The sequence below is a fragment of the Canis lupus genome, chromosome 8 (assembly GCF_011100685.1).
Source record: "Canis lupus familiaris isolate Mischka breed German Shepherd chromosome 8, alternate assembly UU_Cfam_GSD_1.0, whole genome shotgun sequence".
In the NCBI taxonomy this organism is placed as follows: Eukaryota; Metazoa; Chordata; class Mammalia; order Carnivora; family Canidae; genus Canis; species Canis lupus.
The window spans coordinates 75,384,394-75,456,482 of record NC_049229.1 but is presented as its reverse complement, the minus strand read 5'-3'; the positions used below and the strand labels follow the sequence as shown (position 1 = coordinate 75,456,482).

General features: G+C 41.4%; 1 pseudogene and 4 gene segments (V, D, J or C); all 5 read left to right on the top strand.

Annotated features, from left to right (window-relative positions):
• Nucleotides 1-8,883: 8,883 nt before the first annotated feature.
• On the top strand, nt 8,884-9,451 carry LOC119876559. The segment is given in 2 exon segments: nt 8,884-8,959; nt 9,063-9,451. Coding segments are annotated over 2 exon segments (435 nt in total).
• A 27,175-nt stretch (nt 9,452-36,626) lies between these two features.
• On the top strand, nt 36,627-42,096 carry LOC119869059 (annotated as a pseudogene).
• Nucleotides 42,097-48,121: 6,025 nt separating this feature from the next.
• On the top strand, nt 48,122-48,673 carry LOC119876558. The segment is given in 2 exon segments: nt 48,122-48,238; nt 48,342-48,673. Coding segments are annotated over 2 exon segments (378 nt in total).
• Nucleotides 48,674-60,531: 11,858 nt separating this feature from the next.
• LOC119876557 lies at nt 60,532-61,142 on the top strand. The segment is given in 3 exon segments: nt 60,532-60,607; nt 60,711-61,037; nt 61,120-61,142. Coding segments are annotated over 3 exon segments (417 nt in total).
• A 4,856-nt stretch (nt 61,143-65,998) lies between these two features.
• LOC119876556 lies at nt 65,999-69,264 on the top strand. The segment is given in 3 exon segments: nt 65,999-66,044; nt 66,144-66,459; nt 69,045-69,264. Coding segments are annotated over 3 exon segments (582 nt in total).
• Nucleotides 69,265-72,089: the final 2,825 nt, after the last annotated feature.

Genomic DNA, 72,089 nt, shown 5'->3' with positions numbered 1-72,089 from the left:
CAGTTTCTAGGGGGAAGGAAAACAAAACCAAAGATAAACTATATGGATTCCATCAAGGAAAGAGCAGTAGTACAGCTATGGAAACACTCAACATAATTTAAAGACAACCTATAAGATGGGAGAAAATATTTGCAAATTGATCATCAGATTAAGGCTGGTTTCCAAAATATACAGCACAATTATCAACCTAAACAACACAAAATGAAAAAACCAATCAGAAATTGGCAGAAGACATAAATAGACACCCTGTCCTGATATGAAATCCCACCTCACATCATATATTATGTAGCCCATGCACATGCACAATGAAATTCATTGTCTCCTGAAGGTCTGCCTTTTACGAACTCCGTGATTAGACCAGACAATGAATCCAACAGAAAAGAGGGAAATAATTTTCTGTCCCACTGGAAGGCCTACCAGAGAAATGGCAGAAAAAAATAAATGTGAGGCAGGGCAAGATGACAGAGGAGTAGGGGTCCTCAACTCAGCTGGCCCCATCAAATACCTAGATAAGTTACAAACCATCCTGAACACCTACAAATTCGACCTGAGACTTAAAGAGAGATTGGCCAGAACACTACAGAGAAAAGGGTTTTCACTTCTAACAATGTAGGAAGGCAGAAATAATAAAATAAAAAAAACCAACTAGGGGAGGAGCACCGTGATGCGCCCATGTAAGGCCCACAGCTAAAGCCTCCAGGACATGAAAGTCCAGCCCTGGAGAAGCTGGAACATTATAAATCCGCCTTGTGTCTTCCCAGACAGAAAAGTGATTACCAGTAAAATTGGGCAAAATCGCAGGAGGGGCATTGAAGCATCCAGTTCCCAGTGTCACTAGTAGAGGAAGTGAGTCCAGGGGCAAGCACAACAAATGTGGGATCTCAGTAAAGGGCTGAAACGCGCACCCAGGACGGAATGTAGGAGAAGCCAGTCTATCCAGGGGCTGGGGGTGGGATCTCAAGAGGGAGCTGTCTGTGTCCTGCTGGCTTCGGGAACATTGATCCCTGGGAGCACAATTCCAGCAGCCAGGGCCCTGGATCCCAGGGCACAGAGTGGATACAGACCAGGATCCCGGACATCCCCTGGAAGAGATGGAGGTGGGGAGGGCACAGGACAGAGAGGACTCTCATGCCACTGGACGCCCTGAAAGCTGTGCAGACCTGCACCCACAGGCCAGGCTGTGAGCATCTAGGCCAGTGCAGACTGGGAGACTGTGGTAGTTACTGAGGGGAGCCGATTCCACGGTTCGAGAACTGGCTGCCACCATGCTGTTGTTCCTCCTTGTTTCACCTTGTGCCTGGGAGAGAAGGGCTTCCAGGGAACAAAGGACTCACACGGTAAACAGCTCCCACTATGCCCAGCACCCAGGAAGGTTGAAAGGAGGGAAAATGAGTGAGAAACATCAGTGAGGTTGACAAACCATGAGAGACTCCTAACTCTGGGAAACGAACAAGGGCTAGTGGAAGGGGAAGTGAGTGGGTGCTTTTGGTGAATTGGTGATGGGCACTGACAGGGACACTGATGGGATGAACACTGGATGCTTGTTATAGGTCGGATTCAAACTTCAATAAAATATATAATAAAGGCAGCCCTGATGTTTCAGAATTTTATAGCTGCCTTCAGCTCAGGGTGTGATCCTGGAGACCCGGGATGAAGTTCCACATTGGGTTCCCTGCAAGGACCCTGCTTCTCCCTTTGCCTGTGTCTGTGCTTCTCTCTCTCTTTGTCTGTCATGAATAAATAAATTATATATATATAGATATAGATATAGATATAGTTATATATGTATCATATATATACATACATATATTATGTACATATATAATGCTATTAAAATAACATCTTATTGAAGAAGAAATGGGTCAATGAAAAAAAAAGGAGGGAGGGGAAAGATGGCGGAAGAGTAGGGTCCCCAAATCACCTGTCCCCACCAAATTACCTAGATAACCTTCAAATCATCCTGAAAATCTATGAATTAGACTTGAGATTTAAAGAGAGACCAGCTGGAATGCTACAGTGAGAAGAGTTCATGCTTCTATCAAGGTAGGAAGACGGAGAAAAAGAAATAATGAAACAAAAGGCATCCAAGAGGGAGGGGCCATGCGAGGAGCCAGGCTAAGCCTGGGGCGAAGGCCCCCAGGACAGGAGAGCTCCTTCCCAGAGAAGCAGGAGCTTCACCAATATTACCGGGGGGGATAGGCACCCCCAGGGAGTTAGAGCAGGACGCAGGAGGGCGGGGATGCATTCAGGCTCCCTGGGACACTAACAGACACTTGCTCACCCAGGAGAGTGCACCGAGCTCCCTAAGGGCTGCAGCGCTCATGCATTGACCCGGGAGCAGATCGGAGGGGCTCGGGCAGTGGCTCTGCACGGAGGGGGCTGCGCGGCCCCGGGAGCAGCTCGGCGGCGGTGGCTCCAGAAAATAGGAGGCTCCATGCGGAGGGGGCTGCATGGCTCTGGGAGCAGCTCAGAGGGGTTCGGGTGGCAGCTCCATGGAGGGGGCTATGCACACGGTAACATGAATCCAACAGTGCAGGCCCTGGAGCACAGGGCACCGGGACACAGCCCAGGACCCAGCCTCCCCCAGGACAGGCAGAGTCCAGGAGGGCCCAGGACAGCAAGGACGCTCCTGCCCCGAGCTGAGCAGATCAGCGACCCCGCCCCAGAGCCTCCAGGCCCTGCAGATGGAGAGCTCTGTAATTACTGTGGGAGCTGAATCCAGATTTCCAGAGCTGGCCTCTGCCACTGGGGTTGTACCTCCTGGGGCCTCCCAGGGTAAACAACCCCCACTGAACCCTGCACCAGGCAGGGAGCAGAGCAACTCCTCCAAGTGCTAACACCTGAAAATCAGCACAACAGGCCCCTCCCCCAGAAGACCAGATAGACAGACAAGTTCCAGGGGAAGTCAAGGGACTTAAAGTATACAGAAACAGAAGATACTCCCCCGTGTTTGTTTATTTATTTCTGAATGCTTCCCCCACACTTTTTTCCCTTTCTTTCTTTTTCTTTCTCTTTTTCTTCTCTTTTTTTCCTTTTTTCTTCCTTTTTTCTTTTTCCTTTTTCTCTTTTCTTTCCTTCTTTCTCTCCTCTGTCTCCTTTTCCCAATACAACTTGTTTTTGGCCACTCTGCACTGAGCAAAATCACTAGAAGGAAAACCTCACCTCAAAAGAAAGAATCAGAAACAGTCCTCTCTTCCACAGAGTTACAAAATCTGGATCACAATTCAATGTCAGAAAGCCAATTCAGAAGCACTATTATACAGCTACAGGTGGCTCTAGAAAAAAACATGAAGGACTCAAGAGATTTCATGACTGCAGAATTTAGATCCAATCAGGCAGAAATTAAAAATCAATTGAATGAGATGCAATCCAAACTAGAAGTACTAGCGATGAGGGTTAACGAGGTGGAAGAATGAGTGAGTGATATAGAAGACAATATGATGGCAAAGAGGGAAACTGAGGAAAAAAGACACAGACAATTAAAAGACCGGAAGACAGATTAAGGGAAATAAACGAAAGCCTGAGGAAGAAAAACACATTTAATTGGGGTTCCCGAGGGCGCCAAAAGGGACAAAGGGCCAGAATATGTATTTGAACAAATCATAGCTGAAATCTTTCCTAATCTGGGACAGGAAACAGGCCTTCTGATCCAGGAAATAGAGAGATCCTCCCTTAAAATCAATAAAAACCGTTCAAAACCTCGACACTTAATAGTGAACCTTGCAAATTCAAAAGATAAAGAGAAGATCCTTAAAGCAGCAAGAGACAAGAAATCCCTGAATTTTATGGGGAGGAGTATTGGGGTAACAGCAGAACTCTCCACAGCGACCTGGCGCCAGAAAGGGCTGAAAGGATATATTCAGGGTCTTAAATGAGAAGAACGTGCAACCAAGAATACTTTATCCAGCAAGGCTCTCATTCAAAATGGAAGGAGAGATAAAGAGCTTCCAAGACAGACAGGAACAGAAAGAATCTGTGACCTCCAAACCAGCTCTGCAAGAAATTTTAAGGGGGACTCTTAAAATTCACCTTTAAGAAGAATTTCAGTGGAACAATCCACAAAAACAAGGACTGAATAGATATCATGATGACACTAAACTCATATCTGTCAATAGTAACACAGAACGTCAATGGGTTAATGACCCCATCAAAAGGCGCAGGGTTTCAGGCTGGATAAAAAAGCAGAACCCATCTATTTGCTGTCTACAAGAGACTCATTTTAGACAGAAGGACACCTACAACCTGAAAATAAAAGGTTACAGAACCATTTAACATTCAAACGGTCCTCAAAAGAGAGCAGGTGTAGCCATCCTTAGATCAGATAAACTAAAATTTACCCTGAAGACTGTAGTGAGAGATGAAGAGGGACACTATCTCATACTTAAAGGATCTATCCAACAAGAGGCCTTAACAATCCTCAATATATATGCTGCAAATGTGTGAGCTGCCAAATATTTAAACCAATTAATAAGCAAAGTTAAGAAATTCTTAGATAATAATACACTTATACTTGGTGACTTCAATCTAGCTCTTTCTACCCTCTATAGGTCTCTAAGCACAACATCTCCAAAGAAACGAGAGCTTTAAATGATACACTGGACCAGATGGATTTCACAGATATCTACAGAACTTTACATCCAAACTCAACTGAATACACATTCTTCTCAAGTGCACATGGAACTTTCTCCAGAATAGACCACATACTGGGTCAAAATTGGGTGTGAACCGATACCAAAAGATTGGGATCATCCCCTGCATATTCTCGGACCATAATGCCTTGAAATTAGAACTAAATCACAACGAGAAGTGTGGAAGGACCTCAAACACGTGTAGGTTAAGGACCATCCTGCTGAAGGATGAAAGGGTCAACCAGGAAATTAAGGAAGAATTAAAAAGATTCATGGAAATTAATGAGAATGAAGATACAACCTTTCAAAATCTTTGGGATGCAGCAAAAGCAGTCCTAAGGGGGAAAAACATCACAATACAAGCAACAAGCATCCATTCAAAAAGTGGAAAGAACTCAAATACAAAAACTGACCTTACACCTAAAGAAACTAGAGAAAAAACAGGAGATGGACCCTACACTCAGCAGAAGAAGAGAGTTAATTAAGATTCGAGCAGAACTCAATGAAATCGAGACCAGAAGAACTGAGGAACAGATCAACGGAACCTGGAGTTGGTTCTTTGAAGGAATTAATAAGATAGATAAACCATTAGCCAACCTCATTGAAAAGAAGAAAGAAAAGACTCAAATTAATAAAATCATGAATGAGAAAGGAGAGATCACTACCAATACCAAGGAAATACAAACGATTTTAAAAACATATTATGAGCAGCTATATGCCAATAAATGAGGCAGTCTAGAAGAAATGGACGCATTCCTGAAAAGCCACAAACAACCAAAACTGGAACAGGAAGAAATAGAAAACCTGAACAAGCCAATAACCAGGGAGGAAATTGAAGCAGTCATCAAAAACCTCCCAAGACACAAGAGTCCAGGGTCAAATGGCTTCCCTGGGGAATTCTATCAAACATTTAGAAAGAAACCATACCTATTCTACTCAAGCTGTTTGGAAAGATAGAAAGAGATGGAGTACTTCCAAATTCGTTCTATGAGGCCAGCATCGCCTTAATTCCAAAACTAGGCAAAGACCCAACCAAAAAGGAGAATTACAGACCAATATCCCTGATGAACATGGATGCAAAAATTCTCAACAAGATACTAGCCAATAGGATTCAACAGTACTTTAAGAAAATTATTCACCATGACCAAGTAGGATTTATCCCCGGGAAACAAGCCTGATTCAATACTCATAAAGCAATCAATGTGATTCATCATGTCAGCAAGAGAAAAACCAAGAACCATATGATCCTCTCATTAGATGCAGAGAAAGCATTTGACAAAATACAGCAAGCACCCATTCCTGATCAAAACTCTTCAGAGTGTAGGGATAGAGGGAACTTTCCTCGACATCTTAAAAGCCATCTACGAAAAGCCCACAGCAAATATCATTCTCAATGGAGAAGCACTGGGAGCCTTTCCCCTAATATCAGGAATATGACAGGGATGTCCACTCTCACCACTGCTATTCAACATAGTATTGGAAGTCCTAGCCTCAGCAATCAGACAACAAAAAGACATTAAACACATTCAAATTTGGAAAGAAGTCAAACTCTCCCTCTTCACCGATGACATGATACTCTACATACAAAACCCAAAAGCCTCCACCCCAAGATTGGTAGAACTCATACAGCAATTTGGTAGCGTGGCAGGATACAAAATCAATGCCTAGAAATCGATGGCATGTCTATACACTAACAATTAGGCTGAAGAAAGAGAAATTAAAGAGTCAATGCCATTTACAATTGTACCCAAAAGCATAAGATACCTAGGAATAAACCTACCCATACAGGCAAAGGACCTATACCCTCAAAACTATAGAACACTTCTGAAAGAAATTGAGGAAGACACAAAGAGATGGAAAAATATTCCATGCTCATGGATTGAGAGAATTAATATTGTGAAAATGTCATGTTACCCAGGGAAATGTACAGGTTTAATGCAATCCCTATCAAAATACCATGGTCTTTCTTCAGAGAGTTAGAACAATTTATTTTAAGATTTGTGTGGAATAGGAAAAGATCCCGAATAGCCAGGGGAATTTTAAAAAAGGAAACCATATCTGGGGGCATCACAATGCCAGATTTCAGGTTGTACTACAAAGCTGTGGCCATCAAGACAGTGTGGTACTAGCACAAATACAGACACATAGATCAATGGAACAGATTAGAGAGCAAAATTTGAATAACTAAGGCAAATTGCAAAACATCTAGAATCCCAATCAACTAAGATGGTTTCATGAAAAAATAAAAAATGAATAAAATACAACAAATAAGAAGAGTGAACACAAAACCAAAAAAATTCTGACTCAAAAGAGACAAGAAACCAAAATAACAGAACAAAGGGGAAAAAAGTCTAAGATCAAATGGCTTGATCTATTAAATTTTCCAAGTATTTAAAGAAGAATTAGTGCTGAAACATCTCGATCTCTTCAAAATCTAATGAGAAAGGAACATGCCCAAATCTTGGTAGGAGGCCAGCATCACCCTGACGCTAAAGTCAGGCAAGGACTCTATGAAAAAGGAAACTACAGTCCAATTTTTCAGATGAACATAAATGCAAAAATCCTAGCATTCAAATCCAACAGCACATGGAATGGATAATACGGGATGACCTGGAGGAAATCATCTCTGGGATGCAAGGAAAATTCAACATGCCCAAACCATAAATGGGACCCCCTGTATTAATAGAGTGAAAGATTAGATTACATGATCATTTCCTTTGATGCCTAAAATGATTTGACAAATTCCAACACACTTTTATCTTCAAAAAATCTTAAAAATCAAGGAACAGAAGAAATTGCCTCCATGAAATACTGGTAATTTATGGAAAAACCCACATCCAACACCATAATCAACAGTGAAATGCTGAAGCCCTCCTGTCAAGTCAAGAGCCACACAAGGATGCTTATTCCTACCATGAGTATTCATCTTGGTGCCATGAAGGAGAAGAAACTGTGACACCCCAAATATATCAGCTGGTCCCCTTGGTTGTTGTGAACTAAAGTCACTTGGGAATCAACCAGTGGAGAGACAGGCTGAGCCGCCTATGTCCCCTTGATGGCAAGAAATAAATCTACATGGGCATTTTCCCATCCCTATTCCTGGAGGGCAGAATCATCCTTAGCACCAGAATAAGGACCTTAGGACCCGGAAGACAAACAACCCTTGTCAGTCCCTCACTAATTCACTGACTCAAGCCAATATCCTGACTTTATATCTACACAAACCCAATGTTTTGTTGTCGAAGTGACACAAGGGCTACATAATTTGGTCACTGTCTGGGTGTTGTATTCTAGGGAGCTCATGACTCCCTCTTTCCACATGACATTATCTGCTAGAGAGGCAAACACTTTAAACTCCACAAACTGGGATCCCTGGGTGGCACAGCGGTTTGGCGCCTGCCTTTGGCCCAGGGCACGATCCTGGAGACCCGGGATCGAATCCCACTTTGGGCTCCCAGTGCATGGAGCCTGCTTCTCCCTCTGCCTATGTCTCTGCCTCTCTCTCTCTCTGTGACTATCATAAATAAATAAAAAAATTTTAAAAAAATTAAAAAAAATAAACTCCACAAACTGTTAAAATTAATTATTTCAGGGAACCTTCAGGGTATAAGATCATGTGAAATAAAGCTATGTTTCCACACACTAACAACAAATTATCTAAAAGAATCAGAACGGGAGACAGAACATGAAAGACTCCAAACTCTAGGAAACAAACAAGGGGTGGTAGAAGGGGAGGTGGGCGGGGGGTGGGGGTGACTGGGTGACAGGCACTGAGGTCGGCACTTGACGGGATGAGCACTGGGTTTATTTTAAATGTTGGCAAATTGAACACCAATAAAAAATAAATTTATGATAAAAAAGAAAAAAAAGAATAGAAAATTACCAAAATATTCCTTTCACACTGCAGAAAAATAAAATAATTAGTATTAAATATCCATAGGTGGTTACATGCTATATACTAAAAATTACCTAAATTGATGAACGGATTTTAATAAGACATTGAGAGATACAAAGCTAATTCTGTGCACATGTTAGGACACTTCATATCGTTACATGATATTACAGAAATTTGACCTCAAAAGTAATGCAATCATGTTTATGAAACTTGTAAAGAATCTAATCTAAGTCTGGAGCTAACTATATACTCAGAGGACATGCAAATAGGGCCTTCCCTCCACCTATTAAACTAGCCCATTCCCGAACCTGCAGCTGGGAGAGGAGCCCAGATCCCAGCATCCCCAGGGGACCCCATTCAGGGATCAGGACAGAACACACACAACTCACCATGGAGTCTGTGCTCCATTGGGTTTTCCATGTTGCTATTTTAAAAGGTGATTCATGGAGATGAAGAGACCTTGAATCTGTGAGTGGAAGTGAGTGAGAGAAACAGGGGATGGGGGACATTTTCCTGACCACGATGTCTTGTGTCTGCAGGTGTCCAGGGTGAGGTGCAGCTGGTGGAGTCTGGAGGAGACCTGGTGAAGCCTGGGTTGCCCCTGAGACTCTCCTGTGTAGCCTCTGGATTCACTTTCAGTAGTTACTGGATAAGCTGGGTCCACCAGGCTCCAGGGAAAGGGCTTCAGTGGGTCTCAGTAATTAACAAATATGGAAGTACCACATACCACGCAGATGCTGTGAAGGGCCAATTCACCATCTTCAGAGACAATGCCAAGAACACACTGTATCTGCAGATGAACAGCCTGAGAGCTGAGGACACGGCTGTGTATTACTGTGCACACACCGTGAGGGGACCACAGCATGAGCTCAGACACAAACCTCCCTGTAGAAGGGGATCGGGACCACTAGGATGTGCACACTCCTGACTAGTTGTTTTTTTTTTTTTTTTAAAGATTTTATTTATTTATTCATGATAGTCACAGAGGGAGAGAGAGAGAGAGAGGCAGAGACACAGGCAGAGGGAGAAGCAGGCTCCATGCACCGGGAGCCCGATGTGGGATTCGATCCCGGGTCTCCAGGATCGGCCCTGGGCCAAAGGCAGGCGCCAAACCGCTGCGCCACCCAGGGATCCCACTCCTGACTAGTTGTCACTTGAAGTCCCAGAAGCAGGTGCAGAGGGTGGTTCTGGGCAGGTTTCCTGTCAGGGTCTGGGCTTCCTCTCCAAGGAGCAGTTTCCCCCAGGGAGCCCCTCTCAACACTTGATTATGTGTTTACCTATTCAGTCTCTTTCTAAGAGACTTAGAATTCAAACATAGCACTTGCACTTACTTGTACTTAACTTTTCCTGACCCGAAATATTAATCAATTACAAATACCTCCATTCACATAATCTGGAGCTTTTAATGAGACCTAGTGGCACTCACTGTGGATCACAGGACCCCAAGCGAACATGCTGTCTTGCATATCTTAGTATAGAGGAATCCCCAATCAACACAAGAGAAAAGAAACATAATACAAAAATGTTAATAACAGCCTGGGATTGAGAGATATTCCCAGCATGACATGGTAGGGAAGTGGACTCAGAGGTCATTCACAAACACACACACACACACGCACACACACACACAATAACGAGAGTATAACCTTTCATCACCTTCACCTTCAGTTCTGATGAAAGCCAGGCCGGCCTCTCATCATGTCACAAATGCCTGTATTGTGCCAGGGAATGCCACTGGCTCTGGTTGTGTATTGTGGGCCAGTGGTGGGGATGGCGTCCTTCTCCAGGAAGGGCTTGTGTGGAGTTAGTGTCCCAACTGCATCAAAAGAGGGAACTCCTGGGTTACTGTTTGATTTCTTTTCCTTTGGGTGGAGGAGAAGAATGTGAAAGGAATTTCAGGGAGCTACCAGTAAATAAAGACTGGATATGGTGTGAAGAATTCACCAAACCAGGGTAAAACTGGAAGGACAAAAGAGAAACATGGTCATTCTCAGTAGACAAGTGTCTAAATCATATGGAAAGGAGATGAAAAATATATGGAAGCAGCACGAAACTTTAAATAATAATACAAATAGGCCAAGATCCTACCCAGGTCTCAGATGGAAGCTGTCCTCTTCCCAAGGAACCATCTGGTTCTGAAGGTCATGTGTACTTGGTGTGCTCAGCGACCAGAAGCTTCTACTGGACCATGAGGATCCTCAGGGTGAGGAGCTGGATTGAAGGACCTTCGACCTGCATGGAAATACTCATGGATCCTTCAGGTGCTTATGTCAACTAACTGGTTGTGACCTTTACCATCCCTGTGGTGAAACCTAATGTCCATGTGATGGGGGGAGGAGGTGGAGCCTTAAGGACCACTTAGGTTAGGAGATGCAGCCTCATGATGGGATCAGGCACTTATACACCAGGATTGGGAAAGCTCCCAGCACCCTGGCTCCATGTGAGGTGACTGGGAAAGGACGGGGTAGGATGTGGGCGCTCTCCAGACACCACAGCTCCCTACACCTGGACCTCAGACGACCCAGACACCAGATCTGTGAGAATGAGTGTCTGTTGTTTGATCTGTCCAGCTCATGTATGATGTTCCAACAGGGAATATGGGCTTAAGTAATTTTTTCTTTATTTAAATTGAATTTACCAACATTCACTCTACCATCAGTGTTCATCATATCATGTAAACTTCTTAAACTCCCATCACCCAGTTACCCCATTCCCCACCTCCTCCCTTCTAGCGACCCTCATTTTTTCCCCAGAGTTCAGTGTGTCTCATGATTTGTCTTCCTCTCTAGTCTTACCCCACTAAGTTTCACTCCTTCCCTTATGGTCTCTTTCAAAATCAATGAGACCATATCATTGCCTTTCTATGATGGATTTATTTCTCTCAATATAATGACTCCAGTTCCATCCATGTTGACGGAAACATTATTTCATGTTATTCATTATGTCTGACGGCTATGTAATATCCCATTGTATATATAAAGCACATCTTTTTTTTGTATATTGTTTATTGGAGTGCGATTTGCCAACATACAGCATAACACCCAGTGCTCATCCAATCAAGTGCCCCCCTCAGTGCCTGTCACCCAGTCACCCCCATCCCCCGCCCACCTCCCCATCCACTACCCCTTGTTCTTTTCCCAGAGTTAGGAGTCTCTCAACTTCTGTCACCCCCTCTGATATTTCCACCTATTTTCTTACCATTCTCCTATGATCCCTTTCACTGTTTTTATATTCCCCAAGAATGAGACCATATAATGTTTTTCCTTCTCCAATGGACTTATTTCACTCAGCATAATATCCTCCAGTTCCATTCAAGTCAAAACGATTGGTGGGTATTCATCATTTCTAATGGCTGAGAAACATCCCACTGTATACATAGACCACAGCTTCTTTATCCATTCATCTGTCAATAGACACTGAAGCTCCTTCCACTGTTTGGCTGTTGTGGAATGTGCTGCTGTGAACATTGAGATGCAAGTGTCCCTGCATTTCATTAAATCTGTGTCTTTGGGGTAAGTAGCCTGTACTGCAATTGCTGGCTCCTAGGGTGGCTCTATTCTCACGTATTCAGGACATTCCATTCTGTTTTCCGTACCGACTCAATAAGCATAATTCCCACCAGGAATAAAAGAGGCTTCCACTTTCTCAATATCCTCCCTTATATTTGTTGTTTCTGGCCTTTTTACTTTATCCATTCTGAGTTGTATAAGTGGAATCTTAGTGTGGTTTTCACTTGTATTTCCCTGATGACAAGTCAGGTGGATCATTTTTGTCCTCTGCCTGTTGGCCATTTGTTGGTCTTCTTTGGAGAAAAGCCTTTTCATGTATTCTCCCCATTTCTTGACTGGATTGATTGCTATGTTGGCTGCTGAATTTGTTAATGAAATATCTTGTCCTATTCTGTAGGCTGCCTTTTGTTTTGTCACCTGTTGTACTGTTGTACAGATTCTATCTTGATGAAGTCCTAACAGTTTATTTTTCCCTTTGTTTCCTATGCCTTTTGAGAGGAGCCTTGCTAGGAGTCACTGAAACTGAGGACAAAAAGTTGCTACCTGAATTCACCTCTAGGATTTGGATGAATTCCTGTCTCAGATTTCAGTATTTCATTATTTTGAGATTATCCTTGTGCTTTGTGTAGCAGAATGGTCCACTTTCACTCTTATGCAGGTGGCTGTCCAATTTTTTTCAGATCCATTTGTTGATGTGTCTTTCTTTCATTAGATATTTTTTTTCTTGCTTTTTGAGGAGTAGTTGCCCATAGGCTGAGGGTCCCTTTCTGTGCTCTCTGCTCTGTTCAATTGATCTATATGTTGTTTTTGCCAGTACCACGCTATCTTGATGATAAAGGCTTTATAGTAGAGCTTCTCTGCAAACATTGTTATGCCCTGCAGCTGTAGTTTTGTTTCTGTTGTTTTTTTTTTTTCAAAATGATTCTACCTGTTTCGCAACTAAGGAAAGAAATTGAAGAAGACACAAAGAGATAGAAAACATTCTGTACTTACAGATTAGAACAATGAATATTGTCAGGGCACCTGTGTTGCTCAGAGGTTGAGTGTCTGCAATTGGCTGGGGTTGTGATCCTGGGGTCCTGGGATGCTGTCCTGCATCAGGCTTTTGGAAGGGAGCCTGTTTCTCCCTCTGCCTCTGTGACTCTCCTGAATAAATAAATAAATCTTTAAAACAAAAACAAACATATTGGGGATCCCTGGGTGGCTCAGCGGTTTAGTGCCTCCCTTTGACCCAACGTGTGATCCTGGAGTCCCGGGATTGTGTCCCACGTCGGGCTCCCGGCATGGTCCTGCTTCTCCCTCAGACTATGTATCTACCTCCCTCTCTCTCTCTATCATTAATGAATAAATAAAATCTTAAAAAAATAAATCCTGTGAAAATCTCTATGTTGCCCAGAACCTTCTTCATATGCAAAGCAATCCTTGTGAAAAATCCCGGACATATTTCACAGAGTATAAACATAGAATCCTAAGATTTTTATGGCACACAGAGGGAAATTAGGGACACATGGATGCACTGTCATGGCCCTGCTGTATTTGTTGTGAGAAGTATCATGTAACCACCCTCATCCAGTGAAGGGTGCATTTCTCACCTGGAACTAGGACTAATCTTTTGTAAACCATAGGTATCTGTCAAAAAGTCACAGAGGACACACTGAAAAGGAGAACAATGATACAAGAGAGTTAGAGATACTCAGACACTTTGGAAATTCAGTTTAAGGATGTTCTGTTATAACGTTTCCAGAAGATGAGGATGTGACGACCCAGTGGGATTTGTGTCTCACCATCACCTTACAGGGTTGTGTTGTACTGATGGCCTTTAGGTGTATCCCTTGTCACTGGATGAACTTTGGTGCCCCGTGTCCTCATTTCAACCCACCTGCATCTGTGACTCTCCCTTTGGCCATGAGATCAGTTTCCATTTAGGATTTCCTCAATGGAACCCCTCAAGGGTCCTACACGACTTATTTGGCCTTTATCATTTTATTTAAATGCAATCATTTTTGTCATGGAATTTGCAACAACCAGGTAACATGACCTGGTTATGTCAATATCTAACAGCTCTACCATCCTATTCCATAGTCTACATGTGAACATATATAACAGTGAAGCTATTTCAGGGAAGGTAAGTCCACTCATGTTCAGCAAGGCAGGGGAGCAGCTCTGAATGCTCAGAAGCAGGGCATTGGTTGGCTGTGGTGATTTCATCGTTTATACAAAGAGCAGCTATCTCCAACATGAACACTCAGAAAATAGATGTGAGATGATAGAGCATGGGATAGAGCACACAGATCCTCTTGCAGTGTGCAGCTCTGGACCTGATCTGGGCTTACATGGATGTCTAAATGCACAGTGCAATTGGAAATGGATTGTTATCATTTGCTGTTGGTGTTGTTTCCTCTATAGATGCTCACACGCCACATTGTTAAGGCCTGTATTGGGGTTTTGTGACTCTTCCTGACTGCATTGTAGAGCAGTTATGAACATGGCCTCCTACGTCTAGCCTGGGATTGAATGTTTGCACCCCGGAGTCTTCAGGGAGCCCGCATAGGAGAACCATCAAGCTCTTTCTGTCCTCTGTTGACATCTGAATCATGTGTTCACCCTACCTGTGTCTGGGCTGGTGTATCTCAGACACATGAATGGATCTCTAAATGACAGTATGAAAGGCTCTGTAGTGTGGACCTGGGCTCATCCTCTGAGGGCTTGTCATGAGACAGGGTGTAGTTTCTGCCTGCTGGTTTCAGAATAGATGTCACAGGACCACACAGCGTTCAGTTTATGGAAACAAAGCACAACGCCTGCACTCAGACCCAATGTTCACACGTCTATAGGTTCCAGTCCTTCTTAACCATGCATCACATTGTGCCACTTTTTCTTCTTGGCACTCAGGGGGTCCTTAGATCCAGAAATTTCCCTATTTTTCCATTTGAGCACCATCATGCCAGGTCCGTCCCCCACAGGAGTAGAATTCTATAAGTTCATACATTCCTCTCTTGTCCTTAAAGTCCTTGACTGTAGCTTCTGCAAGCAACCTCCCTCCTGCTGTCATCCCCATGGTTGTATCTCCCCAATGTCAACAGCAGACAGCTCCAACACTCCAAAACCTGCTCAGTATTCTTTTAGGAGTCTTTCTGTTGTTTTTTCAACTCTGATTGATTTCATGGGTGTACGAAATGATTCAATAACTATCCAGCTGTTCCAGGGATATGACAATCCCTGAGTCCCCCTAATCTTCTGACATGTTCACTTCTCTCTCCCATATTTTCTTATAATAAAGATGGTGTGGTGAATTCTCTCTGATTTATATGTTGGAGGAGAACCTTGAATCCTGGTGTTTTGTTCCAGAATATCATAAACTTATTTTCACCCCTACTCTGATTCTGGATCCTAATGACTCATTTGTGTTTGTAAAGCCTATTGAGTATTGTACTAATATTATATTAAGTTTCAGGAAGTAATTATAGACATGTGTAGTACATACACATAAGGTCATCCAACGGGTGAAAAAAGGAGCAATGCACCTCCTAGCAGTGAGGTTGGGGCTTCCAGGAAGGCACAGATTCTCCCAAAGGATTAGAGTTACAGATATATTATTAGCATCCATTGGCCATGTCTCTGTAGAGGTGACACAGGTGCCATTTGTGTGCTGGGCTCTGCTTGCAGTCTTCCTGATGCATATGATCTATTCAAAGATGGAAATAGGGGTACCCAGGTGAGTCAGCTATTTGGCACCACCCTCAGCCCAGGGCCTGATCCTGGAGATCAGGAATAGAGTCCTACAGCAGGCTCCCTGCATGGAGCCTGTTTTCCCACTGCCTGTGTCTCTGCATCACTCTCTCTCTCACTCTCTCTCTCTGTGTCTCTCTTGAATAAATAAATAATATATTAAAAAAACAAATATGGAATGGGCTAAATTTTGAGACAGATCAGAAGTCCTGTATGCAGCCCACAGGGTCAGGGGGACTGATCTAAGAAAACCAAAATTGGTTGATCAGATGCACAAATTGAAATTGAATTCAAACTGAAACTTCCTGCTGCATTTGTTATGAAAAATACCTGATAAATCTGTAGAAGAGGATCATGGTAGATATTTTTCTTCTCCTAGATGGAATATAGTATTTGAATGTAAAAGGAATTCATGAAAAACTTACAGTGTAAATGCAGCACTACACTGTTAGTTTAGGAAGTATAAGGAAAATAGAAATATAGGCTATACAATGGAAAATGTTCATTCTGACACCAGGTTATTATATCCAAAACCCTGTCTGAATGAGCTCATTCTGTGTCAGGTAAGCTCATCAAAGCGATTACAGAAGATCAGAGTTAACTGCAGTGGAACACCTTGACTGAGTTTTTAGAGACTTACAAATAGAACTGCATTATATGAAACCCTCTGAAATTCAGCTAAATTCTAAATTTAGCAAAAGCATGTGATCCCTAATGCAGTAGCTTCAGAAAAATGATCCCAAGCTGACTATATACTGAGAGGACATGTATCTAGAGGCCACCTTCTATTGAATAAAATAGCCCAGACATGACCCTGCATCTGGGAGAGGAACCTCAGCCGCAGGAACAACGTCAGTTATCAGGACAAAACACAACACACCATGGAGTCTGTGCTCAGCTGGGTTTTCCTTAACACTATTTTTAAAATATATTTTTATATATTTTCTATTTGAGTCAATTTGCCAACATAAAGCATACCCCCAGTGCTCATGACGTCAACAGAAAGATGGGCATTTTTAAGAACTAACGAAAATCCTCCATAATATATATTTTTAAAATCTTTTTTAACATGTCTATGACTTTGATATTTTCATCTAATGTTGCTAGAAAGAGAGAAATTATACCTCAAAAGTTTATAAACATTGGGATATGGGGTAATGAGATTGAATATGTCTGATTTATACATTTTATTCCCAACTGGAAGCAGATATTAATTAACCAAAACCGTCATGACTCCATTGTGGTAATATGGGGGTTGAAATTGAAACTACAGCTCCCGTTCCTAATTCAACCATGACCGCACCTCACTTTCAGCCTCTACAGACACCATCATCCCATGACGTCCCTGTTTGTGGACTTTCTGCACTAATGGGAAAGGCCTGTTAGTACGGGGTGCTGCTGGATACTCAGAGAGTAGGAACAAGTGTCTACTGGCATTCATCTGAAGCTACTGTTCCTTGACAGGGAATTGGTCAGAGTTCGATGATTCATGTTTACCCTGTGCTGTTCCCCTGACTTTCACCATGTGACACAAAAAGTGGATTCCTTCTTCTAATTTAATATTTTTAATTAAATGTCTAGTTCTATATACTATGAATCTCTCAACTTCCCCTGGAGCTTTCCTGTGAACCAGCAATTGCACTACTGGGATTTACTACAAAGATACAGATGCAGTGAAAGACCATGACACCTACACCTCAATGTCCAGAGTAGCAAAACTGTGGAAGGAGCCTCAGTGTCCATCGAAAGAATAATGGATAAAGAAGATGTGGTCTACATATACAATGGAATATTACTCAGCCATTAGAAATGAAGAACACCCACCATTTGCTTCGATGTGATTGGAACTGGGGGGTGTTATGCTGAGTGAAGTAAGTCAGTCACAGAAGAACAAACATATGGTCTCATTCATTCAGGATATATAAAAAGTAGTGAAAGGGAGTAAAGGGGAAAGGAGATAAAAATGAGTGGGAAATACCAGAGAGGTCGACAGAACATAAGAGACTCCTAACTCTGGGAAAGGAACTCTGGGAAGGAACTCTGGGAAGGGGTAGTGGTAAGGGAGCTCAGCGGGTTTAGGGATGACTGGGTGATGGGCAATCAGGTGTCACTTGACGGGATGAGCACTGGGTGTTATACTATATGTTGGCAAAGCACACTCCAATGAAAAATAACTAAGAAATAAAATTTGAAAAACAAAAGAAACTTCAGATAATGAGGAGTAGTCCTAACCAAAGAGGAAAGGACCTAGTCTAAAAATTCTAAAATACGTATGAAAGACATTAAAAAAGACAGAAATATATGGAAAACAGTTTATTCTTATGGATTGGAAAATTAAATATTCATAAAATGTCTATGCAACCAACACCAATCTATGCATCCAGTATGAACCCTATCAAACACCACCAACATTTTTCTAGGGAACGGAACAAGCCTAAAATTTGTAAATAAACAGAAAAGATTCTGAGTGAGCAAAAGAATGTTGAAACAAAAAATAAATCAAGGCAGCACCGGTGGCTCAATGTTGTAGCACTGCCTTTGTGTCCAGGGCATAATCCTGCAGACCTGGGAACAAGTCTGATATCAGGCTCCCTACATGGTGCCTGCTGCTCCCTCTGAGTCTGAGCATCACTGTCCAGATGCTGTTTGATGTCTGTGAGGTCAGGACAGCTGTTCCCTTCCTGCTTTCATAATTCCTTCTTTGCCTGCATATTTTGAGTTTGAAAATGAAATGCCTTGGAGAAGGTTGAATTTGTTGAATTTCATAAGAGTATCTGTGCTTCCTGGATGTTGAGGTCTCTGTCCTTCCAATTAGGGGGCTTTTCAGGAGTTCTTTCATTGAATAAACCTGCCACCATTTCTCGGTCTTCATTTTATGGACCTCTTATCAAAGGATTGTTATTGTTTCCTAAGCCACTGAGTTCCCTGTCTACCTTTGGGGACAATTACTTTGTTTCCTTATAGTGTTCTTTCATGATTTTCTACAATATTATCTTCTATTTCCCCAATATGCTGTTGTTTCATCCGTCCTCTATTTTCACGCATTTGGGACAGCATTTCTGTAATATCAGTTTTAATTTTGGGCTGACAATGGCTTTTTTCTTTTATCTCTAAAATAAGTGATTCTTGAGTGTCTTCAATGTTTGCACAAACCCAGTTGTATCTTTTAAAACATTGTTTTAGATTCCAGCCTGCTATGTAATCTAATCACCTTTAACCAGCCATATCCTCAAGTGGGTGGATTTCTGTGATGAACTCATATAACGAAATGAAGTCTAAACAATTTTCCTCTTTTCTGCTTATCCTAATTGTAGAAGCTTCAGGAAGTAGTTTCCTTCCCTGTCCCAGCCCCACAGCTAAATCTCCCCAACACAACACTCCACACCGCCTACATTCCAAAACGTGTCGATTTTCTACTTTCAGACTAGCATTTTTTTTAAGACTAGCATTTTTGATTCTCTCATCCTCCAAATGATTTCTTGTTAGCTCAGAATTATTTGATAAATATCCAGCTGTGTAGAGGGATGACAGAAGCCCAGGATCCCCTGCAGGTCTGACATCGTAACTCCTCTCCCCTTGTGTTTGTTAGCAAAGAAGATCTGAAATAATACAAGGAGGCAATATGCATGACACCAAAATCCTCATTTTAGTAACCAAGTGAGAATACAAATTGTTAATTGACCTTCCTTCTTCATCTACCAACTACATACACTCTTTGATTTCAGCAACTCTTCAGCTTGTCACAGCCCATTACTTGAGAGGGAGACCAACACCTTCATCCTGAAGGGTCTCTGCTTGGTCTCCTCCTTACAAGCTATTGGTACCTACTTAGCGCTCTAATCCCATCTTGAAAGGAAAATCCACTCCTCTCCAAAGCCAGCTGCATCAGGGATGTGAAGACAATTTTAGTCTACTGAGTTCCACTCTTAAGTGGTGCCTGAATATCTGCAGAACCATCTGTGGAGGAGGCTCCACTTTTCTTTCCCCTTTCAAATAATTTCTTACTCTTTCCATGAGTTCATAAGTGCAGGGTGTGAGACTGAATGCAGTGGAGCAGGACTGGGTTCCATGAGGAATTGGAAGCTCCTTAATGGGACATGCTGTGTCCTCAGGATTGCTCCAGAACCCAACACTTCTTCCATTTGGTGATGGAGAGGCACGGTGCGTGCCCCAATCTTGGGATTAGGTACTCAAATACCACCCAATTCAAGATGGAAAACTCAGTTTCCATCCTAACCTAGGGACACAGGCTTCGAACTGTAAATTCTAAGATCCAGAAACAGCCTGACAGCTTTCTCTATAGATGAACCATGATCAGCAGAGTTTGGCAGGGGTTTTCCCGCAAAATTTGAAGACCATCAATCTGAAATGCCCATAGGGGACTTCTAGAGCACTTCAGATTTTATGCAGCCCAAATAGGAATGGTGAGTAGTCATGTGGGGAGCATCACCAACCCTACATCCTCCACGTCCTTGATGGTGGCACCATTCTCAGGAGTTCTTTAAGAAACATGTAACAGATTAATGTTCTATTCCCTGGAAAGAGGTAAATGATAAATGTAAATATAATGATCCTCACAATACAACACATCTCCACCTATTGACTAAATTACTGAATTGAATAAATTAAACTATGACAATACTAAATGTCATCAAGGTTGTACAGAAAGTAGAACTCTTTTTAATTATGATCTCTGATCTCATCTGGATAAAATATATATAATTAGATCCTAGGAAAACAGAGCTTGACAAGAACCATGATTTGTCTGCTGCATCCTGGAGCCACAGATTCGATGTTGGTGTAAATCATTCCGATCTGTTGTAATGAGAACCAGGGAAGGTCATTTGTGTTGCTCAGTCTAACAGTAGAGATGATAACATGAGATGAACAGCACAGACATTGAGACAAATAAATTAGATGACTTCGGCCTTCCATGGATATTCTTGTATTCATGGATTCAATGAGTTGGCAGATGCTCCCTATGATTCCGGATGGAAATACACTTTATAAGTCCAGGGATCCAATGGTCATCTCACCTGGAAACCATCCCACTTCTAGGGAAATCCAAGACTTCTCCACAAATCATGTAGAGCACAGGTATGTCAGTGGATACACATGTCTCTTTGTAGTTTGGGGGATATATTATTCCCTGAACTCTGCTTTATCTCTTTTAAATATTTTATTTATTTATTCATGAGAGACCCGGAGAGAGGCTGAGACACAGGCTGAGGGAGACGCAGGCTTTCTCTGGGGAGCCTGAGGTAGGACTCACATCCAGGACTCCATAATCCTGACCTGGGCTGAAGGTTGAAGCTCAAACATGGAGCCACTCAGGTGCCCCAGAACTCAGTTTTCTTAGCGACCTCCAAAATGGGTGTTTTTCAAAATCCTCAGTACTTTCTTGTTTGAAAGATGATGTGATATGTAAATTCATTTAGCCAACATACAGCATAACACTGAGCTCTCACCACATCAGATGTCCTCCTCAACACCCATCACCCAGTTATCACATTTGTGACAAATACAGGGTGGTATACTATGGTATACTGTATGCTGGCAAGTTGAATTTAAATAAATAAAAAATGGTTAAAATACTCCTTCATCCTTGCACATATCATGTAGACAACAACAGATTATCTCTCCTTGTTTTATACTGCATTTAACAAAAATCTTGGCCATTTATGCCAGTCATCTTTAAAGATTTTCATATCTTTAGATAATTTTCATTTAAAAATGAAAAAAGAAAAATACTTTAACTTCTCTAAGATGGTGTTATTTTTATTTAGCCTTTTGTGGTGATAATGTTTCTTTTACTGGACATGAATTAAATCATTTTAGGGTCAATCATTTTAGCCTTAGACGGTAGGCCGACCCACCTTATTCCATCCTTTGGATATTTGGAACACCTGTATTTGATGCAAAAAATAAATGCCTGTTTTTAAAGTTAAAAAAAAACAAAGATTTTGGGATAACTACCTTCTGTGTTACCTGGAAACTCGAAATCTCACGCTGCCATTTATCACGCAATATCATAATCTTATATCCCTCTTTCCCTTGATCCAGCACTTCTATGCACTCAAGAGCTCTTTTAATGTAGAAAGTCCATTGAGTATGATACAATCATTATATGATTTGCAGGAAGTGACAGTTGCCACCTGTGGACCATGCACACAATCTCATTCTTGTCTCCAATGACACAGGAGCTTCATGGGGGACAACAGATGAGCTCCAATAGAACCGAATAGCAGGACTATTATTAACACCACCCTCTATCACCGTTCAGTGGATGTTTCGGCCAGTTTGAGGGTGTGGACTGCTGGCAGTCTTCCTGATGCACACGATCCATTCAGTGATGGAAATTCCTGCAAATGGACATGTAACAGGAGCCCTCTGCTCAAACTGCAGGGTTATGGGGATCAGTCTGAGGAAACCAAATACTGATAGCAATCAGAAGCACTCCACCGTGGCAGTTTCTCTAACCATCTACTTTCTTCTCTGTGTTAGAAAAGCCAGTTATGATTCCTCCTACAAAAGGAACAGTTTTTTGAGGAAGAGGTTATATAGTGTGGATAGTCTGGTACCTCAGAGAGTGTCTCTAGTGTGTGCTGCATGCACTGGGCTCTTCTGTTTTGGCATCTTTTTCCATCAGGTCATACCTACAGAGACTCTCCCTGTCTGCAGTGGGCAGTGTGTGATCCTTGGCCAGGATGTGATGAGTTTTAACTGGGTGTGGTCTGCTCTGTTGATAAATGACACCTGGTACCACCTCCACTAGAACGGAGGCCTTGCAGAATTCTCTGGTCACGATATGTGGGTGGACAGGGGTAGAGCCACTCCAGTAAACAGTATTGAGGTTACTCAGAAAGTTAAAAACAGAGCCTTAGCATGAACCAGTAAACAAAGACCTAAAAATTCACACAAAAAAATAAAGAAAATCTGGTTTACAAGGAACCTCAAACACCTCTGTTTATATATTCATTATTTTCAAGACAAAATATGAAAACAGCACAAGTGTACATTTTCCGATGAATAAATAAGATAATAAAGTGTGTTTCTCTTCAAACATCATGATGCAGGGACATGGTAAACAGTTTGTTAAGTCTGGGGAAACATGGAAGAGTCCTCAATTTCTGAATACATAATCATAGTGCCCGTAACCAAGTTGCCAAGGACAAGCTCCAGGAAAAATATAACTGATATTTTCATGGCAATCTATGTGAGTGTACAAGTACAATGATCTCCATGCCATTGATGAGGACACGGCTGTACAACACATCCTTTTTTGGTCACATTTTATGGAATTAGTTATTTTAATAATCATTCCACTCTTGTAACTTTATTTAGAATTCCCAGTCATATGTACAGAGAGGTGTAAATGCCCCTGTGGTGGTTGAACACACAACATCTCCATCAGCTCTGTGAGTCTTTGTCAAGGTTTCTACTTGTCTCCATTTTTGCGTGACCAAGAGACCTGGTATCCACACATCACTCAATTGGCACTTCTAGAAATTTCAGAAACCTACAAATCTCATGTCCAGTTCCTTCCTGGAAGTGGCTCAGGGAGGATCCAGGTCCCATGGTGGGGAGCACAGCCAAGACACTGGGACTCACTTAAAACTGCTGTGTGGTCTCAGACACTCACACAAGCTCTCTTCTGCAGTGAATAGTTATATACCTGTAAATGGTGGTAAATTGTTATGTTCATAACCTATCTTGAGTGTATATGTGGGAAAATGGAAGATAATTGATGATAAGTAATCAGGCAGCAAATGAGGTTGGAGAAAGCACAATTTACTGACACATATCCTGTCTGCAAGACTCTGCCATGATCCACACGTGTGTTCTGAGCAACTAGCATCATAAGGATGCTAACTGCTAAATTTGATATGTACTCAGAGGACAGGCTAATAGCGCCCTACCTCTACTAGTAAATCAGCCCAGCCTGAACCCTTAGCTGGGAGAGAAGGCCCAGCCCCAGGAACCTTAGGCGACCCCTTTCAGGGATCGGAACAGAACACAGAAAACTCACCATGCAGGCTGTGCTCAGGTGGGTTTTCCGTGTTGCTATTTTAGAAGATAATTCCTGGACAACGGATACCTTGACTATGTGAGTAGAGGTGAGTGAGAGAAACATGATGTGGGACAGTTTCCTGACCAGGATATCTTGTGTCTGCAGGTGCTCAAGGTGAGGTGAAGCTGATGGAGTCTGGGGGAGACCTGGTGAAGCCTGGGGGATCAATTAGACTCTCCTACATGACCTCTGGATTCACCTTCAGGAGCTAGTGTATGAGCTGGTTCAGCCAGGCTCCAGGGAAGGGGCTGCTGTGGGTCACATGGGTTAATACTGGTGGTAGCAGCAAAAGCTATGCAGATGCTGTGAAGGCGATTCACCATCTCCAGAGACAATGCCAAGAACACACTGCATCTGCATATGAACAGCCTGAGAGCCCTGTATTATTGTGTGAGTGACACATTGTGGGGACTTTAGTGTGAGTCCAGACAGAAGTCTTCCTGGTGAAGGGAATCAGGACCTGTTGTGATGGTCATCAGACATTTGATGGAAGAGTTGACTCATTCCATTGTACACCATACCCTGATCTTACACTACATGTTAAAAACAGTAATTTAAATAAAATCTGTAAAACTAATTACAACTTAAACATTTTTAAGTCCCTTAAATTCATAGTGTAACTCAAGAAGATGCTTATAATAACCAAATATTATACTATTCAGGGATTTATTAATTACTAGGTCTGTGAAACTGAAGAGTCAATACACTGTCAAGGGGCAATTTCTTGATCTGAATAGTATATAATGAGTTATACTATGAAAGATAATTAATCTTTCTATTTTAAGGTTTTATACAGTATTTTCTTTGATTTGAGATTAGAGTGTCTACTTTCATATATTGATTTTGAATGCTCATTTTGTTTATTTTAAAATTAAATTATTGGTCTTCTGTTTAATTGCTTTCTATATCAGGGAAGGAAAAACATAAGAACTGATAATCATTAACATATTATCCATAACTCAAGTCTATTCACTTAAATCAGTAAAACCAGGAAGCTCCTGGAAAGGTGCAGATGATGTTCTGTGAGGAGCAGGACTAATGTACATTCCTGAGACTCTGAGTATGGAAGGGCTGATCCCCATGTCAGGTGTCACGGAAGAAATGAGGATCTGTTGGAGGTGGTTGAGGGTGATGCCGTGTGCTGCATATGCCTAACTCAATTGACCTTTACACTTCAAAAAACTTAAGACCTGAAAAGAGACATGGTGTTTTTCCCCCTGAAATACAGCAATGAAAATGGGAATTTTTAAGAACTGACAGAAAATATATCATAATATATATATTAAATCTTTCTAAAATGTCCCTATGCTTTTGATATTTTCATCTAATTTTGCTAGAAAGAGAGAAATTACATCTCAAATTTCATAACCATTGGGATATGGGGTAATGAGATTATATATGTTTGATTGATCCATTTATCCCTAACTGGGTTCAGATATGAATTAACCAAAACTATCATGACTCCACTGCGGTAACATGTGGGTTGTAATTCAAACCACAGCTGCTTTTCCCAACTCACCCAAGCCCGCACCTCACTTTCAGCCTGTCCAGACACCCATCATCCCATGATTGTTTGGTGACTTCCTGCACTTTGGAAAAGGCCTGTCAATATGGGGTGCTGCTGGATACTCATGAAGCATGGACTAGTGTCCACTGGCATTCATCTGAGTCTCCTATTCATCTATTGGGAATAGGTCGGAGGTCAATGATTTTACCAAGTGTGATTCCCCTGAACTACACCACCTGACAGCAAACATGGATTCCTGTTTCTAAATCAATTTTTTATAATGTAATGTCTAGTTCTATACACTAAAAATCTATCTACTTCCCCTGGAGCTTCACGACAACCCAGCAATTGCACTGCTGGGGATTTACTACAAAAAAAAACAGATGCAGTTAAATGTGGGGACACTAGCATCCGAATGTTTCTAGCAGCAATGGCCACCAAAGCTGAACTGTAGAAGGAGCCACGGTGTCCATCGACAGATCATGAATAAAGAAAAGGTGGTCTAAGTATACAATGGACTACTACTCAGCCATTAGAAACAACAAACATTTTTTATTTTATTTATTTTAATAATAAATTTATTTTGTGTTGGTGTTCAATTTGCCAACATACAGAATAACACCCAGTGCTCATCCCACCAAATGCCCCCTCAGTGCCCATCACCCATTCACCCCCACCCCCCGCACTCCTCCCTCACCACCATCCCCAGTTCGTTTCACAGAGTTAGGGGTCTTTATGATATTTCACAGAGTTGGGGTCTTTATGATATTTCCCACCCATTCTTCTCCCTTCCCTTCTATTCCCTTTCACTGTTATTTATAATCCCCAAATTAATGAGAACATATAATGTTTTTCCTTCTCCGATTGACTTACTTCACTCATCATAATACCTTCCAGTTCCATCCACATTGAAGCAAATAGTGTGTATTTGTCATTTCTAATGGCTGAGTCATATTCCATTGTATACATAAACCATATCTTCTTTATCCATTCATCTTTCGATGGACACTGAGGCTCCTTCCACAGTTTGGCTATTGTGGACATTACTGCTAGAAACATCGGGGTGCAGTTGTCCGGGCATTTCATTGCATCTGCATCTTAAGGGTAAACCCCAGCAGTGCAATTCCTGAGTTGTAGCGCAGGTCTATTTTTAACTCTTTGAGGAACCTCCACACAGTTTTTCAGAGTGGCAGCACCATTTCACATTGCCACCAACATTTTAAGAGGGTTCCCCTTTCTGCTCATCCTCTCCAACATTTGTGGTTTCCTGCCTTGTTAATTTTCCTCATTGTCACTGGTGTGAGGTTGTATCTCATTGTGGTTTTGATTTGTATTTCCCTGATGACGAGTGATGCAGAGCATTTTCTCATGTGCATGTTGTCCATGTCTATGTCTTCCTCTGTGAGATTTCTGTTCATGTCTTTTGCCCATTTCATGATTGGATTGTTTGTTTCTTTGGTGTTGAGTTTAAGAAGTTCTTTATAGATCTTGGAAACTAGTCCTTTATGTGATACGTCATTTGCAAATAACTTCTCCCATTCTGTAGGTTGTCTTTTAGTTTTGTTGACTGTATCTTTTGCTGTGTAAAAGCTTCTTTTCTTCATGATGGCCTGATAGTTCATTTTTCCTTTTGTTTCTTTTGCCTTCATGGATGAATCTTGCAAGAAGTTACTGTGGCCGATTTCAGAAAGGGTGTTGCCTGTGTTCTCCTCTAGGATTTTGAAGGAATCTTGTCTCACATTTAGATCTTTCATACATTTTGAGTTTATCTTTGTGTATGGTGCAAGGGAGTGTTCATTCTTCCACATGTGGATGTCCGATTTTCCCAGCACTATTTATTGAAGAGGCTGTCTTTCTTTCAATGGATAGTCTTTCCTCCTTTATCGAATATTAATTGACCATAAATTTGAGGGTCCACTTCTGGATTCTCTATTCTGTTCCATTGATCTATGTGTCTGTTTTTGTGCCAGTACCACACTGTCTTGATGACCACAGCTTTGTAGTACAACCTGAAATCTGCCATTGTGATACCCCCAGCTATGGTTCTTTTTTACAAAATTCCCCTGGATATTTGAGGTATTTTCTGATTCCACACAAATATTCAAATAATTTGTTCTAACTCTCTGAAGAAAGTCCATGGTATTTTGATAGGGTTTGCGTTAAATGTGTAAATTTCCCTGTTTAACATTGACATTTTCACAATATTAATTTTTCCAATCCGTGAGCATAGAATATTTTTCCATCTCTTTGTGTATTCCTCAATTTCTTTCAGAAGTGTTCTATAGTTCTTAGGGTATATATCCTTTACCTCTTTGGTTAGGTTTATTCCTAGGTATCTTATGCTTTTGGGTGCAATTGTAAATGGGATTGACTCCTTAATTTCTCTTTCTTCAATCTCATTGTTAATGTATAGAAATGCGACTGACTTCTGGGCATTGGTTTTATATTCTGCCACACTGCCAAATTGCTGTATGAGGTCTAGCAATCTTGGGGTGGAGACTTTTGGGTTTTCTTTGTAGAGTATTATGTCTTCGGTGTAGAGGGAGTGTCTGACTTCTTCTTTGCCAATTTCTTTTTTTATTTTTATTTATTTATGATAGTCACACAGAGAGAGAGAGAGGCAGAGACACAGGCAGAGAGAGAAGCAGGCTCCATGCACTCAGAGGCCTACGTGGGACTCGATCCAGGGTCTCCAGGATGGCGCCCTGGGCCAAATGCAGGTGCCAAACCACTGCGCCAGGGATGTTTGATTGCTGAGGCTAGGACTTCCATTACTATGTTGAATAGCACTGGTTAGAGTGGACATCCCTGTCATGTTCCTGATCTTAGGGGAAAGGCTCCCAGTGCTCCCCCATTGAGAATGATATTTTCTGTGTACTTTTTGTTGATGGCTTTTAAGTTGTTGATGAATGTTCCCTCTATCCCTACACTCTGGAGAGTTTTGATCAGGAATGGGTGCTGTATTTTGTCAAATGCTTTCTCTGCATCGAATGAGAGGATCATATGGTTCTTGGTTTTTCTCTTGCTGATATGATGAATCACATTGATTGTTTTACAAGTGTGAACCAACCTTGTGTCCCGGGAATAAATCCTACTTGGTCGTCGTAAATAATTTTCTTAATAAACTGTTGGATCCTATTGGCTAGTATCTTGTTGAGAATTTTTGCATCTATGTTCATCAGGGATATTGGTCTGTAATTCTCCTTTTTGTTGGGGTCTTTGTCTGGTTTTGGAATTAAGGTGATGCTGGCCTCATACAATGAATTTGGAAGTACTCCATCTCTTTCTATCTTTCCAAACATCTTTATTAGAATAGGTATGGTTTCTTCTTTAAACGTTTGATAGAATTCCCCAGGGAAGCCATCTGGCCCTGGACTCTTGTGTCTTGGGAGGTTTTTGATGACTGCTTTAATTTCCTCCCTGGTTATTGGCCTGTTCAGGTTTTCTATTTCTTCCTGTTCCAGTTTTGGTAGTTTGTGGCTTTCCAGGAATGCATCCATTTCTTCTAGATTGCCTAATTTATTGGCGTATAGCTGTTCATAATATGTTTTTAAAATCGTTTGTATTTCTTGGTGTTGGTAGCAATCTCTCCTTTCTCATTCATGATTTTATTAATTTGAGTCTTCTCTCTCTTCTTTTTAATAAGGCTGGCTAATGGTTTATCTATCTTATTATTTTTTTCAAAGAACCATCTGCTGTTTTTTTTTTTTTTTATCTGTTCCACAGTTCTGGTCTCAATTTCATTGAATTGTGCTCGAATCTTTAATAACTCTCTTCTTCTACTGTGTGTAGGATCTATTTGCTGTTTTTTCTTTAGCTCCTTTAGGTGTAAGGTTAGCTTTTGTATTTGAGTTCTTTCCAGTTTTTGGATGGATGCTTGTATTGCGATGTATTTCTCCTTTAGGACGGTTTTGTTGCATCCCAAATATTTTGAACAGTTGTATCTTCATTCTCATTAGTTTCCATGAATCTTTTAAATTCTCCCTGAATTTCCTGGTTGACCCTTTCATCTTTTAGCACAATTGTCCTTAACCTCCACGTATTTGAAGTCCTTCAAAACTTCTTTTTGTGATTTAGCTCTAATTTCAAGGCATTATGGTCGGAGCATATGCAGGGGACGATCCCAATCTTTTGGTATCAGTTCAGACCTGATTTGTGACCCAGTATGTGGTCTATTCTGGAGAGAGTTCCATGTAGACTTGAGAAGAATGTGTATTCAGTTGAATTTGAATGTAAAGTTCTATAGATATCTGTGAAATCCATCTGGTCCGGTGTATCATTTAAAGCTCTCGTTTTCTTGGAGATGTTTTGATTAGAAGACCTATCAAGTGTAGAAAGTGCTAGATTGAATTCACCATTATATGTGTATTATTATCTAAGTTTGCCTTAACTTTGGTTATTAATTGATTGATATATTTGTCAGCTCTCACATTCGGGGCATATATATTGAAGATTGTTAAGTCCTCTTGTTGGGTATATCCTTTAAGTTATGACATAGTGTCCCTCTTCATCTCTCACTAGAGTCTTTGGGGTAAATTTTAGTTTATCTGATATAAGGATGGCTACCCCTGCTTTCTTTTGAGGACCATTTGAATGGTAAATCGTTCTCCAACCTTTTGTTTTCAGGCTGTAGGTTTCCTTCTGTAAAATGAGTCTCTTGTAGACAGCAAATAGATGGGTTCTGCTTTTATTCCAGTCTGACACTCTGCTCCTTTTGAAGGGGTCATTAAGCCCATTCACATTCAGAGTTACTATTGAAAGATATGAGTTTAGTGTCATCATGATATCTATTCAGTCCTTGTGTTTGTGGATTGCTCCAGTGGACTTCTTCTTAAAGGGGAATTTTAAGAGTCCCCCTTAAGCTCCAGGGCAGGGCCGCTGATCTGTGCAGTTCAGGGCAGGAGGGTCCTTCCTGTCCTGGGCCCTCATATCCTCTGCCTGTCCTGGGGGGAGGTCAGATCCTGAGTGTGTCCCGGCGCCCTGTGCTCCCGGGCTTGTGCTGTTGGATTCATGCTCCCGGCCACACAGCCGCCTCAGCAGAGCCACCGCCCCAGGCCCTCTGAGCTGCTCCTGGAGCCACGCAGCCCTCTCCTCATGGAAACTCTTCCTCTGCCGGAGCCACCTCCGAGCTGCTCCCAGCCTCGCAGCCCCCTCCGCGAAGAGCCCTCTCCCGAGCCCCTTCGAGCTGCTCCGGGTGCAGCCTTGTGCACTTCAGTCTTTTAGGGAGCTCGGCCCTGGGGTATGGCGCAATCTCCTGGGCGCACAGGTGTCTGTTAGTGTCCCAGGGAGCCTGAGGGCATCCCCACCCTCCTGGGGTCCTGCTCTAACTACCTGTGGGCGCCTTTCCACCAGGGAAGATTGGTGAAGCTCCTGCTTCTCTGGATGGAGCTTTCCTGTCCTGGGGGCACTCACCCTGGCCTTAGCCCGGCTCCTCGCGGGACCCTCCACCTTGGATGCCTTTTGTTTATTTTTTTTCCACGTCTTCCTACCTTGATAGAAGCGTGAACTCTTCTCACTGTAGCATTCCAAATGGTCTCTCTTTAAATCTCAGGCCGAATTCGTAGATTTTCAGGATGATTTGAAGGTTATCTAGGTAATTTGGTGGGGACAGATGATTTGGGCAACCTATGCTTCCGCCATCTTGCCCCTCCCTCTGAGTAATATTCCATTGAATAGATATACTACATCTTCTTTGATACAACGATATTGTTAAATAAAATAATTTTGTTTTTTGTTACATCGAATTAGCCAGTTTATACTACATATGTCTTTTGTGATGTTCAGTAATCCATCCAGTGTTTATAACACCCAGTATTGATCACATCATGTGCCCTCTTTAATGTGCATCACAAAATGACCCAATACCTTCACTAACCACCCCAGCATTATACCTCATTCTGTTTACTATAGTTAATGCTTTCTCGTGTTCTGTATCCCTCCCTAATGATTCCCAGTCTTCCCAAATTTAGCCAATGTTATTTTGAAGTGTTACGTATATTCCACATTAGACAGAAATGACATGATAATTGTTTTCTGATTGACTTATTTTACCCAGTGAAATACCCTCCAGTTCCATCAATGTCACTGTAAATGGTAGGTATTTAATAGTTCTGATGGCAGAGTAATATCCCATTGTATATATTCCACATACTATTTATCCATTCTTCTGTTGCGGATGTCATGCCTCCCTCCAAGGTTTGGCTACTGTGTACTTTGCTGCTATGAACACTGGGGTTCAGTTGCCCTTTGCATCATTGCATCTGTATGTTTGGCGTAAATACTCAGTAGTACAATTCCTGGGGCATATGCTATTCAGAACAAAGGAAAGATCCAGAGGTAATACTCTCTGCCATATATCTAATTGAGAGGGATAAAGTAAAAAAAATCAGAGCTCAAAATCAGGATATTAATTTGAAAGTTACTAGTTGTATTTCAGGAAAGCTAAAACACACTACATTATAACTTAGTGTAGAAATGAACCAATTCAGTTGTAAATTAAAAATTGTCAAAGTGAGATATAGTCTAAACCAGATGCTCTAACAGCCATGGTAAATGAGGTCGATGGAAGCATAGGTGACATAGAAGACAAGGTGATAGAAAGGAAAGAAGGTGAGGAAAGTAGAGACACACAAATAATGGACCATGAAAGGTTTGAAAAATCACTAGTGCCAAAAAAACAATCACTAGTGCCATAAGTTCAAACTAAATTAAAATATTTGAGGCCCATGCTGGGAAGGAAGAGAGAGAAGGACAGAACATATATTTGAGAAAATCATAGCAGAGACTTCGTTTATTTCTTTTTTTTGAAAGATGTAATCTATGTATTCATGAGAGACAAAGAAAGACAGAGGCAAAGACATAGGCAGAGAGAGGAGCAGGCTCCATGCAGGTAGTTGGATGTGGGACTTGATCCCGTGTCTTCAGGATCATTCCCTGGGTCAAAGGCAGGTGCGGAACAGCTGAGCCACCCAGGAGTTCCAGCAGACTCTCCTTTTCAATAAAAACACACATCCAGATTGAAAGTGAGGGAGTAATCAGCCACTATTCATGTCAATGGACAAGAGGAAGGAGGAGTAGCAACACTTATATCAGCTGAACTAGAATTTAAAACAAAGACTATAATAAAGGATGAAGAGCGATACTATATCATAAAAATGGTTTATCCAACAGAAGATCTACCTTGTCTAAATATTCACTCTGCTACCTTCAGAGAAGACAAGTTCACAAACCAATTAACCCTAAATTTAATGACACTCATAGCTACTATTACCTTTACAACAGAGACTTCAATGTCCCCTGACATCAGTGAGAATCATCTAAGCAGAAGCTCAACAAGGAAACAAGGGGTTTGAGAGACATACTGGATCAGACGTACTTCACAAATATATCAGAGCATTTTTCCCAAAGCAGAATACACTTTCTTCTTTATTACACGTTGAAAATATTCCAGAATTGATCATATACACAGTCACAAGTCATGTGTCAAGTGGTAAAGAATGGCTGAATTCACCCATGCATATTTTCAGACCAATATGCTATGAAACAAGAAGTCAAACCCAGTAAAAATATGGAAGGCCCCTAAACAATGATGCGATACCACCTCACACCAGTGAGAATGGGGAAAATTAAGAAGACATGAAACAACAAATGTTGAAGTGGATGTGGAGAAAGGGAACCCTTTGCATTATTGGTGGGAATGTGAGTTGGCACAGTCACTTTGGAAAACTGTGTGGTAGTTCCTCAAAGAGTTAATAAAAGAACTGTCCTACAACCCAGAAATTGCACTGCTGGGGATTTACCTCAAGATAAGATGCAGTGAAACCCTGGGACACCTGCACCCCCATGCTTATAGCAGCAATGTCCACAATAGCCAACCTGTGGAAGGAGACCTGGTGTCCATCAAAAGATGAATGGATAAAGAATATGTATTCTATATTTACAATGGAATATTCCTCAGTCACCAGAGTGGAAGAATACCCACCAATTGCTTCAACATGAGAGGAACTGGAGGGTATTATGCTGAGTGAAGTAGGTCAATTGGAGGACAAACATTATATGGTTTCATTCTTTCGGGTAATATAAAAAAATGGTACAAAGAATTGTAGAGGAAATGATGGAAAATAAGTGGAAAAAAATTACAGAGGGTGACAAAACATGAGAGACTTCTAAATCTGGGAAATGAAGAAGAGGTAGTGTGAGGAGAAGTGGATGGGGGCATGGGGTGACTGGGTGACAGGCACTGAGGGGAACACTTGACCAGATGAGCATGGAGTGCTATGCTATATGTTGGAAATCAACCCTCAATAAAAAATATATAACAATTAAATAAATGCACATAAAAGGACATCTTTTTGAAGAAGGAATGAGTCAATGAAGAAATTAAAGAATTTAAGCAATATTTCAAACAATGAACATTAAATCACAATCATACAATCCAGTATGTCTCTCAAACCCCTTGTTTCCTTCTAAAGCTTTGGGACACATAGATAGCCATCCACAAAGGGAACGACAGAGCAATACAGGGCTTCTCCAGGACCTGATTGAAATGGAAGCATATCCAGTGCATTAGCAGAGTGAAGATGAGGATAAAACATATTGCCAGGCTGCTGCTCCCCATGTTTCCCCCCACTCCAACTGCACAGGCCCCGTAATCAGTCATGGGCTGGTGAAGATGGATGGGTAGACATGTGGACATTTGTGTCTCAAATCTGACTGTGCACATCAAAATATCCATGGACAATTGTTAACAGGATGTAAACATCGTGCACATATCTCTAGAACATGGACATAAGGTCCCACAAAAAGGCTAATTGTTCCTCCTACACAGATTCAATCCCCATGCTGCTGGATTCTACGTCCTATCACATGAGGCAGGATATTGATGAAGATTGATGGCAAATCGAACTCCAATAAAAAATATACATTGATCGTTCAATTAATTAATTAAAATTATTGTATAAATTAAAAAATAGAATATAATTTTATTTTTCACACCCTTTTCTTACTTGGCTGCAGCAACTTCTTGCAATATGCATCTAGGAAGGCAAGAGAAACAAAAGCAAAATTGAATTATTGGGACTCCATCAAGATAAAATGCTTCTGCACATCAAAAGAAACAGTCAACAAAACGAAAAGACAACCTACAGAATGGGAGCAGATATGTGCCAATGATGTAACAGATTAAGGGCTAGTATCCAAGATCTATAAAGAACTTATTAAACTCAACAGCAAGGAACAAAAGAATCTGAGTAGGCTCCCAGAAGGGTCAGTCAAACTATAGAAAAAAAAGAAAAAGAGACCTATGATTTCTTTAAAAGTAATCTGCTCTGCAGAGAAAAGAAAATCCAGGGCTGGATGCTATTTATAATTGCACCAGAAATCATCAGGTAATGAGGAAAAATCCTAACCAAGAGCGATGGATGTGTGGTCTAAACATTCCAGAAAACTTATGAACTACAGTAAGGAATATACAAGTAGATAGAACATATTTATTCTCATAGATTAGAAGAATGAATATTGATAAAATATCTATGCTACCAAGAGCAAGTAACACATTCAAAGCCATCCATATTAAAATATTACCAGAATTTTTCAAAGAGCTAGAGAAAACAATCACAAAATTTTTAGGGAACCACAAAGAGCTCAAATAGCCAAAGAAACACTGAAAAATTAAAGGAAGGCTGTAGACATCCTGATTCTGGTTGTTGAAGTAAATTACAACGTTATGATAATCTGGACCCTATGGCACTGGCACAAATACAGACGTAAAGATAAATAGAAAAGTTTGAGATCCCAAAAATGGAACCTGAAGTCTGTGGTCATAAATCCTGACAAAGCAGGAAAGCATATCCAATAGAAAAAAAGAGTCTCTTCAACAAATGGCATTGGGAATATTGGAGACCCACATGCAGAAGTATGAAAGGGGACACTTTTTTTTTACATCATTCACAACAATGGAGTCAAAGTTGATGAAGGATCTAAATCAGTTGGGAAACCATCAGAATGGTTTTTTTTTCCATCAGGAAAACACAGGCAGCTCCTTTCTGCCTCAGCTATAACCACTTCTAGACATGTCTCCAGAGGCAAGGGAAAGAAAAGGAAAATGAAGTATGGCGACTTCATCAAGGAAAGAGCACTTTCACAACAAAGGAATCACTCAGTGTAATTAAAAGGCAACCTACAGAATGGGAAAAGATATTTGGCAATGTCATATAAGATTAAAGGCTCGAATTCATATGTAAAATGAAAGTATCAAGCTCAACAGCCACCAGTATCTCTAATGAGAATTGGGCAGAATTTGTGAACAGACTTCCTGTCCTTTCCTGAGATCCCACATCACACCATATATTAAGGAGCTCATCCTCATGTCAAACAAAATTCATTCACTCTTGTAGGTTTGCCATATATCAAACAAAATATTAGAAGAAAGTGTCTGACAGAAAAGAAGGAAAACATCAATGCCCCTAAGTCGAAGATTACTTTAGAAATTAAGCAAAAATAAAATAAGAGATTTTAAAATCATTCAACAGAAATAAAATAATTTCTTTACATATACAAAATCAACGAGGAAAATCATTCCAAAAAAAAAAAAAAAAGGATCCCTGGGTGGTGCAGCGGTTTAGCGCCTGCCTTTGGCCCAGGGCGCGATCCTGGAGATCCAGGATCGAATCCCACATCGGGCTCTTGGTGCATGGAGCCTGGTTCTCCCTCTGCCTATGTCTCTGCCTCTCTCTCTGTGACTATCAAAAATAAATAAAAAAATTTTAAAAAATATTAAAAAAAACACTTAAAAGTAAGTAATGAACTCAGGGAAAATTCAGGATATCAAATTAAAATAGACCATAAAATTAATTTCTACACACTAACTACCAATTTTCTGTAAAAAATAAACAAAACATTCCCCTTTACACCGGAATCAAAAATAAATATTTATGATGACACTTCATTAAGGAGCGAAATTCTCTTTAAAAATGAACTATATTAATGACAAACTTTCAAAAAGGCACAGAAATGTGAAGATAAATACGTTGATGGTTTAGAACATCATAAATCCACTGTGCCACCAAAAGAAAGTGATCTACGGTGGTGAAGTAATGCTTGCATATAAGTTGTAAAGAATTGAATCTAAAACTGGAGCTGACTATAAGTCAGAGGGACATGCAAATTGGGCGCTCCCTATACTGATTAAACCAGCCCAGTTTTGACCCTCAATCTGCAGTGGAGCCCCAGTTCCAGGATCCCCAGGTGACACGATTCAGTGCTCAGGGCACAACACAGACAAACCACCATGGAGTCTGTGCTCAGCTGGGTTTTCCTTGTCACTATTTTAAAAGGTAATTCATGGAGAACAAGGGACCTTGAGTACGTGAGTGCAGGTGAGTGAAAGAAACAGGGGATGTGGGACCATTTTCTGACCAGGATGTCTTATGTTTGCAGGTGTCCAGGGCGAGGTGCAGCTGGTGGAGTCTGGGGGAGACCTTGTGAAGCCTGAGAGGTCCCTGAGACTCTCCTGTGTGGCTCGGGGTTCACCTTCAGTAGCTACTGGATGAGCTGGGTCCACCAGGCTCCAAGGAAGGGGCTACAATGGCTCTCAGAAATTAGCGGTAGTGGAAGTAGCCCAAGCTACGCAGACGCTGTTAAGGGCCGATTCACCATCTCCAGAGACAACACCAAGAACACGCTGTATCTGCAGATGAACAGCCTCAGAGCCGAGGACATGGCCGTATATTACTGTGCAAGGTACACAGTGAAGGGACCTCAGTGTGAGCCCAGACACAAACTTCCCTGTAGAAAGGGATCAGTTCCAACAGGGGGTGCGCACTCCTCACCACTTTTGTATTGAAGGCCTAGGAGCAGGTGCAGATGGACATTCTTGGCAGGTTTCCTCTCAGGGTCTGGGCTTCCTCTCCATGGAGCAGTTTCCCCCAGGAGTCTCTCTGAACAGTTGATTGTGTGTTTACCTATTTCGTCTCTTTCTTAGAGACTTAGAATTCAAATATAGCACTTGCACTTACTTGTACTTAACTTTTCCTGACCCAAAGTATTAATCAATTACAAATAACTCCATTCATGTCATCTGAACAGTTTCATGAGTCATTTTGGCACTCTCTTTGGATCACAGGACTCCATGATAACTGTTGTCTTGCACATCACGGTATTCAGTAATCTCCATTCAACACAAGAGAAAAGAGACATTCTACAAAAATGTTAACGGCCTGGGAGTGAGAAAAATTCCCAGCATGACATGGTAGGGAGGTGGACTCTGAGGTCATCCACACACACACAATCAAGAGAGTGTAAGCTTTAATTAAATACCTTCACCCCTATATCCGATGAGAGCCAGGCAGGCCTCTCATCACGTCATAAATGCCTGGATGATGCCAGGGAGGTCACTAGCTTAGGTGTGTGTTGTGGGTCAGTGTTGGGGACAGGATCTTGCTCCATGGGATTTGGGGAGGTGGAGGTGCCCCAGGGGAGCACTAAGGTCAGGAGGTGTAGTCACATGATTCGATCGGGGCCCTAATACACCAGGACTGGGAAAGCTCCCTGCAACCTGGCCGCATGTGAGGTGATGGGGAAAGGACGGGCTAGGACGTGGGTGCTCTCCAGACACCACATCGGTCTGCACCTGGACCTCAGACATCCCAGATTCCAGATCTGTGAGAATGAGTGTCTGTTGTTTGATCCATCCAGTCCATGTACGATGTTCCAGGAGTTGGGACAGGCTAAAGTCATTTTTTTCTTTGTTTAAATTGAATTTACCAAAATTTACTACACACTCAGTGCTCATCACATCAAGTGCCCTCCTTAACTCCAATCACCAAGTTCCCCCATCCCCCACCCCCTCCCTTCCAGCGGCCCTCAGTGTTTTTCCCCAGAGTTAAGTGTCTCTCATGATTTTTCTTCTTCTGTAGTATTACCCAACTAAGTTTCACTCCTTCCTTTATGGTCTCTTTCAATATTTCCTATATTCCACATGTGAATGAAACCATATCATTGCCTTTCTGTGATTAATTTCTCTCAACATAATACCTCCAGTTCCACCCATGTTGAAGGAAATGTTATTTCATGTTATTCATCATTTCTGACAGCTGTGTAATATCCCATTGTATATATAAACCACATTTTGGGTATACTTTTATTAGAGTTCGATTAGCAAACATATATTATAACAGCCAGTACTCATTCTTTAAATGGCGCCCCTTAGCTCCTGTCATCCAGGGACCCCAACTCCCAGACCATCTCCCCTTCCACTCTCCTTGTTTCCTTTTTAGTTTCCCCATAGTTAGGAGTTTCACATGTACTGTCACTGTCTCTGATAATTCCCACTCATTCTATCCCCTTTCCCCTTTATTCCCTTCCACTATCTCTTATATTCTTTGTATGAGTGAAACCATACAATGTTTGTCCTTCTCTGAATCACTTACTTCAGTCAGAATAATACACTCCACGTCCATCCACGTTGAAGCAAATGGTGGGTATGCGTTTTTCTAATGCCTGAGTAATGTCCCAGTGTATATATAGACCATATGTCCTTTATCTATTCATCTGTTGATGGACATTGAAGCTCCTTCCGCAGTTTCTTTATTGACTCTTCTGTAGAAGGGCATCATGATTCTTCCCACATTTGACTATTGTGGACATTGCTGCAGTGAACAGTGGGGTGAAGGGGTCTCTATATTTCATTACATTTGCGTATTTTGGGTAAATACCCGGTAGTGTAGTGACTGAAACATAGGGTGGCTTTATTCTCACTTTTTCAGGACATTCCATTCTGTTTTCTGGAGTGGCTGAACAAGCCTGCATTCCCACAAAAAGTGAAAGAGAAAGTTCCACTTTTCTGGATATCCTCACTTATGTTTATTGATTCTGGCCTTGTTACTTTATCCATTCTGAGTTATATAAGTGGGATCTTAATGTGGTTTTCATTTGTATTTCCCTGATGACAAGTCATGTGGTTCACTTTTCTCATCTGCCTGTTGGCCATGTGTAGGTCTTCTTTGGAGAAATGTCTTTTTGTGCATTCTCTCCATTTCTTGACTGAATTGTTTGTTTTGTTGGGTGCTGACTTTGTTAAGGAAATATCTTGTCCTATTCTGTAGGTTGCCTTTTATTTTATCGCCTGTTGCATTGTTCTACAGATTCTACCTTGAAGAAGTACTAATAGTTTACTTTCCCTATATTTCTCTGTTGTTTCCTATGCCTTTTGAGAAGTGCCTTGATAGCAGTCACTGCAGCTGAGGTCAAAAAGTTGCTACCAAAAAAAAGAAAAAGAAAAGTTGCTACCTGAATTTTCCTCTAGGAGTTTGATGGATTAGTGTCTCCGATTTTGGTAATTTATCCATTTTGAGTTTATGCTTGTGTTTGGTGTAGCTGAATGGTCCACATTCATTCTTATGCAGGTGGCTGTACAATTTTTTTCAGATCTATTTATTGATCAGGCTTTTTTTCATTTGATATTTTTTCTTGCTTATTGAGGAGGAGTTGCCCATAGACTTGAGGGTCCATTTCTGCATTTTCTGCTCTGTTCCATTGTTCTATGTGTTGTTTTTGCAAGTACCTGGCTATCTTGATGATAAAGACTTTATAATAGAGCTTGTCGGCAAATATTGTTTTGCCCAACAGCTGTAGGATTTTTGATGGCCAAAACGTTTCTACCTATTTGGCTATCTAGGAAAGGAATTGAAGAAGACACAAAGAGATGGAAAACCTTCCATGCTTATGGATTAGAACAATAAATAGTGTCAGGGCACCTGTGTTGCTCAGAGTTTGAGTGCCTGCAATTGGCTTGGCTGATCCTGGGTTCCTGGAATGGTGTCCTGAATTAGGCTTTTGGAAAGGATCCTGCTTCTCCCCCTGCCTATGTCTCTACCTCCATCTGTGTGACTCTCCTGAATAAAAAAATAAATATTTAAAACAAAACCAAAAATAAGTACTGTGAAATCTCTATGCTGCCCAGAACCTTCTACATATTCAAAGAAATCCTTATCAAAATATCCTGGAGATTTTTCACAGAGTAGGAACATATAACCTTAAGATTATTATGGCACACAGAGAGATATGAGGGACACATTGATGCTGTGGCGTTGCCCTGCTGTATTTGTTTTGAAAAGTATCCGTTAGCCTCCCTCATCTTGTGAAGGGTGCATTTCTCACCTGGACCTAGGACTCACCTCTTGCAAACCATAGGTATCTGTTAAAAACTCACAGTGGACACACGGAGAATTTGATACAAGAGAGTCAGAGATACTCAGACACTTTGGAACTTCAGTTTAAGAATGTTCTTTTTTAACATTTCCAGAAGATGAGGATGTGATAACCCTGTGGGATATGTGTCTCACCATCAGCTTACAGGGTTGTGTTGTACTGATGGCTGTGATGTGTGCGCCCTGTCACTGGTGAACATTTGGTGCCCTTTGTCCTCATTTCAAACCCACCTGCATCTGTGAGTCTCCCTTTGGACATGAGATCAGATTCCCTTTAGGATTTCCTCAATGGAACCCCTCAAGGGACCTACATGACTTATTTACTTTTTATCATTTTAATTAAATGCAAACATTTTTATCATGGGATATGCAACAACCAGGTAACATGACTTGGTCATGTCAATATCCAACAGCCCTTCATCCTATTCCATAGTCTACATATGAACTTACATGGCGCTGAAGCTGTTTCAGGGAAGGTTAGTCCACTCATGGTCAGCAAGGCAGAGGAGCAGCTCCAAATGCCCAGAAGCATGCCAGTAGTTGGCTTTGCGGATTTCATTTATATTTATACACATAGCAGCTGTCCTGAAATACACACACTCAGAACATAACATGAGAGGATGGAGCATGGGATGGAGCACACAGTTCCTCTAGCAATATGCAGCCCCTGGACCTGAGATGGGCTTGGATGAATCTGTAAATCACAGTGCAGTTGATAATGGATTATCATTTGCTATTGGTTTTGTTTCCTCTGAAGATTCTCACACCCTACCCTGTTGAGGCCTGTTTTGGGGGTTTTGTGACTCTCTTCCTGGCTGTATCAGAGAGTTGTTCTGAACATGGCCTCCTACCTCTGGCCTGGGGTTGAATGCTTGCATCCCCACTCTTCAGGGAGCCCTCACAGGAGAGCCATCAAGCTGTCCTGTCCTCAGTTTACAACTGAACCCAGTCTTTACCTTGCCTGTGTCTAAGCTGTTTTATCTCAGACACATGAATGAGTCTCTAAATGTCAATATGAGGTATTCCAGTGGTGTGGACCTGGGATGGTCCTCCGAGCAAGGGTCTCATGGTCTCTTACTTTCTGCCTGCTGGTCTCAGGATAGAGGCACAAGACCACACATAGTTCAGTTTATGGAAACACAAATCACAATGCCTGCACTCTGACATAATGTTTACCCATCTCCAGAATCCTGTCCTTCTTTACCATCCGTCACATCATGCCGCTTTTTGTTTGTAGGACTCAGGGGGACCACAGATCCTGGAAATTTCCCCACTTTGCCACTTGAGCACCATCATACCAGGTTCGTTCCATGCAGGACCAGAATTCTTTTTTTAAATTATTTTTTATTGGAAGGCAAGTCCTGCCCCCATTCTGTGCTGTCCTTCTCCACAGGAGATCTGTCCCAGGTTCCCCTGCAGGAGTCTGGATCTGGGCTGGGGAAACCCAGGCAGACCCTTACACTCACCTGCCCCTTCTCTGAGTTCTCACTGCGCATGTCAGTGAGGGTGTCACATGGGTCCATCAGCCTCCAGGGGAAGGCCCTGGAGTGAATGCCAAAGTCTGGAGGAAAAGGCTGAGTACCACAACCTGTCTATGAACAGCAGCAAGAGGCATAGAAAGTCCAACACCTGGAAAGATAAATGATAATGTTTCACACCAGAAGCACATCTATTCAACGTGACGAACAACCAGCTGATGAGATACAGCAGAGCATCTGCCATGAAATCACAAGTTCATGTTTGAGCATGGGAACAGAATTGCTATAGTTTATGAAAACAACACCCTGAAAATCAATTCCAATAATCTATATTTATATAATATGTAAACACTGAGTTACTAGAGACCAAGTACGGAACAGGTCAACACTGAGGAGACCAGGGAAAAAAAAACAAGACTTTGCAATATATTGTCAACGGAGAAACTATTCATAGGCAATCACTAATCATGAAATAGGAATGTTATAGATAAAATATCAATATGCATAATACCAAATATTAAGAATACACTTTGTGAAAAATCAACTAGGTGAACCTGTTGAACAACCAGACTGATCAGATACAACAGAGCATCTTACATTAAATCACAAGTTCACGTTTGAATATGAGAAAAAAATTCGTACAGCTTACAAAAAGAGCAACATGATCGGGATCCCTGGGTGGCGCAACGGTTTGGCGCCTGCCTTTGGCCTAGGGCGCGATCCTGGAGACCCAGGATCGAATCCCACGTCGGGCTCCCAGTGCATGGAGCCTGCTTCTCCCTCTGCCTATGTCTCTGCCTCTCTCTCTCTCTCTCTCTCTCTGACTATCATAAATAAAAAAAAGAGCAACATGAAAATCAATTGCCAAATTCTATATTCATATAAAAAAATAACACTGATATAGTAGAGACCAGTTAGGGGGCAGGTCAATACTGAGGAGAGCAGGGAAAAGAAAACAAGACTTTTCAATATATTGTCAATGGAGAAACTATTCATAAGTAATCATTAATCATGAAATCAGAATGTTATAGGTAAAAATCATTATGCATAACACCAAATATTAAGAATACTCTTAGTGAAAATCAGCTACATTTTTCTACCCATGTATTTATCAAGGTAATAAAATACAAGATATGGACCAAGAGAAAACTTGCACAAATTTAATAACCAACAAAGAACTTTCACCTGCATATCATAATCACCCTCAAAACTCAGTGGAAAAAAAACAACAGAATTCATATATAAAACAGGCAGATCTTTGGACATGTTATACAGGAGGGTACAGATACATGAAGTAAGCACAGGAGAGGACACATCCCACCAGGATCTTTCAGGGTAATTCACGTCAACCACAATGAGGTGCCCTATACACTCATCACAAGAGCTCAGGTATGAAAGAAGCACTGACCATAACATCCTGGGAAGCATGCAGGACACCTGGGCCTCAACACTGCAAGTAGAAATGAAAAATGAAACAGAAGCCCTGGAAAATCATTTTTCTGTTCCTCCTGAAATTAAAGATGGATAACCTACCAGGGGACATGGAAATCCCACTCCTCAGTGATTGCTCCAGCATAAAGAAACCCAATGTTCTTGTAAAAATGGCATGTGATGAATTATAGTGTCTTCATTTCTGTTAGAAGCCTAGAAACCCCCCCCAAAAGCCTGCGTGATTTAAAGAATAATGCCAGTAGAAAACATCCATCAATGGGACGGGATTCTGTGATAAGAAGCCATACTATTGATGCACACCCAGGATCCCAGGGGAACCTCAAGGACATGCTGTTCCATGAAGCTCAGCAGTCTCGCAGATGACAGGCCATGCAGCCTGGGGCATTTGTACAGCCAGGCCAGGGTCACAATTGTTTGGTTGGGCTTTCTGTCCCTCTCTCTTCCCCAAACCCAAATGATGAGCTCCTCTGCATCAGGCTGCATGCTCCCCTCCTGTGCACAATGTCCTCAGGTGTGGGATGTCCACACTCTGAAAAAAACCACCTCTTGTCCTCTGATGGGGGGTTCCTGAGAGTCTGATGTGTGTTGTGATAGGAACTGTCCCCTCCAGCATCTCTGGCTCTGGCTCTCTCCTGCATCTGAGCATCTGAGCATCTCCTGCATCTGAGCATCTGAGCATCTGAGCAGGACTAGGTTAAGACACCTCCACTGAGTCCATCTGTCTCCTGCTACTGTTTCTCCCCACAACCTGAGGTCTAGACCTTCCTCTCACTCAGGTGGAAACGATGTCAAGTGTTTGGGAACAGAGTGAGGTCACAGTTTTAATCAGCTGTCCGCAGAGGATCCCACTACTGTTTGTTTTCTATAGAGAAATAAATATAGAAGAACTTGTCCAGATTAAAAAAAATCATATTTTATATATTTATTTAGAGAGAAAGAGAAGGAGAGGAGTCGGAGAGAGAAAGAAAATCTCAAGCGGATTCCCCATGACCAGAGCCTGACTTTGGGCTCAATTCCAGGATCCTGAGATCAAGACGTGACTCACAACCAAGAGTTAGATCAAGAGTTAGATGCTTAACCATATGAGTTGACCAGGCGACCCATCCTTGAGCAACTGTTTAAAGAGAGATTTGTGTTTGTTATTATTGCGTTTTGTCAGACTTTCTATTGAGGTTAAGATTCCTTTCTGTATTTTGGAGACTAAGTCCGTCTCAGTATATAGTTGAACACACTGTCTCCCATTTCATAGGCTATTTTTTCTCCAATAATATTTGTCCTGCACACTTTGTGCATGAGGTAGCCTCACTTATCAGTCTTTTTTTTTACTGTGATTTTAATGTTATATCAAATAAATCATGAAACGCCTAGGTGGCTCAGCAGTTGAGCAACTGCCTTTGGCTCAGGGCATGATCCTGGATCCTGGGATCAAGTCTCCAGTGGGCCTCCCTGCATGGAGCCTACTTCTCTCCTGCCTGTGTCTCTGCCTCTCTCTCTCTCTTTGTGTCTCTCATGAATAAATAAATCTTTAAAAAATAATTAAATCACAGCCAAGCAAAGATCATGATATTTTCCCCTTAGTTTACACGTTTAAGTTCTAGGGTTGAGACTTCCACTTAACTCTTAATCACTTTTGAGATTTTCTGTGTCCTTGAATCTGTGTGAATTTTGATAAGGACCAAGTGTCATTATTTGTATGAGGCTGTTCAACACCATTTGCTATAGAGACTATCCTTTCCCCATTGTGTATTCTTAGATATCCTATGGTTGAAGGATTTCTGACTGTATATGCACACGTTAACTTCTGGGCTCTATAATATGGTCCACCATCTACATTGCTGACATCAGGCAGTCACACACTGAAATGCTTAATGTGCGACTAAAATACATTTCTGTAGAGGGATGTGTGATGTCTGGCTATTGTTGTAATTTCTTAAACTTCTTTGGTCACTCTCATGTGATTTTGTTTTCCATATGAATGTGGAGTTTTTCTATTATGTAAGAAAACAATTGATATTTTGATTAATTTAATCAACATTAAAATCATTAGAACAGAAATTATTTGTCTATTTGTATAGACAAAAATTCTCATGGAGATTTAATAAGTATATGGAAAAGAAAAATGAAATTTAACTCATAGACACTCTTGGAAAAGACTTAAGCCTTAATAAATATAATCAGATTTCAAAGAGAAGAAATAACTGACACTAAAAGATAGAAAGGACCATGAAAAAAATTCTAATATTTTAACAATGCAAATAATGGATAACCAAGGCAAATTACAAAATTACTAGTATTATCAAGAAAATAAAACTGTTTCATGAAGAAGTAAAAAAATGAACAAAACAGAACTAATAGGAAGCCTGAAACCATTATCTAAAAATCCTGCCTGGGGCAGGCCAGGTCGCTCAGGAGTTAAGCACCACCTATGGCCCAGAGCCTGATCCTGGAGACTCAGGATCCAGTCCCACATCGGGCTGTGGCATGGAACCTGCTTCTCCCTCTGCCTGTGTCTCTGCCTCTGTGTGTGTGTGTGTGTGTGTGTGTCTCACATGAATAAATAAAATCTTTTTAAAAAATTCTGCCTCAAAAAAGTCAATGAAAATTTAAAAAGAATAATGTAATGAAAAGGACAAAATCAGATAGCTTTATCTACAAATATTCAAATATTTTAAGAAATAAGGCCAAAATGTTTCAATCTCTTCCAAAACGTATTTAGAATGGAACATGACCAAATTAATTTAAGGAGGCCAGGATGAGTCTGACAGTGAACCCATGCCAAGGACCCCACAGGAAGGGTCTCATGGACAATATCTCAGATGCACATAAATGCAAAAATCCTGGCATCTTGAATCCAACAGCCCATGGACAGATGGCACAGGATGACCTAGAGGGAATCATCCCTGGGATGCAAGGATGCTTCAACACACCCAGATCATCAATGGGCCCCCGTATTAACAGTCTCAAGGATTGGATGTACACGATTCTTTCCTAGGATACCTAAAACCGCTTGAAAAAAATCTAACACGCTTTTATCTTCAAAACATCTTAACAGTCGAGGAAGAAGAGATTGCCTCCTATCTGATGGAAGTAGTCATGATTTATGAAAAACCCACAACCAACACTGCATTAAAAAGTGAAAACCTGGGCAGCCCTGGTGGGTCAGTGGTTTAACGCCGCCTTCAGCCCAGGGCCTGATCCTGGAGACCCAGGATCAAGTCCCACGTCAGGCTCCTTGCATGGAGCTTGCTTCTCCCTCTGCCTGTGTCTCTGCCTCTCTCTCTCTCTCTCTGTCTCTCATGAATAAATAAATAAAATCTTTTTTAAAAAGTGAAAATCTGAAGCGCTTCTGTCAAGTCAGGACCCACACAGGGGTCATTCCCACCCTCAGTATTCAACATAATATTCTAAAGGAGAATAAACTGTGCCACCCCATATGTCAGCTGGTTCCCTGGATTTTTGTGAATAAAATCACATGAGAATCATCCAGTGGACAGAGAGGATGAACCCTTCTGTCACCCAGATGTAAAGAAATAAATCTCCCATGGGAAAATTCCCTTCACTGAACCAGGAGGGGTGGACAATCCTCAGCACCAGAAACGTCTGTAGGGCCCAGAAGGCTGTGAAAACAAGCCTTGTCAGTTCCTCACCAATTCACTGACCCAAATCCAGTATCCTGGCCTTATACCTCTACAAATCAAAGTCTTGTTGGGTAAGAAGAAGAAGGACTGCCTAGTTTTTTCATTGTCTGTGTGTTGTGTTTCAGGGATCTCATGCACATGCAACATGAAATACATCTTCACTTAGGTCTCTCATAAGTCTACAGAGTAATTAGTCCAGACAAATAACCAGGAAGAAGGGAAGGAAGCCCATACTGTGGTTATGACTGGAAGGCCAAACCAGGAAGTTTATGAAACAAAGAATAAAAGATATTTAAATCAACAGATACAGAGAAATTTACTTGTATCCATATGACACAATCTGTTGCAGGGTCAAACATGCCAAGCTTCAAAACCAAACCCTAAGTTAATGAACAACTTCAGGGAATCGATAGGATACAAAATCAACAAACAATGTAAATCTAGGTTTCCACACAGGAACAATTAATTATTTATATTTTAAAGATTTTATTGAATTATTCATGAAAGACACACAAACAGAGAGAGGCAGAGACACAGGAGGAGAGAGGCAGGCTCCATGCAGGGACCCCAATGTGGGACTGGATCTCTGGACTCTAGGATCACTCCCAGCACAGAAGGCAGACCTCAACCGCTGAGCCACACAAGCATCCATAACAATAAAGTACGTAAAAGGTAATTAATAAAACCTTATTACATTGGCACCGGTGTTAAAAATGTAATAGGTAGGATTAAGTATTCTAAAAGAGGTAAAATACTGTCCACTAAAATAACTTACATTGATGAGAGATTTTTAAAGAGAAAAAAAAATGCAAAGGCATTTTTTCATAAATGTGAACACTTCATAATGTCAGAAGACTTACACGCAGTTGCCTACGGATGTAAAGAAATCCTTGTTAATAACTTGTAAAGAATCAAATCTAGGTCTGGAGCTGATTATATATTCAAAGGACATGCAAATAGGGCTCTCACTTCACTGATTAAACCAGCCCATCCCGACGTGCTTCTGGGAGAGGAGTCCCAGTCCCAGGATCCCCAAGTGACCCTGTTTAGGGATCAGGGTGGAAAACAGACGACTAAACATGGAGTCTTTCATTGGCTGGGTTTTCCTTGACGCTATTTTAAAAGGTAATTCATGAAGAAAAAGAGACCCTGAGTCTGTGATTGTAGGTGAGTGAGAGAAACAGGGGATGTGGGACAGTTTCCTAACCAGGATTTCTTGTGTCTGCAGGTGTCCAGGGTGAGGTGCAGCTGGTGGAGTCTGGGGGAGACCTGGCGAAGCCTGGGGGATCCCTGAGACTCTCCTGTGTGGCCTCTGGATTCACCTTCAGTTCCTATGAAATAAACTGGGTCTGCCAGGCTCCAGGGAAGGGTCTGCAGTGGGTCGCATACATTAACTGTGGTGGAAGTAGCACATACTACGCAGACACTGTGAAGGGCCGGTTCACCATCTCCAGAGACAATGCCAGGAACACACTGTATCTGCAGATGAACAGCCTGAGAGCCGAGGACACAGCCGTGTGTTACTGTGCAAAGGACCCAGTGAGTCGACCTCAGTGTTAGCCCAGACACAAACCTCTCTTTTAAGGGGATCAGGATCACCAGGGAGTGCACACTCCTCACCACTTCCCTCTTGCAGGCCCAGGAGCAGGTGCAGATGGAGTTCCTGAGCAGGTTTCCTGTCAGGGTCTGGGATTCCTCTCCAAGGAGCTGTTTTCCCCAGGGAGTTATCTAGGCAGATGATATCTGCATACCTATTCAGTCTCTGATTTAGACACATCTGTTTTTTATATGAAAACAGCTATTATGCCATACACAAAAGACAGCGATTCTTTTTCTATCAATAGATTTCACAGTAATTTTATTTTTTAAATAATAAATTTATTTTTTACTGGCGTTCAATTTGACAACATACAGAATGACACTCAGTACTCATCCCGTCAAGTGCCCCCCTCAGAGCCCGTCACCCATTCACCCCCACCCCCGCCCTTCTCCCCTTCCACCACCCCTAGTTCATTTCCCAGAGTTAAGAGTCTTTATGTTCTGTCTCCCTTTCTGATATTTCCTACCCATTTCTTCTCCCTTCCCTTCTATTCCCTTTCACTATTATTTATATTCCCCAAATGAATGAAAACATATAATATTTGTGCTTCTCCAATTGACTCATTTCACTGAGCATAATAACCTCCAGTTCCATCCACATGGAAGCAAATGGTGGGTATTTGTCATTTGTAATACCTGAGTAATATTCCATTGCTTACATAAACCACATCTCCTTTATCCATTTCCTTCGATGGACTCCAAGGTTCTTTCCACAGTTTGGCTATTGTGGACATTGCTGCTATAAACATCGGGGTGCAGGCGTCCCAATGTTTAATTGCATCGGCATCTTTGGGGTAAATCCCCAACAGTCCAATTGCTGGGTGGTAGGGCAGGTCTATTTTTAACTCTTGGAGGAACCTGCACACAGTTTTCCAGAGTGGCTGCACCATTTCATATTAGATTTCACAGTAATTTTAATTTACATGATAATAGGTTATATTAGACATGTAAAACATAAATTACAAAAGCTGTTTTTCTATATTTGTTTATGCAGGTAGAAACGTTGTAATATAAGATATATACATTATACGTATACGTTATACGTATACGTTGTATACTTTATATATATATAAAGTATATATATAAGATATATGTTATACTTATACATTGTATATAAGACATATATAAGATATATTAATTTATATCTTGAGTACACTGCACACTGTGGCAATCAATAAATATGTGAATTTGATGAGATAGTGTAATAGAAAAGATAATTTGGGGGATAGGTAAATGTAATGATTCTAGAAAACATAGGCTTATGCAACTGGTTCATTAGAAGGAGTAAAACATGCTCTATTTATTTGGAATAAAAAAGCTAGGATAGCGAATAACTGTATAATTTAGCAGATGGTGACATTGTATTAATTTGCCAGCTATAATAAAATTTATTATACAGTTGTATGATTTGCACTGGTACTATAATATTGGGCTATATTAGCCCAATATTGGGCTATAGATTAGTCCTTATTGAAATTTCACCAGTTTTCCAAATATTTTTTTTCCTACCTCAGAATCCAAACTACGATCCCAAATTGCATTTAGTTGCTGTTTTCTTTGTTTTTGCTAGCCTATGGCAGCTATTTAAGTCTTTCTTTGTCCTTCATGACCTTGAAACATTTGATGAGTACTGGTCAGTTGTTCTGAAGAATGCCTCTCACTTTGGGTTTATGTGACCCTTTTGGATGATTAGATTAATGTTTTGCTTTTCTTGGCGATATCACAGCCAAAATGTGGAAGGAGCTTCAGTGTCCATCAAAAGATGAATGGATAAGGAAGATATGGTATATGTATACAAGGGAATATTCCTCAGCCATTAGAAATGACAAATATGGGGATCCCTGGGTGGCTTAGCAGTTTGCGCCTATTTTTGGCCCAGGGCGCGACCCTGGATTCCCGGGATGAGTCCCAGGTCGGGCTCCTCACATGGAGCCTGCTTCTCTCCCCTGTGTCTCTGCCTCTCTCTATCATAAATAAATAAATAAGTTTTTAAAGAAAACTTTAAAAATCGACAAATACCCACCATTTCCTTCGACGTGGATGGAACTGGAGGGTATTATGCTGAGTGAAATAAGTCAATTGGAGAAGGACAAACATTATATGGTCTCATTCATTTGGGGGATATAAAAAATACTGAAAGGGAATAAAGGGGAAAGGAGAGAAAATGAGTGGGAAATATCAGAGATGGAGACAAAACATGAGAGACTCCTAGCTCCAGGAAATGAACAAGGCATGGTGGAAGGGGAGGAGGGTGGGGGGTGGGGGTGAATGGGTGATGGGCACTGAGAGGGCACTTGATGGGATGAGCACTGGGTGTTATTCTGTATGCTGGCAAATTTAACACCATAAAAAATAAATTCATTATTTTCAAAAAAGAATCATAACTAACTATAAATATATATATATAAATAAAATTAAGTAAAATAAAATAATAAAATCAAATAAAATAATAAAATAATTGGGTGAACCAGAATATTCATGTAATCTCAGAGCATCTCTCCAAATATAGTTATTAGTTACAAAGGGAATAATAATAAATCTACAGTGGAAATACCCAACACACATTACCTTGATCAAGAATATCCTGAGAAAAAAAAAAAAGAATATCCTGAGAGAAAAAAATATATCATGTATCCCCTGATATGATACATTGTCAAGAACACAACGTCACTTCTGTGATATTGCCAAGACAGAGACTCTTGCAGTTGCTTACTATTTTCCCTAAATACCAGGTAATTGCAAATATTTCCATGTACATTAACTAAACATTTCCCCGATCTGCACCTACAATCATTGTGCATCACAGGACCACCCAGCTCAAAGAGAAATTTGGTAGAAGCAACATAAACTCCATGCTGGACATGAGGCTGCAAATGCATCAAATATCTAAAGCAAAAGACGACAGACCCCTAATGGGGTCAATATCTTGATCCACGCACACGGCATCCATGTCAGTGACAGCCTGGGAAGGAAGCTGGATTCACACCAGGATGTTCTGTGGATGTGGAGTCTGAGCATCAACACACACACACACACACACACATGAGTATGAAAACGTTTTCAGCTTCATCATTGTTTCTGTTAAAAGCAGGCAGGCCTCTCAGCAAGTCAGATATGTTTGGATGGAGCCAGGGATAGACACTGGCTCAGGGTGTGTGTTGAGGGAAAGTGGTGATGATGAGGTCCTGATCCAGGTTGGGATTATATGGAGTCAGTTTCCCACCAGTATCTGGGGACAGAACTCAAGGGCGCTTGCAGGATTTCCCATGGGTGGGGCAGGAGGAGAAGAGGGAGGATTGGAGATCAAGGAGACAGCAGGTACTACTCAAAAAATAGGGTGTGATGACAAATTCCACTATACAATTATGAAAACTGAGAGAATGAAAGTGGAGGAGGACCTTCCACCTGCAGGGAATAACTCATGGATCCTTCAGGTGCTGATATCAGCTCACTGTGTGAGTCCTCCAACAGCCACGTGTTGGAACCTAACGTCCATGTGATGGGAGGAGGAGGTGGGGCCTCAGGGGTGCACTTAGGTCAGGAGGTGCAGCCTCACTATGGGATCAGGGCCCTTGTACACCAGGAGTCGGAATGCCTCTTGCCCTTTGGCTGCATGTGAGGCCATCTGTCTGGGTGTATGTCATTCAATTGTTATTATTTTTGCAGTAGTAATGGTTGAGTTTTGTGTTCTATGAAAATTACCTCACTGATGAGTGACAAAGAGAGAGAGCACTTATCACCATGTGACATGGGCTTCAGGCAGCAGTTCAGGCAACCTCCCCAAGGACAAGAAATACAGGAATATAATTGTCATGAGTTATATGACTCCCTACAGTCTATGTAACTCCATTTTGGATGGGATGGGCTGCTGGAAGTCTCTGTGATGCAAACCACCCATTCAAGGATAGAAACTGCTGTATCTGGAGGCAGAAAAGAAGTCTTGTCTCATTTGGCAGGGTCAAAGGGACTGACATGAGAAAACCAAATTGAGCTGGCTCCAGACAGGAAACTGGAATTGAATTCCTTAATCTTGGAATTTTCTCTAAGTCTTTATCTTCCTCTGTGTGTACAAACGCCAGTTATAGATTCTGCTACAATTATAACAGTTTTATGAAGAAGAGGTCACGTAGGGTGCTGGGTCTGGGTCTTCAGAGAGTGTCTGTGGTGTGTGCCATGTGCACTGTGCTGTACTGGTTTGGTGCCTCTTTCCTTCAGGTCTGGCATCTACACATGCTCTCCCTGCCTGAAGTGGGCAATGTGTGGTCCTTGGGAGGAATGTGATGAGTTTTAACTGGGTGTGCTCTGCTCAGCTCATTAAATGAGCCATGAAACCACCTCCACTAGAACTGGGGCCCTGCAGAATTCTCTGATCAGGAGATGTGGGTGGGCAGGGGTGCAGCCGCTCAGAGAAACCGTATGGTGGTGCCTCAAATAGGTAAATGTAGACCTACCCTGTGATTCAGCAACTGTCCTACTGGGTATTTACCCTAAGATCACAAAAGTGCTGATTCAAAGGGATGCACGGACCCCGATATTTACAGCAGCATTATCTACATTGGCCAAACTATGGAAACAATCCCAGTATCTGTCAACTGATGAATGAATAAAGAACATGTGAGATAGATAGATAGATAGATAGATAGATAGATAGATAGGTAGATAGATAGATAGATAGATGATAGATAGATATAGATAGAGTTAGATACATAGGGATTTTACTAATCAATGCAGTGGAATTAAATCTAACAATTTACAAGTGTGAGGATGGAGATAGTATAATAATTTGAATTTAAGAAACAGAACAAATGAGCAAAGAGATTGATGCAGAAATCAGGAAATAGTCCCTTCAATACAGAGATAAAACTGATAGTTACCAGGTGGGAGGAGATTGGGGGATGGGTGACCTGTCAGATGGGGCTTAGGGAGTGCACTTGTCCTGATGAACACTGGGTGATGTATGGAAGTGTGCAATCAGCATGTTGGATACATGAAATGGGTGTTACACTGGATGTGACCTCTACTGCAATTCATTTTTTTGAATGTTCATAACAGCTTTAGTTATAACAGCTAAAACTCAGAATCAGCCCAGATATCCTTCAGCCAATGAATGGTTAAACCAACATTTTACATCTACACCATGGGATACAACTCAGCTATGAAAAGAAACAAATTATTCATACACACAATTTAGATGAACCTAGAGGGAATTATGCTGAGTGAAAAAAAAGGCAATCCCTAAGGTACATTGTGTATGATTCCAATTTTATAACATTTTTGACATGAAAATGTTATAAAGATTAGTGGTTTCCAACAGTTAGGGAAGTCAGTGGTATTGTGGTGACTGACTACAAAAGGATTGCATGAGGGATACTTTCTATAGAACAGTTCTATGGCTTAGTTGTGGTGCTGATTACACAAATATATACATGTGTATAATTGAATAATACTTAATTACCACACACGTGCACACACACAGGAGTGTCTACGGCAATTCAAATAAAAATTTTAAAAAAGCACTACAACTGGAAATTTTATTCATTGTCCTATGTTTCATGCAGAATTCAGGCAGTTTTTTTCTATTAAATAAAGCTGATAGTATTCAGGGATTCACTAATTACCACTTATGTGAATATGAAATTTAATAATCTATAAAAAAATGGAAATTCCGGACTTTATAATCTAACAACTGGTGTAGTGAAAAGTAGGATAAAATTAGATTATTGTGCAGTCCGGGTAGCTCAGCAGATTAGCAACCCCTTCAGCCCAGATTGTGATCCTGGAGACCTGGTATCGAGTCCCACTTCAGGTTCCCTGCATGGAGCCTGTTTCTCCCTCTGCCTGTGTCTCTGCCTCTGTGTGTGTGTGTGATGAATAAATAAATAAAATCTTTTTTTAAAAGTGTAGATTATTAAGGCTTCTTTTAGCCCGGCTCCTCGCTGGGGCCCCTCCCCTTTGGATGCTGTTTTATTTATTTTTTTCCATCTTCCTACCTTGGTAGAAGCGTGAACTCTTCTCACTGTAGCATTCCAGCTGTTCTCTCTTTATTTTTTTTTTGTTTTTTTTTTGTTTTTTTTTGTTCTCTCTTTAAATCTCAAGCCAAACTTGTAGGTATTCAGGATGATTTGAAAGTGATCTAGGTAATTTGGTGGGGACAGGTGACTTAGAGACCCTACTCTTCCGCCATCTTGCCCTTCAGTATATTGTATGACTTGGGAGTAGATGGCTTATTCTTAAATTTTTGCTTTGGAATATGCTTGTGCTTTGACTCCTGCCTAATTGTCCTGATGTTATTTGCTTCCTACATGAGGGATGAAGAGGATATACCTTGTAAACATTAACATATTATCTGTATCTCTACTCAACTCAAGTATATCAATAACCCTGGGAGCTCTTGCAAAGGCCCAGATGATATGCGACCAGCGGTACGACTCTGGATGGTTCCTGAGCCTCTGAGCCTGGAAAGGCTGACCCACGTATCAGGTGTTGTGGAATCAATGAGGTTCTGTTGTAGGTGCTTCAGGGTGACAATTTCCAGTGCATATGCCTAACAGTACTGTGCTTTACACCTCAAGAATTTTAGGATTCACTTTGTGTACTATTTCTAAAATAAATATATAGCGATTTAACTGATTGAAAATCTATTTTTATAAATGTCTTTTTTAAGGTTTCAGAATAATTTTATGATCATTCTACATTCAGGAATAAAGAGAAATTTTGCCTCAAAGGACGTAGCCAAAGGAATCTAATTAAATAAGTCTCACTTTTTGCATTTTATAATTTTATTAATAACAGATAAAGGACATTGGTTAACTAAACTATAGGGACTATCAGTGTGGTGTCCCATGGGCTAGACATAGATCCAAAGCTGCCCATCCTAGATCATCTGTGCCCACACCTCACGGGCAGCTGATCCAGGCATGGTCTCCCACAACCTGCCTGCATGGGGTCATACTGAACTCCTGGACCAGACTGGTTCACACAGGCTGCTGCTGGATCTGCAGGAGTCACAGACAAGTGTCAGCTGACATTCCCATTCACCTCCCTTTCCTCTGTAGGAAACAATACTGAGCTTGGGGATGCCTGTTTACCAGGAGTGTACCCTGGTCTTCACCCCCTGACACCACCCATGTATCCCAGCACTGGCTCCTAGGGAGAATGATCAGACAAATGGCAATCTCATTAGTGATTCACACTGAGAATGGTGGGGAACAAGTGTGGAAACATATCAGCTTTTATCTTCAAGGGAAGAGGACATTCACTTTCACTATCAGAACACAGATCAGAGGTTTATACCAGGGACAAGATCCCAGGAATGAGTCCTTCTAGGATAAGCAGGTCCCCTGAACTTACTGAGAGAGGCTACATTTCCCATCCAATAGAACCTATGGCAATGAAACACTTAGAGAGAAACAACTCAGAGGCTTGATGGCTCCACAAAAATGTCAGGGACCTAATGATTGCTGGTAAGAGACACCCTGTGGACACCCCTGGGTCTAATCACATTCACACTGAGGATGGTCATGGGTTCTGGCAGACATCCCAGAGCTATGTTTTAGGGATGGCTCCCCTCTCCACTGACAAGTGTCCTGCATCATCCCATCAGGCCTGCAGAGAACCAGGTGCACACCAGACTCAGGCGCAATGACAAATTTAGGAACCTTTTTGTTTGTTTGTTTGTTTATATTGCAAAGTCTCTCTCTGACTCATGGAATTTTCCATCTATCCATGTACACGTATCTGAGTTCAGTTAGACACACAGAACCAGAAAGAGACCTGGAGTTTATAGAGGAAAGTGGCTTCACCTGGTTATGAGGTTTTTCCTGCCCAATTCACAGAGTGAAACCACTCAAGGATGTTGAGTCCTCAGTCCCCCGCATCTGGATACATGAGATGGACAGAAGGTGAATGTCACTCAATCCTCCAATGTCCAGATCGAAACTCGCCATCATGGTGGTAATACCAAGATCTCTGAAATTATCAAACATGACAATCCGTTGGACCACAAAGTTATCAACCACAGATTCAACAATGACCTAGTTAAATACAGTCCATACTCAGACATGCAAATGTTCACCTTATTCTCACATGGCATTCACAGTGACACACATTGGCATCACCCTAAATGGCAACCCATAACAGCAACGACACAAGGCCAAATTTTACCTATATATAATGATTTATATCGCCCCAAATCTAATCATCTAACTCATGTATCATGATATTTGGGTACCTTCTTTTGGTGTAAATCCTTTTCTAGGAGGTGATAGATATATGAATCTAACACACACACACAAACACACACACACACACACACACACACACACAAACTGGAAACAGGGCTACCCCGGTGGCCCAGTGGTTTAGCATTGCCTTCAGCCCAGGGTGATCCTGGAGTCCCCGGATCAAGTCCTACATGGGCTCCCTGCATGGAGCCTGCTTCTCTCTCTGCCTGTGTCTCTTTCTCTCTCTATCTCTGTGTCTATCATGAATAAATAAATAAAATCTTATTAAAAAACTGGAAACACCAAACAAAATGCAAAAGCAAACAAAAAATAAATTTAAAAAAATAAAATAAAAAACAGATCACCTCCTTATGAACACAATTCCCCACAAACATAAAAATACAGGTGCTGACATTCTTGTTCCAGAGGAGGTAAAATATGAGTTCAAAAGGCATCGCCATCACTAAGCAATGAACATCCATTTGGGCAACATTCCATTAGGATCAAGGCTTGAGAATGTTCTGAATCTCAGACTCCCACTACTGTGCTGTTTTTCTTTTAAATCTGGTTCAACCCTTCCTTTTCCTTGAAGTTAGTACATGTTTGAGGCAGAGCATTTTATCTGCCTGTTTCAGTATAATTTTTGAGTCCAGAAAGCGTCTTTCATTTTCTTCTCACTTTTATTGAAGAAAAAGTGCTTCTGTCTCTTAAATGTGCTAAGGAATACTTGATACAAGATTCCTGGACTCCTCTGAATACAGTAAGGGTAGCTGGATATTTGTAGGCCAGGAGCAGAGTGAGGAGGCAAAGATGGGAAATAAGTAAGGGGAGACATTCTCTGAACAGGAGGCTCCATGGTGCTCATGCTGCAAAGTTCTCTATGTTGATCGTGGATACAGGAGAAGGGAGGAAAACAGGTCTGTGAATGTCTGCTGGGATCCTGGGATCCAACAGGTGCACTTGGAGCATCAGAGGACACTCACACTCACCAGAGAACACAAGATCTAGGGATTTCTTAATCCAGGGAAGGAGGTCAGTTGAACAGTCGTCTCCTCTTAGGGTCTTAGCATCATGCTCTGAAAACTTCTTCCATGACATAAACACTGTGAAGAGATTCTAAAGATGATAAGGTTCCTCTTACACTGCTGGTGGGAGTGACATTGGTGTAGACACTGTGAAAACAGGATAGATATTCCTACTACAGTTAAAAATAGAACTACTGTATGATCACATAGTTGTGGTACAGTGTATTTACCCCCAAAAAATAAAACATTAATTCAAAGAGAAGTTTGCATCCCTATATTTATAGGAGCTTTTTGTGCTATAGGCAAAATAAGGGAAGCATTCCAACTGTCCATTACTGATGAAAGGATGCAGAGATGCGGGACATACACAAAGAAAAATGAATCCTTGCAATTTGCAGCAAAGAGTATGGAACGAGTGCGTGTAATGTTAACTAAGTCACAGCAAGACAAATACCATATGACTCACTCCTATGGAAAATTCAATTAAAAAACACAAATTAGCCATGAGGAAAAATTTATTGAGACAAACCAGTTTCATTAATATGGAAACATACTGTTGATTAGTAAAGTGGGGGGGTGGGAGGGCCCGAGTGACATAGCAGATCGGGATAAGGGAGAACACTGGTCCTAAGGAGCCATGGAAGATGGATAGAAGTGTCATCACTATATTGTACACTCAATATCACAAGGCGTGTTAACTACATGGGGGAACATGGTATATGGATTGGGATTGCATTGAATCTGTAGACTGCTCTGGGTAGCAGAGGCATCTTAAAAATATTTATTCTTCCATTTTATGGGCATTGAATAATTTCCCTTTCTTTGTGTCTTCTTCAGTTACTTTGGCGAGCGTTCTACACTATTTATTGAGGAGCCTATGTGTTTTCCATTGAGCATTCACTCTTGATTCTGGAGAATTAGTTGATCATAGAGTTGATTGTCCATTTCTGGCTTCTCTACTCTGTTCCATTCATATATGTGTTGTTTTGTGCAGGTACCAGGTTGTTTTGATAACAACTCAGTAATACAGATTGACCACAAACATTGTGATGCCCCCCTTCTGTGGTACTTCGATTTTTTCAACATTTTTCTACTTATACAGCGTTTCAAGAAGTAAACTGAGGAAGACACAACGAGATAGAAAACCATTGCATGTTTATGTATTAGAAGAATAACTATTGTTGGGACACCTGGGTTGCTCAGTGATTGAGTGTCTGCCTTTGGCTCTCATCAAACTCAAGGTCTTTGGATGGATTCCACAATGGGCTCCCTGTAGAAATCCTGCTTCTCCCTCTGACTATGTCTCTGCATCACTCTAAGTGTCTCTCATGAATAAGAAAGTTATGAAATAATTTTAAAAACAGGAATATTTTAAAAATATATGCTACCCAGAACATTCTATGTAGTCAATGCAATCCTTATCAAAACATCATAGACTTTCTTTACAGAGTTGAGATAGACATTCCTAACGTTTGTAGGCACAGGCAAAGATACTAGTGAATCATGAATCCAACGCTGGTACTCTGGCATTTTCAGACTGCATTTGTTGTCTAAAGAACTGTTTAGGCTCCCTCAGCCAGTTAAATAAATATTTGGTGGGATTTCTCCGTTTATTTTTTTTTTTGATTTCTCCATTTCAAGAGAGGAAAAGCTGCCTCCAAATCATGGTAACAGGGCTCAGAAGGCTCTGCAAACAACCCTTGTCATTCGCCAACTCATTCACTGACCCAAACCCAAATCCTGGCCTTAAATATGTACAAACACAACATCATATTGTCTAAGGACAGAAGTGCTGCCTGCTGTGGTCATTGTTTGGGTGTCGTATTTTACATAGCTCATGCAGTGGAAAATTAAATGCATCCCCCCTTAGTTTCTTATGTCTACTGAGCTATTAGATGAGGCAATGAAATCAGAAGAAAAGCAGAGCAATTTTTCTGCTCCAACAAGGTGAAGACCTACCCAGGGAAAGTAGGCAATAAAAAAGTAATCAGTAGAGAGGAAGAAAGAAATATTATTCATTTCCATATGACATGATCTGCTACAGGGGCAATGCCTCCAAACTCTACAAATTCTAAGAGTCAGTTAGGGATTTTCAGGGAAAATTCAGGATATAAAATAAATACAGCTATGATTCCACACACTAACAAAAACTATCTATCTAAAATTAACAAAAATATCACTTTAACTTGCATCAAAATTAAAAATTTAGAAATAAAATAAAAAAATTTATTTCTAAATAAAATTTAGAAATATATTTGAATAAAGGATAAAATACCATACTAAAAATGGCCTATTTTGATGAAAGACTTTTTAAAAAGCAAACAGAAATTAAAAGATTATACCGCTCATAGATGAGAACTTGATATTTCATGAGTGACATCATCACAACGTGATCTGCAAAGGTAATGCAATTCTTGCTATTAACTCGTTAGAATCGAATTGTAGTCAAGAGCTGAAGATATAGTCAGAGGATATGTAAATATGGCCCTCCCTCCACTAATTAAAGCACCCAGCCCCGACCTTGAGCTGGGAGAGTAGCCGAAGCCCCAGTATCCCCAGGTGACCATATTCAGTGATCAGGATGGAACACAGACAACTCACCATGGAATCCGTGCTCATCTGGGTTTTCCTCATCGCTATTTTAAAACGTAATTCATGAAGAATAAGAGACCTTTAGTATGTGAATGGAGGTGAATGAGAGAAACAGAAGATGTGGGATAATTTTCTGACCAGGATGCCTTGTGTCTGCAGGTGTCCAGGGTAAAGTGCAGCTTGTGGAGTCTGGGGGAGAGCTGGTGAAGCCTGGGGGATCCCTGAGACTCTCCTGTGTGGCCTCTGGATTCACCTTCAGTAGCTACTACATGCACTGGGTCTGCCAGGCTCCAGGGAAGGGGCTGCAGTGGGTCGCACGAATTAGGAGTGATGGAAGTAGCACAAGCTACCCAGACGCTGTGAATGGCCAATTCACCATCTCCAGAGACAATGCCAAGAACACTCTGTATCTGCAGATGAACAGCCTGAGAGCCGAGGACACGGCCCTATATTACTGTGCAAGGGACACAGTGACAGGACCTCAGTGTGAGCCCAGACACAAACCTCCCTGTAGAAGGGGATCGGGACTACCAGGGGGTGCACACTGCTCTACACTTCTGTCTTGAAGGCCCAGGAACAGGTGCAGATTGAGGTTATCAGCAGATTTCCTTTCAGGGTCTGGGCTTCCTCTCCAAGGAGTAGTATCCCCCACGGAGTCTCTCTAGACATAGGATTTTGTGTTAAAGTATTCATTCTCTGTCTTAGAAACTTGGGAAATCAACTCTAGCATCTGCATACTTTTGTAAACAACTGTACTACTTTCACTTCTTGAACTTAAATTTCCCTGACCTGGACTATAAATCAATTACAAATCCAGAAGATGAATCCAGAGGCCACACAGGACAGTCTCAGGGATCCCCCAGGCTTCACCAGCTCTCCCCCAGACTCCACCAGCTGCACCTCCATACTCATCAACTGAACATTTTCCTGAATCACAACAGCACTCCCTGTGCACCAGGGAGGAAGACACAAAGAGATGGAAAAATATTCCATGCTCATGGATTGGAAGATTTGGTATTGTGAAAATGTCAATGTTACACAGGGCAATTTACACAGTCAATGCAATACCTATCAAATACCATGTACTTTTTTTCAGACAGGTGGTACAAATCATCTTAAGATTTGTGTGGAAAAAAAAAAAAAAAAAAAAAAAAAAAAAAAAAAAAAAAGATTTGTGTGGAATCAGAAAAGACTCCAAAAACCCAGGGGAATACTGAAAAAGAAAACCAGAGCCAGGGCATCACAATGTCAGATTTCATGTGGCACTACAAAGCTGTGATCATGAAGACAGTGCGTTATTGGCACAAAAACAGACACATAGATCAATGGAACAGAATAGAAGACCCAGAAATGGGCCTACAACTCCATGGTCAACTCTTATCTGACCAAGCAGGTAAGACTCTCCAGTGGAAAAAGGACAGTGTCTTCCATAAATGGTGCTGGGAAAATTGGACAGCCACATGCAGAAGAATGAAACTAGACCATTCTCTTACACCGTACACAAAGATAAAATCAAAATGTGAGACAAGATTCCATCAAAATCGTAGAGGAGAACACGTGAAATACCCTTTTTGAACTTGGCCACAGCAACTTCTTGCAAGATACATCCATGAGGGCAAGGGAAACAAAAGCAAAAATGAATTATTGGAACTTCTTCAAGATAAATAACTTCTGCACAGCAAAAGAAACAGTCAACAGAAGGGAAGATGATATTATCAAATAACATATAAGGCAAAGGGCTTGTATCCAACATGCGTAAATAACTTATCAAACCAGGAATCCTGTTAAGAAATGGGGAGAAATCATGAACAGGAATTTCTTTTTTTTTTTTAACAGGAATTTCTCCAAATAAGACCTACATATGGCCAACAAGTCCATGAAAAAATTCTCCACATCACTTTCTATCAGAGAAAAGCACATCCAAACACAGTCAGCTGCTACTTTACACAACAGAGAATGGCGAAAATTAATAAGAAATAAAACAACACATGTTCAAGAGGATGTAGAGGAAGGGAAACCCTCTTCCACCTTTGGTGGGAATATGAACTGGTACAGCCACTCTGGAAAACAGTGTGGAGTTTCCTAAAGGGTTAAAAATAGATCTGTCCTACGACCCAGGAATTGCACTGCTGGGGATTTACCCCAAAAATACTGATGCAGTGAAACGGCAGGATACCTGCACCCCAATGTTTATAGCAGCAGTGTGCACAATAGCCAAATTCTGGGAGAAGCCACGATGTCCTTTGAGAGACAAATTGATAAACATGATATGGTTTATATATACAAAGGGATATTTCTAAGTCATTAGAAAGGATCAATAGCTACCATTTGTATCAACGTGTTTGGAACTACACAGTATTATGTCAATGAAATAAGTCAGTCCCAGAAGGACAATCATCACACTTTCTCTCATACAACGAAAGGGAACATAAAGGAAGGAGGTAAAATGAGAGGGGATAAATCAGAGAGGAAGACCAAACACGAGAGACTCCTATCCCGGGGAGTCAGACAAAGGGCTGGGGAAGAGAGGTGGGTGGTGGGACTTGGTACCTGGGTGACGGGCACTAAGGAGGGCACGTGATGAGATGAGCACTTGGTGTTACTCTATGTTGGGAAATTGAGATTAAATAAATATTGAATAAATACATGAAAAACAAACTATTAAAGAGAGAGAACATTATGAGCAATAACATGCCAACAAATTCAACAATCAGAGAAAAAAATGGATGCCTTCAAGTAAATGTAGAAACAACCCAGTCGGAAACAGGAATGAATAGAAAATCTGTAAAGACTCCAAACCAAGGAATGAAAATCAAACATATTTAAAAGTCTTCTGACAATCAAAAGTCCTGGGACAGATGGCTACCCCTGGGAATGCAAGAAGTATTGAAATGGAATTAATACCTATCCTGAAAATTTTCCAAAAAATAGAAATTAAAGGAAACTTCCAAGCTCATTTTCAGAAGGTAGCAGTGCCTTGACCTCAAAAGCAGACAAAGATCCAACCTAAAAGGAGAATTACAGACGAATATCCTTGATGGATATGGATGCAAAATGTCGCCAAGATCCTAACCAACAGGATCCACCAGTACGTTAATAGGATAATTCACCATGACGAAATGGGGCTAATTTCTGGTCTGTACAGGTGGATCAGCATCTGCAAATCCAACAATGGGATTTGGATCATTAATAAAACAAAGGATAAGGACCATTTTATAATCTCAACTCATGCCCAAAAAGCTTTTGGCAAGAGCGATTATATATTCATGTAAAACATTTCTTGCTGTGTAGCATAGGGGAACATATTCAACAAAGAAGCCATCTACAGAAGACACATGGAGAATGTCTTCCTCAACAGAAAAAAGTTGAGAGCTTTTCCCCTAAGACCAGGACAGGACAAGGATACCCTCCATCACCACTGTTCTTCACCATTGTGGTAAAAGGCCTAGCCTCGTCCATCAGACAGCAAACAGAAGGAAACTTCCTCCAACTCAGCAAAGAAAAAATCAAACTTTCACTCTTCACAGGCAAGTTATTTTAAGTTCAAATCCCAAAGATTCCTTTGAAAAATATTCTGGAACTGACACCGGAGTTCAGCAAGATCGGAGCATGTAAAATGAATACAAGGAAGTCAATGGCTTTTCTATATAGTGCAAATGAAGTAGAAAAAAGAAAAACAAGGACTGGATGCAATTTATAATTGCACCAGAAATCATCAGATAATGAGGGAAAATCCTAACCAAAGAGGGATGGATGTATAGTCTAAACATTCCAGAACACTTATGAAAGACAGTATGGAAGACACAAGTAGATAGAAAATATTTATTCTCATAGATTAGAAGAATAAATATTGAAAAAATAACTATGCTACCAAGAGCAAGTTATCCTTTCAAAGCCAGGTTTATGAAATATCACCAGCATTTGTCACAGAGCTTGAGCAAACGATCTAAAAACCTTTAGGGAACCACAAAGACCTCCACTAGGCAAAGCAAAACTGAAAAAGTAAAGCAAAGCTGGAGACATTTTGATTCTTGTTGCAAGGTAAATTACGAGGTTTTGATCACCAGGACTGTATGGCGCTGGAAAAAATACAGACTTATTGATAAATAGAAAATTTTAAGAACCCAGAAATGGACCCAGAATAGTATGGTCAAAAAATCTTGAGAAAGCAGGAAAGAATATCCAATGGATAAAAAGGAAATCTCTACAATAAATGCCGTTGGCAATATTGGAGAACCACATGCAGAAGAAAGAAAGTGGACACTTGTTTTACATCATTCACAAAAACGGACTCAAAGTTGATGAAAGACCTAAATGTGAGTCAGGAAACCATCAGAATCCTCAGGAGAACACAGGCAGCACCTTTTTTACCTCAGCTGCAACCACTTCTAGACGTTTCTCCAGAGGCAAGGGAAAACAAAGGAAAATGAACTATGGCGACTTCATCAAGGAAAGAGCATTTTCACAGGAAAGGAATCACTCAAAGTAACCAAAAGGCCTCCTAGAGAATGCGAGAAGATGTTTGGAAATGTCTTATCAGATTAAAGGCTCGAATTCGAATCTAAAATGAACTTATCTCAAAAAAATAAAATAAAATGAACTTATCAATCTCAACACACACCAAAGATATATATCTCCAATCAGAATTGGGCAGAAGTTGTGAACAGACTTCCTGTCCTTCATGAGGTCCTGCACCACACCATATATTAGGGAACTGAACCACATGCAAAAAGCAATTCATTTGCTCTCCTAGTTCTGCTATTATCAAAAAAAAAATATTAAAGAATCTGACAAATAACAGGGAAAATATTTATGCACCTAAATCTAAGATTACCCTTGAAATTATGCAATAATAAAATAAAAGATATTAAAATAAGTCAACAGGAAGTTAGATAATTGGTTTGCATATACATAGTCAATGAGGAAAATTATTTCAAAAAACAATTACAAGTAACTAATGAGCTCAAACAAAATTCAGGAAATAAAATCAACATAGACAATAATGTTAAATCTTACACACTAACAACACATTTTCTGTATCAAATTTACAAAACAATCACCTTTATACTGGTACCAAAAATAAATATTTATGATTAAACTTAATTAAGCAGAGAAAATGCTCTTTAAAAATGAACTATATTAATGAGAGACTTTCAAAAAGGCACAGAAATGCAAAGATTAATACATTGATGGATTAGAATATCATAAACCCACTGTGAAACCAAAAGAAACTGATCTGGGGTTGTGAAGCAATCTTTGTATATAACTTATTAAGAATTGAATCTAAGTTGGTAGGTGACTATATAGTCAGGGGACATGCAAATAGGGCCCTCCCTCCCCTGATTAAACAAGCCGAGCCCCGACCCTGCAGCTGGGAGAAGAGGTCCAGCCCCATGATCCCCAGGTGACCCCATTCAGTGCTCAGGACACAACACAGATGAACGACCATGGAGTCTGTGCTCTGCTGGGTTTTCCTTGTCGCTATTTTAAAAGGTAATTCATGGAGAACAAGAGACCTTGAGTCTGTGAGTGGATGTGAGTGAGAGAAACAGTATGTGGGAGTCTCCTGACCAGGATTTCTTGTGTCTGCAGGTTTCCAGGGTGAGGTGCAGCTGGTGGAGTCTGGGGGAGACCTGGTGAAGCCTGGGGGATCCCTGAGACTCTCCTGTGTGACCTCTGGATTCACCTTCATTAGCTACTATATGGCATGGGTCCGCCAGGCTCCAGGGAAGGGGCTGCAGTTGGTCACATGGATTAGCAGTGATGGAAGTAGCACATACTACCCAGACGCTGTGAAGGGCCGATTCACCATCTCCAGAGACAATGTCAAGAACACGCTGTATCTGCAGATGAACAGCCTGAGATCCGAGGACACGGCGGTGTATTACTGTGCGAAGGACACAGTGAGGTGACCTCAGTGTGAGCCCAGACACAAACCTCCCTGTAGAAGGGGAAAGGGACCACCAGGGGGTGGACACTACTGAACACTTCTGTCTTGAAGGCCCAGGAGCAGGTGCAGATTGAGGTTATCAGCAGATTTCTTGTCAGGGTCTGGGCTTCCTCTCCAAGGAACAGTTTCCCCAAGGGAGTCTCTCTGGTCACAGGATTCTGTGCTTACGTATTCAGTCTCTAACTTACAAACTTTGTTGCCATAGAAAGAGAAATATTCCCACGTCCAAAAATGGCAGTGCCTCTTGTTTTATTTATTCCTTATTCAGTTTCTGATTTGGAAAGTTGGTTTTATTTATTTATTTATTTATTTATTTATTTATTTATTTATTTATTTTTTATTTTTTATTTTTTTATTTTTTTAGTTGGTTGGTTTTAGTCAACAACTCTTCTTATATGCTCAAGGACAAATCTGCTTAAAATTTCTTACTACTGTCCATAAAAACCAGTTTATTACCCATATCTCCATTTACCACAACTTCTCCTTTATAAGAGTCCCAGCTGTGTACATGGAACATAAAACAACCACCCAGCTCACTGTGCAATGATTTTATTTTATTTTGTATATTTTTATTGGATTTCAATTTGCCAACATATACCATAACACCCAGTGCTTATCCGGCCAAGTGCCCCCCTCACTGCCTGTCACCCAGTCACCTCAACCCTCCGCTGACCTCCCCTTCCACTACCCTTTGTTCATTTCCCAGAATAAGGATTCTCTCATGTTCTGTCTCCTTCCCTGACATTTCCCCCTCATTTTCCTTCCTTTCTCCTTTATTCCCTTTCTCGATTTTTTACATTCACTGAGTAAATGCGACAATATGTTTGTCATTTTCCCATTGACTTACTTCACTCAGCATAATAACTCCAGTTCCATCCATGTTGTTGCAAAGGGTGGGTATTCCTCGTTTCTGATATGCAAGGATTTTAGAAACAACATAAATTTCATGCTGGTCATGACACTATAAAGGGCTCGAAAATCAAATGGAGAGAAGATGGATTGCAGGTGTGACTTCAGTCTTGAACCACTCTCACAGAATCAATATCAGTGTGAATCTGGGAAAGCAAGGGACCCCAAGAAGTACATTGTGAGGATGTGTAGTCTGAAGAGCCCCCCAAACACACAGACACGAGAGTACAAACCTTTATCACCTTCATCATCGTGTCTGTTGAGAGCAGGGCAGGCCTCTCAGCACGTCATAAGTGCTTGGATTTTGGAAAGACACTGGCTCGTGGTGTGTGTTGTGGGGCAGTGGTAGGGACGAGGTTCTCCTCCAGGAGTGGCTTGTGTAGAATCAGTGTCCCAACTGCATCAAAGGAGGGAATTCAATGGTTCCTGCTGGATTTCCCATGGGTCGGGAAGGAGGAGAAGAGGGAGGACTGGTGATCAAAGGTGTCAGCAGGTGACACTCAAAAATACGGTGTGATGACAAATTAAACTAAACTATTATGAGAACTGAGAGAACAAAGGTGGAGGAGGACTTTGCACCTGCAGGGAATAACTCGTGGATCCTTCAGGTGCTGATATCAGCTCACTCTGTGTGACCTCTACATCCCTGTTTTGGAACCTAATGTCCATGTGATGGGAGGATGGGGTGGGGTTTTAAGGGAGCACTTAGGTCAGGAGGTGCAGCCTCATAATGGGATCAGGGACTTATACACCAGGTCTAGGAAAGCTCCCTGCCTCTGGACCCCATATGAGGTGACAGGGAAAGGACGGGCGAGGACGTGGGCACTCTCCAGATACCACATCTGCCTGCACCTGGACCTCAGACATCCCATACTCCAGAACTGTGAAAATGAGTGTCTGTTGTTTAATCTACAGAGTCTGGGAATGCAGTGACATCACCCAGAAACACTTAAACAGGGTCTCACCTCTTATTTGTCCTTTACAATCTGGCCCCAGGAAAACTCAGGTTGTGACAAAATAGAGCAGGAAACCCACACCTGGACTCACTGTCTTCAGCCACCGCCCATGCTCCTGTCCTTAGTTGCTGTGCATCACGTTTGTGCCACACATTCTTCCTACAACTCTGGGGTTCATTAAACCCATTAGAATAAAAAAAAACCCATTAGAATCCTGGGATTCCTCCTTTTTTACCACCTGTACACCTTCAAGACAGCACATCCCCATGGAAGCAGACATCAAAAGGTTCAGATTTTCCTCTCTGCTGCTCATACTACTATGAAGAATATTCTGGATCAGCCTCCCTCCTGTCATCATTGCCAGAGCTATATGTCCCCATGACAACTTTCACACCTCCTACATCCAAAAGGTGGTCGATTTTCTACATGTCGACTTGCCGTTTTTGTTCTCCCAGACCTCTGAGTGATTTCATCAGAAATAACAATGATTGCATAACTACCTATAATGTTCCAGTTACAAGACAAGCTCAAGGACCCTGATCCAGGATCTTAACTCGTCTCTCCCAATGCTGTTATAGCAACAACCATGTGGGGAATTCCCTCCGGTGTGGCCTCTGGATTCACCTGCAGTAGCTCCCTCACCTCCCTCTCCTGTGTGGCCTCTCGATTCACCTTCAGTAGCTACTACATGTACTGGATCTACCAAGCTCCAGGGAAGGGGCTGCAGGGGGTCGCATGGATTAGCTGTGATGGAAGTAGCACAAGCTACGTTGACGCAATGAAGAGCGAATTCATCATCTCCAGAGAAAACGCCAAGAACACGTTCTATCTGCAGATGAACAGCCTGAGAGCCAAGGACATGGCAGTATATTCCTGTGCGAGGAACACTGTGAGGTGACCTCAGTGTGAGCCCAGACACAAACCTCCCTGTAGAAGGGGATTGGGCCCATCAAGGGGTGCGCACTACTCACCACTTCTGTCTTGAAGGCCCAGGAGCAGGTGCAGATGGAAGTTCTGGGCAGGTTTCCTGTCAGGGTCTAGGCTTCCTCTCAATGGAGCAGTTTTACCCAAGGAGTCTCTATGAACACTTGGTTATGTGTTTACCTGTTCAGTGTCTTTCTTAGAGACTTAGAAATTCAAGTATAGCACTTGCACTTACTTGTACTTAACTTTTCCTGACCTGAACTATTAATCAATTACAAATAACTCCATTCACATCATCTGAACATTTTCTTTTTTTTTTTAATTTTTTAAATTTTTATTTATGATAGTCACAGAGAGAGAGAGAGAGAGGCAGAGACACAGGCAGAGGGAGAAGCAGGCTCCATGCACCGGGAGCCCAACGTGGGATCCGATCCCGGGTCTCAAGGATCGCGCCCTGGGCCAAAGGCAGGCGCCAAACCGCTGCGCCACTCAGGGATCCCTCATCTGAACATTTTCATGAGTCCTAGTGGCACTCCTGTGGATCACAGGACCCCAAGCTAACATGCTGTCTGCAAATGATGGGATAGTGGAATCTTCAATCAACACAGTGGAAAGAGACATTCTATAAAAATGTTAATAACATCCGGGAGTGAGAAAGATTACCAGCATGAAATGGTAGGGAGGTGGACTCAGAGGTCATTCACACACTCACACACAATCACGAGAGTATAAGCTTTTATCACCTTCAATTTCATGTCTGATGAGAGCTAATCCGGCCTCTCATCACGTAATGCCAGGAAGGTGCCAGGGAAAGACACTGATCCTAACTCTGGGAGTGCTGTGAGTCAGTGGTGGGAATGGGATCCTGCTCCATGGCATTTTGGGAGGAACTGGGACCTTAGGGGAGCACTTAGGTCAGGAGGTGCAGCCTCATGATTGCATCAGAGCCTTTATACACAAGGGCTGGGAATGCTCCCTGCACCCTGAACCCATGTGAGGTGACGGGGAAAAGACGGGCAAGGAGGTGGGTGCTCTCCAGACAGCATATCTACCTGCACCTGGACCTCAGTCTTCCCAGACTCCAGAATTGTGAGAATGAGTGTCTGTTTTTTAATCCACCCAGTCCATGTAGGATGTTCCAGCAGGGGGCACAGACTAGTCTCAATTATTTTTCTCTGATTAAATTGAATTTACCACATTTACTATGCACTCAGTGCTCATAACATCATACACTCCCCTTAACTTCCGTCTCTCAGTTATCCCATACTCCATCCCCTCGTTTCTAGTGACCCTGTTTATTTTTTCCCAGTTAAGTGTCTCTCAAAATTTATCTTCCTCTGTAGTGTTACCCCACTGAGTTTTACTCCCTCACTTATGGTCTCTTTCAATATTTCTTATATTTCACATATGAGTGAGTCCATATCATTGCATTTTGTTGATTTATATATTTCTGTCAATATAGTGCCTCCAGTTACATCCATGTTTAAAGAAATGTTATTTTATGACATCCATCACTTCTGACGGTTGTGCAATATTCCACTGTATATATAGACCACATCTTCTTTATGCATTCATCTGCCAATGAACACCGAGGCGCCTTCTACATCTTCTTCATCACTGTTCTGTAGAAGGGCATCATGACTCCTCCCAGAGTTTTGCTATTGTGGCCTTTGTTGCTGTGAACTTTGGGCTGCAACTGTCCCTTCACTTCATTAAAATGAACATCTTGAGAGGCAGACTGATTCCCACCAGGAAATGATATTAATATGGACCCTGAAGGACACAAATGGTACAGAATGGTTGAATTCAGTCCATGCATATTTTCAGACAAATATGCTATGAAACCAGATGGCAAACTCAATAGAACAAGGAAGGGCCCGAAGCAACAATTATAAACCACATCACACCAGTGAGAATGGTGAAAATCAACATGACAGGAAACAAGTGTTGGAGAGGATGTGGAGAAAGGGGAACCTTCTTGCATTGTTGGTGGGAATGTGAACAGGTGCGGCCACTCTGAAAAACCGAGTAGAGTTTCCTCAAAGAGTTAAAAATAGATCTGCCATAAGACCCAGCAATTGCACTGCTGGGGATTTTCCACAAAGATACAGATGCAGTGAAACACCGGGCCACGTGCACCCCGATGTTCATAGCAGCAATTTCTAAAATAGCCAAACTGTGGAAGGATCCTCGGTGTCCATCAACAGATGAATGGATAAAGAAGATGTGGACTATGTATACAATGGAATATTACTCGGCCATCAGCGAGGAGGAATACTCACCATTTGCTTCAACATAAGTGGAACTGGAGGGTGTTATGCTGAGTGAAGTAGGTCAATCACAGAGGACAAACATTATACGGTTTCATTCATTCGGGTAATATAAAAATTGTGTAAAGGATTATAGAGGAAATCAGGGAAAATAAGTGGGAAAAATTAGAGAGGGTGACAAACACGAGAGAGTCCTAACTCTAGGAAATGAAAAAGAAGTAGTGGGAGGGGAAGTAGGTTCTTGGGACTCGAATCTCCAAAGGGAAGGAAAACAAAGTCAAAATAACTCTATGGATTACACCAAGGGAGGAGCTGTCGTACAGCTATGGAAACACTCAACATTATTAAAAGGCAACCTAACGAATGGGAAAAGTTAGGGACGCTGGTGGATCTTGAGCATCTGTTTTTGGCTCAGGGAATGAGCCCAGGGCCCTGGGATTGAGACCAGCATCAGGCTCCCTGTGGGGAATCCACTTCTCCCACTGCCTATGTCTCTGCATCTCTGTCTCTCATGAATAAATAAATAGCA